The 72,089-nt window shown below is 35.8% G+C and overlaps 2 protein-coding genes and 1 long non-coding RNA gene across 3 annotated transcripts in view; 1 reads left to right on the top strand and 2 right to left on the bottom strand.

Moving 5' to 3' along the window:
• Positions 1-807, bottom strand: part of LOC137401624 (uncharacterized) — a 128,453-nt gene extending 127,646 nt beyond the window's left edge. The window contains exons 1-2 of the mRNA XM_068088062.1: positions 774-807; positions 20-92 (exon numbers count right to left, since the gene is read on the bottom strand). Of these exons, the coding sequence (XP_067944163.1) occupies positions 20-92; positions 774-789 (89 nt within the window). The 5' untranslated portion in view covers positions 790-807. The remainder of the gene's footprint in view (positions 1-19; positions 93-773) is intronic.
• Positions 808-30,783: 29,976 nt separating this feature from the next.
• On the bottom strand, positions 30,784-52,567 carry LOC137401625 (uncharacterized). Its single transcript, XM_068088063.1, has 8 exons — positions 52,451-52,567; positions 50,486-50,606; positions 48,613-48,671; positions 46,132-46,232; positions 45,286-45,371; positions 42,778-42,922; positions 31,254-31,366; positions 30,784-31,013 (listed from the first exon to the last, which is right to left on the bottom strand). The coding sequence occupies exons 1-8, from the start codon at positions 52,565-52,567 to the stop codon at positions 30,868-30,870; spliced, it is 888 nt and encodes a 295-aa protein (XP_067944164.1). The 3' UTR covers positions 30,784-30,867.
• Positions 37,969-38,732, top strand: LOC137401405 (uncharacterized). The gene is made up of 3 exons (XR_010979330.1): positions 37,969-38,048; positions 38,314-38,379; positions 38,673-38,732. It is a non-coding gene; the product is annotated as an uncharacterized lncRNA (long non-coding RNA).
• Positions 52,568-72,089: the final 19,522 nt, after the last annotated feature.

The following is a 72,089-nucleotide window of genomic DNA, read 5'->3' as shown; positions in this document are numbered from 1 at the left end:
AGCAGAGATGCGCATATACCTGAAGCAGAGAAACTCCGCACAAGTTGAACATCTTGCATCCAATTTATTTTCACATCTTTGGCAGTTGGCTTCTAAAAAACAAGCAGAAAAACCTTGCAGCAAGTTAGAGAATAGAATCGGCATTGAGAAGTTAGATAATTTGTAAAACTGAGACTGAAATGAACCTCAAGCCTGTACATTGGAAATTGTCTGAGCTCACATATCATCATGGTTTACATTGGTCACATGTCACGGTTTACGTTGGTCACATGTCACAGTTCACATTGGTCACATGTCATGGTTTACATTGGTCACGTGTCACAGTTTACATTGATCACATGTCGCGGGTTTACATTGGTCACTTGTCATGGTTTACATTGGTCACATGTCATGATTTACATTGGTCACATGTCACAGTTTAAATTGGTCACATGTCACAGTTTACATTGGTTACATGTCACAGTTCAGATTGGTCACATGTCATGGTTTACATTAGTCACATGTCACAGTTTACATTGGTCACATGTCACGGGTTTACATTGATCACATGTCATAGTTTACGTTGGTCACATGTCACGGTTTACATTGGTCACGTGTCACAGTTTACATTAGTCACATGTCACGGTTTACATTGGTCACGAGGAAGGTAGAGGTAATGTATTGCATTCTATACCTTCCATCTCATCATGATATCATAATGTCAGTAGCTTCAAGAAGTTTAAACACTGTTACAAATGTGTTCAACAAAAATAGAGAAATGGAAAAGTTGTTACTAGTATTTGAAGACATTTTGTATGAAAGCTTCACCTATCCTAGTAGCTGGTGGAGCTCTCTAGTCTCTCCTTAAACAGAGCTTAGCACATTTGTAAATATTTAGACTTTTAAAAATGAATTAATGCTTAGCCACATTACTCAAAATACAATCGCAGCAATTAGCATAATGCTATAGTTGAGTAATTAACCACTTTCTCCAATATCAACACATAACCTCTTAGGTTAATGCGTGTCTATAAAGGTTAGTGGAAGGAAAGTTAGGAATGGGACTCACTAGAACTATGTGAGTAAAAGCCTTCAAAAACTATGGTCAAACATTCTTCCAGCAGTTGACACATCATCTGATAGGTTCACAATCCCAAAAGAAGTTTCATTAATTTTGTCATAACAACTAGAAACCCAAAGAGTAATGCTGAATACCAACTTGATTTGCGCTGTCGATGCTGACACAGTATAGCTAACTGTTGTGCATGAAATGACTTGAAACTAGTTCAAGACCTGATTCTGGAGCAGAAGGTGGGTCTGCAGCTTTAATGTCTGAAGAGTGTTCATCTTGGTTAGCGTCTTCAGTTGATTCAGACTTGGCCATGTGCCGCTCAACGTGCTCCCGCACTCTCCGGGCAAGACGATCAACAGGAAAGCCTTGACTGGGGTAATGATAACTTTTTTGGCAGTTTGGGCAGACCATCCTACAGTTCTTGATCATTTTTTCTGAAAATTAACAAAGCTGCACTCATTTAAGATAAGTGGACTAACAAAGTAGGGAAAAAACACCCGCAAGCGATAGTTTTGCCAACAAACAACTGAATCCTACAGAGCCCTTTTTACCATGGTAGAAGGACTACTAATTTAGGTGTCTGTATTACCCAAACAACCTCTACAGGATTTGAGCTGATTTGGTAGAAGCATGCATTATTATAGATGCTCATCCTACTTATAAAGTCTTTACAGAACCTGCATGTACTGATACGGTTGAAGAGTTATTACATATGTTTATCCTACCTATACAATCTCCACAGAACCTGTACTGATACGGTTGAAGAGTTATTACAGGTGTTTATTCTACTTATACAATCTCTACAGAACCTGTACTGACACGGTTGATGAGTTATTACAGGTGTTTATTCTACTTATACAATCTCTATAGAACCTGTACTGACACGGTTGATGAGTTATTACAGGTGTTTTCCTACCTATACAATCTCCACAGAACCTGTACTAATACGGTTGAAGAGTTATTACAGGTGTTTATCCTACCTATACAATCGCTACAGAACCTGTACTGACACGGTTGAAGAGTTATTACAGGTGTTTATCCCACCTATACAATCTCTATAGAACCTGTACTGATACGGTTGATGAGTCATTACAGGTGTTTATCCTACTTATACAATCTTTACAGAATCTGTGCTGACACGGTGGAAAAGGTATTACAGGTGTTTATCCTACCTATACAATCTCCACAGAACCTGTGCTGACATGGCAGAAGCTGCAATTCTTTACTTTCAAAGCAGATTGTGCATTGTAGATCGTCCAGCAGCTCTTCCAAAGGATTGGAACCAGTGATTTTCTCCGTCATGCTCAACCTGTTAAAATGATAAGAATATCCTTTTCCAGTGGATAAGTAGTTGAGCATACACAATTGCACTCACGTAACAGAAGACAATGCTAATAACTATAAGCAAACATTTCAATTCTAATTACAATAGTCATATACATGTACATGTTTAATGTGTAGCTATGTGAACGTACTTTGTCATTTAACATACAGCACGCCTCAGTTAGAATTTAGTCAAACTTTACTGCCAGCTATCAGTAATCACTAAATAAATGAGACAAGTTTAAAAAAGGCTACATTGTGTGTGTAAAAAACTAAATTAAAAACTAAACAAGTTAAAATAGTTTTTTGTACAAGTCTTATGCTAGTACCACTAGAAATGATTATGCTAGTACCACTAGAAATGGTTATGCTAGTACCACTAGAAATGATTATGCTAGTACAACCTAAGGAATGGTTATGCTAGTACCACTAAAATTGATTATGCTAGTACCACTAGAAATGGTTATGCTAGTACCACTAGAAATGGTTATGCTAGTACCACTACAAATGGTTATGCTAGTACAACCTAAGGAATGCAAATGCATGAAACTGACAGCATCTGGGTACAATGATAAGTAGACATTTATATTTTATTATACTTTATTACAAGCTCGCTTGTTTATCATTTTCTTTTTAGTCAATTTAATATAATTTTTACACTTATACTAACTAATTTGTTATATATAATATATATATAATATATATTACTCATAATATATTTTATAACATATACATACTGTATATATATGTATATATAGGTTATATATATATATATATATATAAAATATATATAACAATTTTTTATATACACAATTATAAATTATTTCCTCAATCGGGTTTACCCAAGTTAGTAGTGATGTTTACTCGAGCTCAGGTCTCCTAACAATTCGCCTCAGGTTTTTGGCCATTCCCGATAACGAGCTTTTTTTCAACTCACTTGTGTTGACTGGGGCCAATATTTGGCCAACCAACATTTGATGTGAAGGTGTAATATCTACAAGTGTAAGCTAGCTGTTTAGATAAAAATGGCAAACACATGTATAAAAAGTAAAAGATTCAAATACACATAAAAAGCGATGTATATGCAAAACTCTAAAGGCGATATCATATCGATAAAAGAGTGAATATGACAAATAATCTTTGTACGTGTTATGAGTGTGGTGGAAGCCAGCCAGACAATCTAGCCAGATAATTGACACACAGCTGGTGGATCGGTGGGTGAAGCAGTTGAGATTACAATGGGTGGAGCCTATCAAATATATAAAAGGAGAGCCATTTTACTGAAAGGAGGGAGTAGCCAAGCCTGTGACACGCAGTCACTTGTGCTATTCTTGAATATGATATTTTGCTATAAGTATATTATTATGCTATAACCATATGCTATTGCTGAAGCCTAGAGAAAGGTGGTGTAATTGATCAAGTATCTGGATTCCAGCAGAGCCCCAGAGTCGAGTCGCTGGACTGGCCGGAAATTGGAGTCCCTTCAAGCTAGTATGTTTCTAAAAAGTCTATCACATTATGTCTTATATCCAGGTATATGAAATAATACTACTTTACACAGCGGTCTTACAGTTGCCACATTTCTGTTGGGATCTAGCAACCGTAATAAACAACCTAAGAATTCAGTGTCATGAGGCACTTTGACCTCTGACACTTGACAACCATTAAACAATCAGATCATAAAAGCTTGGAATGTGTTTCTTTTCTATAAGTTAAAGGTACAATCTATTTCTGTTGGCTGGAATAGGTTGTAACTGTTCTCAAAAGGCATGAAAATAATTTTACTTTTACATGTACATTATTATTATTATTATATTATTGCATACTTTATAGTAAAACCAACGATGGCCATTATGTCAAAAACTTTTAGCATAACGTTATTGGTGAAGGCGATAAAAAATTTTTAACGAAAACAAAGATTTGATTAAACTTAACTGTTAAAATTGATTATTGTTCATACATAAACTCTGTCTTGCTTCCATGACTATTACAAGCCGAGCCGGGCTGTGCTCAGTCATACGAAATAATGAGATGAAGAGAGCTAAGCCGGTCAGAGCCAAGCCAAGCTGAGTGGAGACAAGCTAAGCCAAGCCGAGCTGAGCCGAGCCAAGCTGAGTCCAGCCAAGTGGAACAAGAGGGGGGCATCTTGCTATATAAGAGCACGCGCTCTGGTGAGAAGGCAGAGCTGATCTGCGCCTGTTATACCACTTGTTGCATGCTATTCTTGTAGCCACTGTATACTAAGCAGATAATATATATGTATGACCTCTTGCATTGAGTCTTGTACTTTGGAGTATTAAAGGGCAGAACACAAACCCTTTACACTGGTGGCAGCGGTGGAATCAAGGCGATCCCCAACAAGCTCCATCACAAGGCTCACACTGGATGAATCTTGTACAGCCTTCAAAGTGGCTGTAGAAAGAAACCCAGAAAGCACTGGATAGGGTCTGCCTAAAAAACGGCAGCGCAGTTCTTACTGAAACAACTTTCTGCTGCCTTCAAAGCGGCAGTAGGAAGTTCTGTTATTTTCCATTCTTGGTGACGTGTATGAAGTCTGTTATTCTCCATTATTGGTGAGGTGTATGAAGTCTGTTATTCTCCATTATTGGTTAGCTGTATGAAATCTGTTATTCTCCATTATTGGTGAGGTGTATAAACTCTGTTATTCTCCATTATTGGTGAGGTGTATGAAGTCTGTTATTCTCCATTATTGGTGAGGTGTATAAATTCTGTTATTCTCCATTATTGGTGAGGTGTATAAAGTCTGTTATTGTCCATTCTTGGTGACATGTATGAAGTCTGTAAAATCATACTTTCACTTTTTTTCTAGGTTTCCTTTCTCAATTTATAATATAAGTCTGTCAACCTTTAAGAATGTCTCAAGATGGAAAAGGGTTCATGAAACAGGTAATAAATTTATTCCTAATGACTGCTCTCTAAGCATGGCTCACGTCTCTAAGTTATGCTATCAAATATGTATTATCTGACTTATTGATTATTTTTATTATTGATGCATTGTTCCTTGTCTACCAGGTTTGACTGAAGAGAAAAAGACTTAAACTAACTGTAAAAGAAGATGGACCGATTCATGTGGCATGAAAACTCTTTATGTACTTTGATACCGGGATGTTGAAACCTCTGCTTTTATAAATAACAGAATTTTCTCGCATTTACCACGTCATTTAAAATACAATTCAAGGTATTTTTTCCGAAAAAGATGATGTTATGTCATAGCAAAGATGCTGAAGTGTGAAACATTTGTCAGTAAGATGATTGACGATTTGATCAGCTTAAACTCATCTATATGAGTCATTTTTGTTAAAAAGTGGAACTTGAGTGTGACTTTTTCTCTCTAGAATCTGCCAGTACCAGCAGAGACAGTTCCTGCCAGAGTATGAACACTACCATCAAACAGCACAAAAACCCAATAGCTCTGGAAGAATGGCCAGGGGATGAATATGATCCCAATGAGACACAGCTTACAGAACAAGACCTGGACACAACCCACTATACTTTTTGATAAAAAAATTGTTTAAACTTTACATTAGAAGCATTTAATTGGCAACAAGCCTTTTATGCTTTTGATTTATATTATAGTTTGTATATGTACATGTATTTACTAATAAATAAATAAATGCATAGACTTGTGACAGTGCTCTGATAACTTGAACGCTCTGATAACTCGAACACTTTCACTCAGTCCCGTGAAGTTTGAGTTATCCATGTTTGACTGTATATATATTGTATTGGAAGCTCTGTATGTATCCAGTAAAATCAACGGATGGTAAGATATATGTTCTGGTTCTTTATTAATCTTAATTGTGCTGTCAAACATATTAGTAGAATATACATGTAAATTGACAGAACAGTTATAATTATAATAGATTTCAAAGCTAGATAAAAATAAGTAAGTTAGTTTCTACTTTCGAAAATTACTGGTCCTTTTAAAGTTCAATCTAATTAGGAAAACTGACCAACAGCTACTGATTAAGGCTTGATACTTTAAAACTGCACCATGTGCATACGTCGCGGTTTTCTTCATGCTTTAGCATAGCGTTGCTTCACAAGTCTTGCTTGAGTTCAGCACACAATCAAGTCCTTATCCAATGAGAATGCTCGCTAGCCTCCAACTCAATCCTGTTGCTAGGTGATGAAAACTCCGTAAATTTTAGATACCACTTGCGATAAATGTAGTGACGATCGTACGCTTTGTAATAGATAACAGTAAACAAACTAAACAAAGTCCATGTTTGGCCTACTAAAAATTCCTTCCAATACATCGTAGGGGTAGGAGTTGGTCAAACATGGAAAAATACTAAACATTAACAAGCACAAGGTGATAATACCCAAGCAAATGAACACAAGGGTATATCTGACGGGTGTCTGACCTAAACAAACTACTATAATCAAAATGCAGATATGCTATACAACCAGTATGTGTCAGTGGGTGTGATCAGATGCGGTATCAGTGACAACTAGATGTGATAATATGTCATTATTGAATGTGGTACTTACTGTTCTTCTGTTTGAACTATCAGGGCAAGTTTGTGCTTGACAACAAAAGTACTTGTATGAGTTTTGTAATCCTTACCTGTGCTGAAGTTCTGATACTGTAAGACTTCTCGCCGAATGATACCATTCTTGTCCGGTTTGTATAATCATAATTGACACTAAAAGATTGCTCCAATGCTTCCAAACCTTGTCGAAATCAAGCCTCAATCCTTTTCTATGACTTCATGCCCTCTTTTGGCTATTGGGGCTGCATTTAGTTTTAACTAAGGTGTCGACAGCCTTTGGAGGAGTGCACTGCGTGACTTTGCAAAAATCAACCTGAAGAAGTATGTGTCACTTGATGAATTCCATCTAACATATGCTGCATACCCATAAGCTTTGTCACTAGCATCACTCAGTACTACTAGCAATGGCTTGTCGACTGCACCTGCTAGAGTCAAACATCTACCAAACTGGATTTTGTGAAGATTTTTCATCTGACGAATAAACTCTACCCACTTTTGTTGCATTGAGTCTGGCAGGGAATTATCCCAGTTGATGCCCAAATTCCATGTCTCTCTGGGATAAATTTTACCAATCACGAAAAATGGACTGAGTATCTCTAAAAGATCGTAGAGTCGCTTGATTTGCCTAAGCACCATGCGCTTAGGGAGGGTTTTTGGGGTGGCCTCGAGGATCTCACCAGGTTCTATTTTGGGATCACTTTGTTTGTTACTCTTTGTTTGTGAGAAGTCAAGAGTTGGTTTATAGTGAATCTTATCTGGTCTTGGATTCTATGACAGGGCAATTTATCTTGCAAGTTCGTGAGCACCTTCTTTCAGATGGATGAAACTTCCCCTACAGGGTATTTTGAGGGTGCTGTTTATGAATCTGATGAGTGACTCAATGTATAATTCCCATGTCTACATGTATGTCAAATTGATGAAACAATTCTCATGAATAGGGAGTTGTTTTCTCTCAAAAACGATTGTTTTGATCGGTAATTTCTTTCTTCTTAACCAATCAGATTTCATTCTATAATTGGGACAGGTCAGTCGAGTCAAGCTATCACATTGCAGAACTGTAATCATGACGATATTCGTCTGTGTTGTTTGTCTGTGATGGCTCGTGTGGCTCACTTTGAAAGCACCAAAGGTGCCTTAATTAATTTAACTGACTATTCAGCCTCAGTGCTACAGAATTCTGTCCAGCAATGGATAAAACTTAACAAAGAACCTGAAAAGACTGTGTGTGCTAGACTAAAAGGAGATTTATTGGTGGGTGGAGCAACTATCCACAAGAATTCCTACTCCAGATTAGTTAATAAAAGCAAGCTTGAGAAAGCAAAGAAAAACTACTCAGAGGTAATTTCAAGTAGCACTGCTCAATCCTGCCGAGATCCTGTCATGTTGTGTGTCAGGTTCTCAGTGTATCTCTTTTATTCACTTTCACACAGAGTACAGACAAACTCACTGCAGTTAAGTGCTTGAGCAGTTGGATTAAAAGAGATAAAAAATTATATCCACTTTTCTAGCACTAATTGGGTTACCCTTCCAGTAAGTTTGATTTGGCTTGTGAATGCATTTTATGTCCCTGTTTTGTCATGTGGTCTGAAAAATTCTCTTTCTTTTTTACTACAGTTGTCAGTGGCAGATGACCCAGGAGAAATTTCCGTATTCCCTCCGCCAAAGAAAACGTTAAGATCAGCAAGTAACGTGAAGCTGTCCACAAGTAAGCCTGTACTGGAAAAAGTATGTGTGATCTGCGGGAAACGCACCAGATACTTGTCTGTAAAATCGAAGACAGTACTTGACAAACTCATGCGAGCTGAAACTGTTCATGCAGGTGAGTTATTTGGGCTATGATTAGAAATAGTCATGAAAAACAGACTGCACTCAGAAGTTTAGCAAGGTTGTGTTTTCCCATAGCATGGATTATAAATTCAAAACATTGTAGCCTACTGTTACACAAATACATGTCATATGCTTTCTGCTCTGTAGGTGGTCTAAAGGATGCAGCAAGACAGAAGCAAGATAACCGCATACTTATGCACTTTGTCAAAGATCCTAATGCTTCAGAGATGCATTATCACAAAAAATGCCACAGAGATTATACCTACATTTCCGCTACTGAAAGAAAACGGTATGGCAGATTTCACATCACTCAGTCAAGCTCAATAAATTGCGCATGACAAAGTTTAAATTTGGTAAAACTTGAACAATGTTGTATTGATTTTATGTATCATTTCATTCATTTGTTAAGTCTTTTCTTGTAAAATGAATCTATGGTAACCAGAAGGTGTTACGTTGTAATATAATTGATAATTATTGTCTTTTAGCATGAAATAAGCATACAGGTAAAGTATATGCCACTGTGTGAGACTAGTTGTGTGTTTGCAATGATTGTGAATAACATTAACCTGCTAACAAATCACAATCTATAAGTTTCCATATTTCCCTTCAAATAATGATTTAGAGAACTGTGTGATTTGGTGCCATTCCTGAGACCATCCAAATATTTGGTGGGCTGTGCTGTGGTCTTATTGTTATTACGGGTTAAAGGATGGTAATGTTCACTGAATATGACTAGCTCGCAAATCATATGATTTAATGTGTTATTGACATCGTAATATAATTCTTACAATCTCTTTTTCTTTGTTAGTATTGATGCTCAGCAGCCTGATATGAGAGAAGGAAGTAATCAGCTGCCTCAAGAATTTTGCTTAGAAATTGAACAGAGACTGATGTCAGAAAATATGTTCATGACTATTAGGGATGTCATTAAACTGTTCAATAAGTACAGTGACACTAAACTTTCAAGGTGAGACCAGAAGTCCATATCCAGTTACATTCGGTAGTAAGCTGATACTTAGATATTTTGTGTGCTTGTCTCGGACTATCTTATGTGTATTATTTCAAAAGTTGCAGGTTTATCAAGTGATGACTGAGAGCGATAGGGGTTTGGGAGGGGAAAATAATTTGCACACAGTTACATTTACAGTTACATTTACTGTTTTAAAAATGGGCAGATCAAATCCAAGCTTGGGCAGAAGTATGATAACCTCATTTTTGAAAAGTCTAAGAGATGCAATGAGAGGGAGATCGTCTACTTTAAAGATGCGAAGATGGGTGATTTGGTGCAGTCAATACTGAGCGACAGCTCTTCTGTGGAAGATTCTGGATCAGAAATAGGTCACAATCCGCCAAATATGACATCTTTATTAGATAGCACCAACATATGTGACATTTCTACCTCCATATCTGAGACCGATCCCAGCATAAGTGACATTCCTACCTCAATATCTGAAACCGATCCCAGCATAAGAATAAACTCTCGACACTCAAGCCAAGCAAATATCAGTGCAATGTCTGGGCAAAATCTTTTGTATGGAACTTTCGAGTTAAGTGATGCTATGAAATCTCACATATATAAGCCGCAATGGCCTCCCAGCAGCCTCAATTTAAATCTAGAATCTGCAGAACAAGCAGTCCCTCTCTCCTCTACAACTTTCTGTCATCTGTATGTGGATTATCGGACAGAAATGACCTGCCTAATCATTTGGAATTTAACCAGCTGACACAAGCATCTCACGCGAAACTGCTGTCAATATGCCAAGACATAATCCATCTAGAAAGTCGTGGTAGGACACAAACACCTAAGTCATTAGCCCTTGGCTTGACACTGAAACACCGAACAGGATCCTCAGATATTATCAGACTATTGCATTCCTTAGGACACTGTGTAAGTTACGACAGTGTAACTAGGGCTGAGACTGCCATTGCTAAAAATATAGAGGAGAACCCAGTAAAAATTCTGAGACTTTTCTGTAAAGGCAAGCTACTAATACTGGTATATGACAATATCGATTTTAAGGAAAAAACTCTCTCCGGGGCTGGCACCACACACCAAATGAACGGCATTATGTTTCAGCAGCACTCACACACAGACTCATTCAATGATCTACCCTATTCCACACCTACTTGTATATCACATAGACAAAGAACACTAAGGAGCAATCCAGTAGTACTTCAACCATACATCCAAGGCAAGCGGGTTGGTGTTCCAGTAACTAGCACGGCAGTAGTATAGTGAGAGCAGATCTACACATTTATGCACTTAAAGTTGGATTTTGGGTACATTTTAGCCCGAGAACCTCGGAGAATGGTGTTGTCTGATGGAAAGTTTGGGGGGGTAGGTGTGTGAGTGTTGGGAGCTAAGGTTATGAAGTTTGAGAGGAATTGTGGGAAGGATGCGGTGCTGGTCGAGAGGAATTGTGGGAAGGATGAGGTGAAGAGGGCGATGGTTTCGGGTTTCGATGCGATGGGTTTGGGGTTCGGGTGTCGACGAGTTGAGCGATCGATCGTCGAATGGTTGGGGTTGGGTTGGCGACCGGTGGGGTGAACGGTGTTATGTCGTTTCGGTTGAATGAACGCTGATGTTGGACGAGTTCGGGCGTGTCTATTCGTGAAATCGATTAACTGTCCATTCACTATTTATAAGTTAAGAGTTATATATATATGAACATTATATCATTGAGAAGTTCAACTAGAAGGAATATAAAATTATGGAAACTATTCATAAGGATAATTCTAAAGTTTACAATTCTTGTGAAGAAGAAAAAGATGAAACAGATGGATTAGTTGAAGAGGCTGTATTATTACATAATCATTTTGATAACATCACTAAATCTACATCAAAACCGCTTCGACAAAGTTTGCTTCAATTTTTTGGAATGGTTTTAATATTACTTGCAATAACTGTAGCTTCATCTTTGATTGAATATTTTTTTATTCGGATTACAGGAGAAAAGATGAATGCTACTGTGAACTATGTAGAAGTATTTTTTCCAAATCTTGTGAATAATGAAAGTATGATTATAGTATAAATGAAACATTGAATATATACATAAGAAAATGTTCATGTACAATCTTTATCAGTACTTTATAATAATTGTACATATACTTATTCTCTGTACTTTATTAACACACCTGATGATCTCTTACAGCACTTTATAATAATTGTACAAATACTTATTCTCAGTACTTTATTAACACTCCTAATGATCTCTTACAGCACTTTATAATAATTATACATATACTTATTCTCTGTACTTTATTAACACTCTTGATGATCTCTTACAGCACTTTATAATAATTGTACACATACTTATTATCTGTACTTTGTTAACACACCTGGTGATCTCTTACAGCACTTTATAATAATTGTACATATACTTATTTTCTGTACTTTATTAACACTCTTGATGATATCTTACAGCACTTTATAATAATTGTACATATACTTAATATCTGTACTTTATTAACACTCTTGATGAACTCTTACAGCACTTTATAATAATTGTACATATACTTATTATCTGTACTTTAATAACACTCCTGATGATCTCTTACTACACTTTATAATAATTGTACGTATACTTATTCTCTGTACTTTATTAACACTCCTGATGATCTCTGACAGCACTTTATAATAATTGTACATATACTTATTCTCTGTACTTTATTAACACTCTTGATGATCTTTTACAGCACTTTATAATAATTGTACATATACTTATTCTCTGTACTTTATTAATACTCCTGATGATCTCTTACAGCACTTTATAATAATTGTACACATACTTATTCTCAGTACTTTATTAACACTCCTGATGATCTTTTACAGCACTTTAGAATAATTGTACACATACTTATTCTCTGTACTTTATTAACACTCTTGATGATCTCTTACTACACTTTATAATAATTGTACATATACTTATTCTCAGTACTTTATTAACACTCCTGATGATCTCTTACAGCACTTTATAATAATTGTACATATACTTATTCTCAGTACTTTATTAACACTCCTGATGATCTCTTACAGCACTTTATAATAATTGTACATATACTTATTCTCTGTACTTTATTAACACTCTTGATGATCTCTTACTACACTTTATAATAATTGTACATATACTTATTCTCAGTACTTTATTAACACTCCTGATGATCTCTTACAGCACTTTATAATAATTGTACATATACTTATTCTCAGTACTTTATTAACACTCCTGATGATCTCTTACAGCACTTTATAATAATTGTACATATACTTATTCTCAGTACTTTATTAACACTCTTGATGATCTCTTACAGCACTTTATAATAATTGTACATATACTTAATATCTGTACTTTATTAACACTCTTGATGAACTCTTACAGTACTTTATAATAATTGTACATATACTTATTCTCTGTACTTTATTAACACTCTTGATGATCTCTTACAGTACTTTATAATAATTGTACATATACTTATTCTCTGTACTTTATTAACACTCTTGATGATCTCTTACTACACTTTATAATAATTGTACATATACTTATTCTCTGTACTTTATTAACACTCTTGATGATCTCTTACTACACTTTATAATAATTGTACATATACTTATTCTCAGTACTTTATTAACACTCCTGATGATCTCTTACAGCACTTTATAATAATTGTACATATACTTATTCTCAGTACTTTATTAACACTCTTGATGATCTCTTACAGCACTTTATAATAATTGTACATATACTTATTCTCAGTACTTTATTAACACTCTTGATGATCTCTTACAGCACTTTATAATAATTGTACATATACTTATTCTCAGTACTTTATTAACACTCTTGATGATCTCTTACAGCACTTTATAATAATTGTACATATACTTATTCTCAGTACTTTATTAACACTCCTGATGATCTCTTACAGCACTTTATAATAATTGTACATATACTTAATATCTGTACTTTATTAACACTCTTGATGAACTCTTACAGTACTTTATAATAATTGTACATATACTTATTCTCTGTACTTTATTAACACTCTTGATGATCTCTTACTACACTTTATAATAATTGTACATATACTTATTCTCAGTACTTTATTAACACTCCTGATGATCTCTTACAGCACTTTATAATAATTGTACATATACTTATTCTCAGTACTTTATTAACACTCTTGATGATCTCTTACAGCACTTTATAATAATTGTACATATACTTATTCTCTGTACTTTATTAACACTCTTGATGATCTCTTACAGCACTTTATAATAATTGTACATATACTTAATATCTGTACTTTATTAACACTCTTGATGAACTCTTACAGTACTTTATAATAATTGTACATATACTTATTCTCAGTACTTTATTAACACTCCTGATGATCTCTTACAGCACTTTATAATAATTGTACATATACTTATTCTCTGTACTTTATTAACACTCTTGATGATCTCTTACTACACTTTATAATAATTGTACATATACTTATTCTCAGTACTTTATTAACACTCCTGATGATCTCTTACAGCACTTTATAATAATTGTACATATACTTATTCTCAGTACTTTATTAACACTCCTGATGATCTCTTACAGCACTTTATAATAATTGTACATATACTTATTCTCTGTACTTTATTAACACTCTTGATGATCTCTTACTACACTTTATAATAATTGTACATATACTTATTCTCAGTACTTTATTAACACTCCTGATGATCTCTTACAGCACTTTATAATAATTGTACATATACTTATTCTCAGTACTTTATTAACACTCTTGATGATCTCTTACAGCACTTTATAATAATTGTACATATACTTAATATCTGTACTTTATTAACACTCTTGATGAACTCTTACAGCACTTTATAATAATTGTACATATACTTATTATCTGTACTTTATTAACACTCCTGATCTTTAATTAAATTAAACTAGTAGACTTGCTAGCATCACATTCTAACTGATATCTTCAAAATATGGAAAAGACTGTGAAGTGATATATAATACACAATCTTTCAATAAAATCATGACAAAATACTTTTGGTAAAGAGAACCCTGTTATCATTCATCAATCTTTGAGAGAATAAATGATACATACTACATTTATTCAAAACAATACATATATTCATTTTCTTTATATTCTCTTCAAAACGAATACTTACCTATACCTACCTTAGTACAATTCCTCCATCTGTCCATTGGGCCTTCTTTTTTTTGCTCATCCCTCTATTTACTGGGCAAGAGACTGTTATGGAATGGTTAAGCCAAACCAAACAGGAGAATTCCATAGGCAAGCCTAGGAAAACACTCAGGTCGATTGCCAAGGCGCTTGTCCACACGACAGCCTGAACACAGCGACACTCAACGAACTTAATCGCGAGTAGCCGGCTAACAGAATTCTAGCTGAAGCATACAAGCCTTATGGTATCAACGCTCGATTGCCCCAAAATCTCAATCTGTATATAAGTAGGCATCAGGAGCAGGACTAAGTGATGAAAAGTAAAGTTACACTGAGCAAGCTTCTTATACAGAGTATTGAAGAATGGTGGCGTATCCAACAAAATCAATGAAGCAAAAATAGTAAACAGATTTTCGCGAAATTGAATTTCGCGAAATTGAATTTCGCGAAAGTGAATTTCGCGAAATTACACATTATATATATATATTATATAGTCATCTTTCGCGAAATTAAATTTCGCGAAAGTGATTTTCGCGAAATTACACATTATATATATTATATAGTCAACTTTCGCGAAATTGAATTTCGCGAAAGTGAATTTCGCGAAATTGGATTTCGCGAAATTACACATTATATATATATTATATAGTCAACTTTCTCGAAATTGAATTTCGCGAAAGTGAATTTCGCGAAATTGGATTTCGCGAAATTGGATTTCGCGAAATTACACATATATATTATATAGTCAACTTTCGCGAAATTGGATTTCGCGAAATTACACATATATATATGTGTAATTTTGCGAAATCCAATTTCGCGAAATCCAATTTCGCGAAATTCACTCTCGCGAAATTCAATTTCGCGAAAGTTGACTATATAATATATATGTGTAATTTCGCGAAATCCAATTTCGCGAAATCCATTTTCGCGAAATTCACTTTCGCGAAATTCAATTTCGCGAAAGTTGACTATATAATATATATAATGTGTAATTTCGCGAAATTCACTTTCGCGAAATTCAATTTCGCGAAAGTTGACTATATAATATATATATAATGTGTAATTTCGCGAAATCCATTTTCGCGAAATTCACTTTCGCGAAATTCAATTTCGCGAAAGATGACTATATAATATATATATATAATGTGTAATTTCGCGAAATTCACTTTCGCGAAATTGAATTTCGCGAAAATCTGTTTACTATTTTCGCTTCATTGATTTTGTTGGATACGCCACTATTCTTCAATACTCTGTATAAGAAGCTTGCTCAGTGTAACTTTCCTTTTCATCACTTAGTCCTGCTCCTGATGCCTACTTATATACAGATTGAGATTTTGGGGCAATCGAGCGTTGATACCATAAGGCTTGTATGCGTCAGCTAGAATTCTGTTAGCCGGCTACTCGCGATTAAGTTCGTTGAGTGTCGCTGTGTTCAGGCTGTCGTGTGGACAAGCGCCTTGGCAATCGACCTGAGTGTTTTCCTAGGCTTGCCTATGGAATTCTCCTGTTTGGTTTGGCTTAACCATTCCATAACAGTCTCTTGCCCAGTAAATAGAGGGATGAGCAAAAAAAAGAAGGCCCAATGGACAGATGGAGGAATTGTACTAAGGTAGGTATAGGTAAGTATTCGTTTTGAAGAGAATATAAAGAAAATGAATATATGTATTGTTTTGAATAAATGTAGTCTGTATCATTTATTCTCTCAAAGATTGATGAATGATAACAGGGTTCTCTTTACCAAAAGTATTTTGTCATGATTTTATCGAAAGATTGTGTATTATATATCACTTCACAGTCTTTTCCATATTTTGAAGATATCAGTTAGAATGTGATGCTAGCAAGTCTACTAGTTTAATTTAATTAAAGATCAGGAGTGTTAATAAAGTACAGAGAATAAGTATGTGTACAATTATTATAAAGTGTAGTAAAAGACCATCAAGAGTGTTAATAAAATACAGAGAATAAGTATGTGTACAATTATTATAAAGTGTAGTAAGAGATCATCAAGAGTGTTAATAAAGTACAGAGAATAAGTATGTGTACAATTATTCTAAAGTGCTGTAAAAGATCATCAGGAGTGTTAATAAAGTACTGAGAATAAGTATGTGTAGAATTATTATAAAGTGCTGTAAGAGAACATCAGGAGTATTAATAAAGTACAGAGAATAAGTATATGTACAATTATTATAAAGTGCTGTAAGAGATCATCAAGAGTGTTAATAAAGTACAGAGAATAAGTATATGTACAATTATTATAAAGTGCTGTCAGAGATCATCAGGATTGTTAATAAAGTACAGAGAATAAGTATATGTACAATTATTATAAAGTGCTGTAAGAGATCATCAAGAGTGTTAATAAAGTACTGAGAATAAGTATATGTACAATTATTATAAAGTGTAGTAAGAGATCATCAAGAGTGTTAATAAAGTACAGAGAATAAGTATATGTACAATTATTATAAAGTGCTGTAAGAGATCATCAGGAGTGTTAATAAAGTACAGAGAATAAGTATATGTACAATTACTATAAAGTGCTGTAAGAGATCATCAGGAGTGTTAATAAAGTACAGAGAATAAGTATATGTACAATTATTATAAAGTACTGTAAGAGGTCATCAAGAGTGTTAATAAAGTACTGAGAATAAGTATATGTACAATTATTATAAAGTGCTGTAAGAGATCATCAGGAGTGTTAATAAAGTACAGAGAATAAGTATATGTACAATTATTATAAAGTGTAGTAAGAGATCATCAGGAGTGTTAATAAAGTACTGAGAATAAGTATGTGTACAATTATTATAAAGTGCTGTAAGAGATCATCAAGAGTGTTAATAAAGTACAGAGAATAAGTATATGTACAATTATTATAAAGTACTGTAAGAGGTCATCAAGAGTGTTAATAAAGTACTGAGAATAAGTATATGTACAATTATTATAAAGTACTGTAAGAGGTCATCAAGAGTGTTAATAAAGTACTGAGAATAAGTATATGTACAATTACTATAAAGTGCTGTAAGAGATCATCAGGAGTGTTAATAAAGTACAGAGAATAAGTATGTGTACAATTATTATAAAGTGCTGTAAGAGATCATCAAGAGTGTTAATAAAGTACAGAGAATAAGTATATGTACAATTACTATAAAGTGCTGTAAGAGATCATCAGGAGTGTTAATAAAGTACAGAGAATAAGTATATGTACAATTATTATAAAGTACTGTAAGAGGTCATCAAGAGTGTTAATAAAGTACTGAGAATAAGTATATGTACAATTATTATAAAGTGCTGTAAGAGATCATCAGGAGTGTTAATAAAGTACAGAGAATAAGTATATGTACAATTATTATAAAGTGCTGTAAGAGATCATCAGGAGTGTTAATAAAGTACTGAGAATAAGTATGTGTACAATTATTATAAAGTGCTGTCAGAGATCATCAAGAGTGTTAATAAAGTACAGAGAATAAGTATATGTACAATTATTATAAAGTACTGTAAGAGGTCATCAAGAGTGTTAATAAAGTACTGAGAATAAGTATATGTACAATTATTATAAAGTGCTGTAAGAGATCATCAGGAGTGTTAATAAAGTACAGAGAATAAGTATATGTACAATTATTATAAAGTGCTGTAAGAGATCATCAAGAGTGTTAATAAAGTACTGAGAATAAGTATATGTACAATTATTATAAAGTGCTGTAAGAGATCATCAGGAGTGTTAATAAAGTACAGAGAATAAGTATATGTACAATTATTATAAAGTGCTGTAAGAGATCATCAGGAGTGTTAATAAAGTACAGAGAATAAGTATATGTACAATTACTATAAAGTGCTGTAAGAGATCATCAGGAGTGTTAATAAAGTACAGAGAATAAGTATATGTACAATTATTATAAAGTACTGTAAGAGGTCATCAAGAGTGTTAATAAAGTACTGAGAATAAGTATATGTACAATTATTATAAAGTGCTGTAAGAGATCATCAGGAGTGTTAATAAAGTACAGAGAATAAGTATATGTACAATTATTATAAAGTGCTGTCAGAGATCATCAAGAGTGTTAATAAAGTACAGAGAATAAGTATATGTACAATTATTATAAAGTACTGTAAGAGATCATTAGGAGTGTTAATAAAGTACTGAGAATAAGTATGTGTACAATTATTATAAAGTGCTGTAAGAGATCATCAAGAGTGTTAATAAAGTACTGAGAATAAGTATATGTACAATTATTATAAAGTGCTGTAAGAGATCATCAAGAGTGTTAATAAAGTACTGAGAATAAGTATATGTACAATTATTATAAAGTGCTGTAAGAGATCATCAAGAGTGTTAATAAAGTACTGAGAATAAGTATATGTACAATTATTATAAAGTGCTGTAAGAGATCATCAGGTGTGGTAAAAAAGTACAGAGAATAAGTATGTGTACAATTATTATAAAGTGTAGTAAAAATCCATCAAGAGTGTTAATAAAGTACTGAGAATAAGTATATGTACAATTATTATAAAGTGCTGTAAGAGATCATCAGGAGTGTTAATAAAGTACAGAGAATAAGTATATGTACAATTATTATAAAGTGCTGTAAGAGATCATCAGGAGTGTTAATAAAGTACTGAGAATAAGTATGTGTACAATTATTATAAAGTGCTGTCAGAGATCATCAAGAGTGTTAATAAAGTACAGAGAATAAGTATATGTACAATTATTATAAAGTACTGTAAGAGGTCATCAAGAGTGTTAATAAAGTACTGAGAATAAGTATATGTACAATTATTATAAAGTGCTGTAAGAGATCATCAGGAGTGTTAATAAAGTACAGAGAATAAGTATATGTACAATTATTATAAAGTGCTGTAAGAGATCATCAAGAGTGTTAATAAAGTACTGAGAATAAGTATATGTACAATTATTATAAAGTGCTGTAAGAGATCATCAGGAGTGTTAATAAAGTACAGAGAATAAGTATATGTACAATTATTATAAAGTGCTGTAAGAGATCATCAGGAGTGTTAATAAAGTACAGAGAATAAGTATATGTACAATTACTATAAAGTGCTGTAAGAGATCATCAGGAGTGTTAATAAAGTACAGAGAATAAGTATATGTACAATTATTATAAAGTACTGTAAGAGGTCATCAAGAGTGTTAATAAAGTACTGAGAATAAGTATATGTACAATTATTATAAAGTGCTGTAAGAGATCATCAGGAGTGTTAATAAAGTACAGAGAATAAGTATATGTACAATTATTATAAAGTGCTGTCAGAGATCATCAAGAGTGTTAATAAAGTACAGAGAATAAGTATATGTACAATTATTATAAAGTACTGTAAGAGATCATTAGGAGTGTTAATAAAGTACTGAGAATAAGTATGTGTACAATTATTATAAAGTGCTGTAAGAGATCATCAAGAGTGTTAATAAAGTACTGAGAATAAGTATATGTACAATTATTATAAAGTGCTGTAAGAGATCATCAAGAGTGTTAATAAAGTACTGAGAATAAGTATATGTACAATTATTATAAAGTGCTGTAAGAGATCATCAAGAGTGTTAATAAAGTACTGAGAATAAGTATATGTACAATTATTATAAAGTGCTGTAAGAGATCATCAGGTGTGGTAAAAAAGTACAGAGAATAAGTATGTGTACAATTATTATAAAGTGTAGTAAAAATCCATCAAGAGTGTTAATAAAATACAGAGAATAAGTATGTTTACAATTATTATAAAGTGTAGTAAGAGATCATCAAGAGTGTTAATAAAGTACAGAGAATAAGTATGTGTACAATTATTCTAAAGTGCTGTAAAAGATCATCAGGAGTGTTAATAAAGTACTGAGAATAAGTATGTGTACAATTATTATAAAGTGCTGTAAGAGATCATCAGGAGTATTAATAAAGTACAGAGAATAAGTATATGTACAATTATTATAAAGTGCTGTAAGAGATCATCAAGAGTGTTAATAAAGTACTGAGAATAAGTATATGTACAATTATTATAAAGTGCTGTCAGAGATCATCAGGAGTGTTAATAAAGTACAGAGAATAAGTATATGTACAATTATTATAAAGTGTAGTAAGAGATCATCAGGAGTGTTATTAAAGTACAGATAATAAGTATATGTACAATTATTATAAAGTGCTGTAAGAGTTCATCAAGAGTGTTAATAAAGTACAGATATTAAGTATATGTACAATTATTATAAAGTGCTGTAAGAGATCATCAAGAGTGTTAATAAAGTACAGAGAATAAGTATATGTACAATTATTATAAAGTGCTGTAAGAGATCATTAGGTGTGTTAACAAAGTACTGAGAATAAGTATATGTACAATTATTATAAAGTGCTGTAAGAGATCATCAAGAGTGTTAATAAAGTACAGAGAATAAGTATATGTACAATTATTATAAAGTGCTGTAAGAGATCATTAGGGTGTTAATAAAGTACAGAGAATAAGTATATGTACAATTATTATAAAGTGCTGTAAGAGATCACCAGGTGTGTTAACAAAGTACAGATAATAAGTATGTGTACAATTATTATAAAGTGTAGTAAGAGATCATCAAGAGTGTTAATAAAGTACAGAGAATAAGTATGTGTACAATTATTATAAAGTGCTGTAAGAGATCACCAGGTGTGTTAACAAAGTACAGATAATAAGTATGTGTACAATTATTATAAAGTGTAGTAAGAGATCATCAGGTGTGTTAATAAAGTACTGAGAATAAGTATATGTACAATTATTATAAAGTGCTGTAAGAGATCATCAGGTGTGTTAATAAAGTACAGAGAATAAGTATATGTATAATTATTATAAAGTGCTGTAAGAGATCATTAGGAGTGTTAATAAAGTACTGAGAATAAGTATTTGTACAATTATTATAAAGTGCTGTAAGAGATCATCAGGTGTGTTAATAAAGTACAGAGAATAAGTATATGTACAATTATTATAAAGTACTGATAAAGATTGTACATGAACATTTTCTTATGTATATATTCAATGTTTCATTTATACTATAATCATACTTTCATTATTCACAAGATTTGGAAAAAATACTTCTACATAGTTCACAGTAGCATTCATCTTTTCTCCTGTAATCCGAATAAAAAAATATTCAATCAAAGATGAAGCTACAGTTATTGCAAGTAATATTAAAACCATTCCAAAAAATTGAAGCAAACTTTGTCGAAGCGGTTTTGATGTAGATTTAGTGATGTTATCAAAATGATTATGTAATAATACAGCCTCTTCAACTAATCCATCTGTTTCATCTTTTTCTTCTTCACAAGAATTGTAAACTTTAGAATTATCCTTATGAATAGTTTCCATAATTTTATATTCCTTCTAGTTGAACTTCTCAATGATATAATGTTCATATATATATAACTCTTAACTTATAAATAGTGAATGGACAGTTAATCGATTTCACGAATAGACACGCCCGAACTCGTCCAACATCAGCGTTCATTCAACCGAAACGACATAACACCGTTCACCCCACCGGTCGCCAACCCAACCCCAACCATTCGACGATCGATCGCTCAACTCGTCGACACCCGAACCCCAAACCCATCGCATCGAAACCCGAAACCATCGCCCTCTTCACCTCATCCTTCCCACAATTCCTCTCGACCAGCACCGCATCCTTCCCACAATTCCTCTCAAACTTCATAACCTTAGCTCCCAACACTCACACACCTACCCCCCCAAACTTTCCATCAGACAACACCATTCTCCGAGGTTCTCGGGCTAAAATGTACCCAAAATCCAACTTTAAGTGCATAAATGTGTAGATCTGCTCTCACTATACTACTCACGGCAGCAGAAATCACTACAGACCAACAAAAGAAAAATGACCATGTGTTTGAAGAGCTCAAATACATCATAGCCAAATCAAAGTCAAAAAGTCTACTCCCCGGATGGACAGGCTATCAGAAGAATGTAGTGTGTAAAGCAGATGTGTTACTTCAGAAATCAAGTCTTCATTATTTGAAGAACATTGAGGCGCCACCTAATGACACGTCTACTGTTTCTCATGTGTTAAACCAGTGCATTGAAAAAGCCAGTGATTTTAATCTAACGGAAGTGGTAGTGGTCTTTGATCAGGCACTTTACAGCAAAGCCCAGCAAATAAGATGGAAGAATGATCTGTACCAGAAATGCCTTGTTCTTTGAATGGGAGAGTTTCACACTTGCATGGCTTTCATGGGAGCAATTGGTAAGATGTTCAAAATTTTGGGCTTAGAGGATGTGTTCATCGAGGCAGACATAGTTGCACAACGATCTATGCCCAGTATACTAAATGGACACAACTACAATCGCTCCATTCGTGCCCATAAGGTCATGTACGAGAGTCTATCACGGCTACTTCTACAAAGCTTTAGTGAAACCTTAGATGAGCTGTCCGCACAGACATACAGAGATCTAGCTGAGTTAGTGATCAACGATAAACATCGAGCTTTCTGTCCTCCCCAATTACTTGAAGTGTATGAACTGTTTAAAAACTATGTTACCACCAAAAGCCAAGAATCTCCCATATTTGCCTACTGGTATGCATACATTCAAGCAGTTCAGTTACTCTTGATGTTTGTTAGAGCTACTCGTGAATCAGACTGGGATGCACATGTGCAAGCCTTCAGATTGATGTTAGCATTCTTCTTTTCACTTGATCGACCAAACTATGCAAGGTTGGTACACGTACCTGTCAATTGGAGTTCTGGTTATGATTACAACTAAAAATATATAAATTTTCATTTGACTAATCCCTCACTTTTGGCTCAAATTTTTATCGCTTTATCATTCAGCAGGCAGAAACTATGATAACTAGAACCCAGTTGAAACAAAGTGTTCCAGCTATTTCATTTTATAGCTAACAAATATGAGATCTATATTACTCCTTTTTTGGTTTTCTTATAGATATGGGACAGCATACTGGCATGAGATGGTGCAACTTCCTGCAACTCATCCTGAGATATACCAGGCACTCTGTGAGACTGGGTCTTAGACACTCCAGCGTAGTGACCGTCTGGCTTTCAGCAGCATATCCGCTGACCAGGGGATTGAGCAGACAGTGAATAGAGATACGAAGACTACTGGTGGCTTGAAGGGAGTGACTATAAAAAGGGGTAAGTATCAATATAAGGTAAAATTATGTTAATGTTATGACATGGCTGAAGGAAACATACAAGTGTTGATAGTTGTCTGTTTACCTGCAGTATTTTTACCTAAGCTTCTTAGTTTCTTAATCTAAGCAGATGTATGTACACAGTTCAAACAGTAAATAAATTGAAAGCAAGGACTCATAGTTCATGAGAAATTTACATTGTGCTCCTATGTAGCCATTATGATAAATATGTTCCTGTCTTAAATCATTTAGATGCAATGCAGCGATGGTATCAAACTCAGTCAGAGAGGGCTGCCATTTCCGGTGAATGTGAACAAATGGGGAGCATGCAAACCTCAGAAACTGTTCATTCAGAACTCACAGAGCAGAGGTAAACTTCTCATAAGCAAATTACACACCCTTGAGATTCGCCACCTGCCAAAGATTAATATGTGGTGTTGCATGTTTGCAAATGATCGAAATCGCATACATTAACAACTCTCTGATGCCACATCACACCAACAAGCGTCAGGTTTCTACACCCATGAAAAGCTCAAGAGCCTAATTTGTATTGCAAACATCAATTTGATTTTTAATCTTATGAAATAGTCTGCCTTTGAATCTTCATTGAGCAAATTCAAAAAGAAAAAAAATTGAAATTATATCATGGGTGAATAATTTCATTATTATTTTTTACCAGGATGAAGAAAGATGAATCTGACGTACAGAAAGTGATCACTACTATCAAGGCATTCATCAATCCATTTAAGCATGACGGCAAGGATCTTATCAGTCTTATGTCTGGCTACGTCGCCCTGCTAAAGTTTTGAAAGATCTCCTGAGCGTCCAGACTGTGGGTGAGGCAAAATTGAAAGATTTTGTAGAACAAAGAATACAGACGGGCTCAGTGGATTTTTTCACATCTATTAAGGCATCTAAGCTCTCTACTTTTCTTCAACCCACAAAAGGAAAACTTCTCAGCAAGCAAAAGCTGCCATGCATGCCAGTGACAGGTCCCCGTTTGCCAGACTTCTGATAATCAGCAAATCAAGACCTATTGATCTAGAATCAATTCTATCACATCCGCTTTCTAGTGTTTCAGTACCACTGGCAGCTGCTGACGGATCAATGTCAAAAACCAACAAGTCAACACTAATGCAAGCTCTTGAAGCTGACTGCAATGACTGCATTATTGAAACTTTAGATGTTGTGGATGCAATCATAATTGATGCTATGGCTATGATCCAGGCTCTGTCAGCCAATGCTATTCCAGCTACCTTTGGGAAACTCGGCGAGGTAATTTTAGACCTGCTGATAGTTCGCGGGAAAAAGTACAAAGCAGCTCGAGTTGATTTTGTTATCGACAACTACTACCAGCGTAGCATCAAAGGTGGTGAGAGAAGTAGAAGAGGAGACATCAAGCATCAACACTGCCTGCACATAACCAACAGCGAAGTCAATGTGCCAAAAGATTGGCACTCTTATCTCAGGTCTAGAAAAACAAAGAGTCTATGCTGGAGTTTCTGGTGAGCCATTGGAGATCATTAACAAGAGACACAACACTAACATTGTATGCCACCACCAAAACCACATGTGTGAGTCTGATGTTTACAGCAAACCAACTACCTATTGCTGGGAAATTAAGATGCCTAGCCACCGATCACGAGGAGGCCGATACACGTCTTATATTACATGCAGCTCATGTAGGTGGACCTGTGATCATAGAATCGTCAGATACGAATGTAGCTGTTATGGCGATATTCCACTGCAGGAAGGTCAAGTTTCAATAGGCCATCTTAACTGGGACCAGAGAGTAGAGAAGGTTGCTGGATGTCACTAAGATGACAGGAAAGCTGGGTGATAATGTAGTGGATGCCCTCATCGGAGTTCACGCTTTTTCGGGCTGTGATGCTGTATCTTCATTTGCTGGCAAAGGAAAAAAAACACACTACAAACTCATAAAAACAGATGCCAAGTGCCAGCAGGCCATGAATTCACTGGGAAATTTATTCAACACAGATGAGGTGATCAATCTTTGTGAGGCCTATACTTGTCAACTGTATGGCCAGGAAGACGGGTCGGACATAAATCGGCTACGCTATAAAGTATTTATTGCCAAATCTGGTGCGAGCTCATCTCTTCCCCCATGTAAAGAATCCCTAGTAGAACACGTGAAAAGAGCGAATTATGTTGCCAGGATATGGAAGTCTGCAACTGAAGCTTCCATTGATGCACCACCCCCAATAAATCATGGATGGACTCTTGAGAATGATGAGGCAGACTATTCTATCAAGTGGCACAGTGGGGTGCTGGCACCAAATAATGTGATACAATCTGTTGTATGCAAATGCAAGAAAACTGGCTGTATGAGCAACAAATGTGCATGCAAAACTACCAAGCTGCCGTGTACTGAGCTCTGTGGTTGCCTTGATTGCCAGAATGCTGAAGACACAGAATCTGATGTAGATGCAAATGAGGACAGTGATGCTGAAAGTGACGTGGAATAACTCAAAATGATACCAGTATTCGTCTGAAGTTATGTGAAGTTTTTTTTATTCATGTCAGGTATAGAGTCTCTATTGTAGGCTTGGATATAATAATAAATATATAATTATTTTGCTATAAATTGTATTTTTATTGCTATTCGGCCCTGAAAATCACATATGTTCATATTTTAGGTGGAGACAATTACCAATTTATATACAAATTCGGTTTTACAAATAATGGGAATCACATCCAGAGTCACTCATCAGATTTGAAATCTACATACTTCAATTAGTATAAATTGAAGGAATCTTCCATCTGAAAGGAGGTGCCCACGAAATCAAAAAACTAAGCACCTTTTTATATCTTGGCTGATAGCCTAAAGCACAAGAGAAGTTTTGTTTTTTGTGTAGTGATCATAGAAAACTCGTCCCTTTATTTGGAATTCTTTTAAAAGTACTTTGGTGACATTAGCTGCGAGACTTTTGACCTCTACTTCATTTTCTACAAACTCGCCCACATCGTCTACATACATTGACTCTCGGAAAGGTCTATCTACTCTAGGGTATTCTTCTTTACTCAGTTCCGCTGTCTTGAGAATTGTCTCGGCACTTATTGCGGATCTATCCTCCATATTGACCCTAGTAAGAACATAAGTTTCAGGTTCTCGTGTGAGATTTATACCACGCCGAAGGAACTGATGACAGTGTTGTTCCATCTCATAGACGTGAATTGAATTGAACATCTCTCTAACATCTTCTATGAGCACAAAAGGATTTCCATGCCATCTTAGTAAAATACCCAATAATCGTGTCGTATGACTATCATGTTCCTCTGCTACTGAGTCATTGAGAGGTTGACCATTTAACTTTTGGCCTCTAATGAATACAGTTCTCACAGGTTTAGAAGATGAGTTTGGATTTTCGACTGCCATATGACTGATGTAGAAAGTTGAACCATTCAAGTTCTAGATTTTATCTAGTGGAAGTTTATGACCTTTTCTGACTAATGTGTCCTGGACTTGGTCTTTATCAGTTCTGGTGCAGTCACTTCTTCTTTTTGTTACAGTTTTCCTGGCATTTTTTCGGGTTTCGATTACGGATTTCTGGTTGACGAGAAGCACTGTAGAATCTAAAGTGTGTGTTGTGGTCCAAACTTCTTTGTCTGGATCATACCTGAGCTCCTGGATCATCTCCAAATTTTGCTGTTCTTGAAAAGAGTATGTGTATCCCTGTATTGGACATTTTCTACACTTGCAACTACCACATCGTGACTGCACCTCGCTCACCACATCTTCTGATTGGATAAAAAGATCTATTCATTAGACATCAGTCTTTGTTAAACATGTTTGTGTGCATACTTTACTTATCTTGCAAAATGAATTGCATGGATTATAACAAATATTAATTATTATTATATAAATATATATATATAAATATATATATATATAAATATATATATACAGATAATAGTTCAGACTTCACTGATATAGTGCTCAAAGTTGTCCACCGAGCCTGTATAAATAGAAAGATGGAAAAAATTTTTAGCAATAGTTTTTACAGATGCTATTGCAGACAATAGCATCTGATGATTACTACATGCAGTATGAAACTTTTAGTCATAAACTATTGCTAAAAAAAATTTCCATCTTTATATTTATATATATATATATATATATATATATATATATATATATATATATATATATATTTCCTTTCCGAATCACTGCGGAACAAGTCACGCACCAAGCCTTTTACGATGTCTCTGGTCAGTCAAGCCTTTCACAGACCTGCTATCCTGTTGGTATGGAATTCCAGCAGGGTAAGCTCAAATGTTCTTTAGAAAAAATACTGAGCCAGCTGGAACCCTTGGAAGCATAATAAAAAAAGGTGCTTGGAGAGCCTCTTAGACTCAAATAAGGAGCGTTTGTCGGAGCAGGATCATGGCAAACTCGGACGAGGCACTGAGGTCCTCCATCAAAGAGATGATATGGAATATAAAGTGTTTTTGTCAGGCTGACTTCAGAAGTATCCTGCATTGAGTCACACCTGGTAGACACTTAGACCCTCAGCACAAGACAACCTACACTGGCTGCCATTGTGCTCTACAAACGGCAATCACTAGAAGCAGCCGCCAGCCAGTGGAGTTTGGATGAGTTTACACCACTCAAAATTCATGAAAACTACAAATGGCTGGAGGAGGTGAGAAACCCGAATTCTCTACCCTGGCTTGGGTCTCTCAGGTCAGCATGGAGACTGAGCCAGCAGTGCCAGCCATCACCGAACTGCTGGCTACCACCAAGTTGCCACTGCTACGGTTTACTCGGATTAATGACTTTTCTGCCAGGAAAAGTTGCAGACAGAAAAGACCAGTTGCAGACAAAGCGATTCATCTACCAGGCTATGTGGGACAGTGTAGCTGCTGCTCTAAAAGACCGGCAAGACATGTGTGGCCTCTATGTCTACAAGACTAGCAAACGAAGTGTCCGACACCACATGCTTCAGAATTTTGCCATTCTCGTAGGTCCCTGCACATGGCAGCATGTTTCAAGAGACTAGGTGATGCTGCTTAGGAAGTCGCAAGGAGATGGCCAATGCAGAGACTTGATGTACCATGTAGACGGCCCCAGATGGCTCAAAATCCTGAAGTTGCGTGGTTGGCCATAAAGATTCCCTGTGAAGCTGTGTACCCCCTGTCTGACCACGACCTGCCAAATCCAAAATAATTAGCCGGCGTGGCCAATCAGGGAAGACAGACATGAGCACATAGAAAAAAGGGCCAAGAAGAGACTCTGAAAAAACCAGTCAGCGCCATCAAAGAAGGAGCCAACTCAAACGCTAAAGGAGCCAACCAAGCCTTTGACGCCCTAGCCAAAATGAGCTGTAGCTGGACCGAGCACTCTGGTCAGCTTGCCATCAACGTCAGGTACCTCCACAGATCCCCCGCCTGAATCTTGGGATGTTGACCAACCAGCCAATTATTATGTGACCAGCAAGAAAAGAAGGCTGGGGTGCTGATGGCCAATAATCAGTATGGGTCTGAGGTGACAATAGTGACAGCTGATATCCTGCCTGATCGATAGCTGACTGCCACAGACTGGAAGGCGGTACAAAGGGAGCTCCAGTATCAAAACAATGAGTTTCACGCACCGACTCAAGTCCCAGTTCATCGCCTCTTAAGCGAGTGATTTAGAGACCCCTACAAACTGTAATAGAGGAGAGTGTTACAGGACACCAGACTGAAAAAAACTTGGGCTGGTCTTACTAGACTATTAGAGAGACACCGGTATAGATATTTGCTGTGGCCACACACACGTAAGAGATGACAAGGTGACGACCAGTCAACACCAAAGAGACTGACCAGCTGCCGGGCCGGCCAAAGACGACCATTTGGCCCTCCAGAGTGAGATAGAGTCTAAGCTGTCCCAAATGGTATATAAGAAGCCAGTCATCGTTAGCCAGCAGCGCGCGGGAATGCCTCACTATATTCAGCTTTTTGTTGCACACACATCAACTGTTTTTGATATGTTTATTCATATAAATATATTTACATACTAGCTGTACTACCCGGTATTGCCAGGGTAATAGAAACATCGTTAGACAAAAAATTGATTTGTATTTAACATATAGCAACATTGACCATTCTAACTTTCGAACTACATATCATGAGAAAAATGTTTTGTCTTATAAACAATGAAAAGTAGTAAGAGTTGCTTGCTAATAGCCTGGCACATTTCCAATGGAAAATTTGAGGATGCTTAATAATGTGAGCCACCAGTTTCTCGTGACGTTATGCTATGGCCCTGCATTGTACGCAAAGCCATTGGGTATTTGCTCCAATATCGGACATATATGGCTTAGCTAGCCTATCAATCTCGTTGGCCTAATGGGTATGGCATTGGACTGCCAAACGGTGGGGTCCGAGATCAAATCGTCTTTGGTATGGATTGTTTATTCTAAGATTTTAAGATTTATAGCCGGAATGTGTACAGATTCACTTACGACGACGGAAGACAGACGACAGATGGACATACTTTGAGCAATATATATATAGATATACCCTTCTTCTTGAACAAGTGGTTGGTTTATTGTTGAGCAGTAAAAGCTTTGCGGTGGATCCAATACACTTTATGCTTTGCAAATATATTTGAAATTGATTGCTCAACAACGTGTTTATTGTTTTAAAACTGATATAAGTATTCTTTAAAAAAGGATAGATAGGTTAAAATTGAGTTTATGCAACCTGAATTTAGCATTGAAGTATTAAAAATACATGAGATTCATAGTATTGTAAATTATTACAAAATATTAAAACTACAAAAGATTATCTGTCTATAATTTAATTAAAATTTCCAGCAATTGCTGAATGGTTAATCACATTGATTTAGACAAATAGCTAGTAGGAACATGCCCTCTAGCACCACTGCTGTTAATAACTTCAGTCCATCCACTCCCATCATCCTCTCGTATAATCCGAATCTCTTCTGCTTCACCCATGTTGATGCAGGTGTCTCGGTCTTCTGTGTAACCAATTTTATTGTTAGAGAGTCATGTGGAGTAATAAACTACATGTAATAAATTCAAAGCCCAAATGTTGTAAGAAAACCGCATGAGATCTGGTAATGATATATCATGAGACAGGAGATGATTATCGCGATGAGATCCACATTATTATCTCTAGTCTACAAAATAGGCTTTGAAAAATGATCTTGGCAAAATAGTTAATTGACTGCCTGTGTTCTTAGTTTATTTTCACTTACGTGCTGAGAATGCATAAAGTGCAAATCTTATGCTGATGATGAGAGGCTCACAGCTGGCACCAAGCACCCTCTCTGGTGTGGCAGGAGTGGCTGGTGTAGATGGTGTAAGGACCCTAAACCATGGAGACATTGAGCATTAAGATATATCAGTAGTATATAGAGAGCAGATCTACACACAAAAGTGACGGATCCAGCGGGGGGATAGAAAAAGGGGGTTGTGAATTAAATTGGCTAGGGGTGTAGATTGAATTGTGTGGAGTTGAATGAGATGTTGGGGTTTGGGGGGAAATTGTGGTGTAGAGTAGGGGGTTGAATTCGAGGGGTTACGGATCCGCTCCTGGCGTAATCGGCGGATTATCTGTGGCTGAGTCATCCGATTAGCGGGGGATGAGTCATCCGATTAAACGCGGATTATCGCGGGATTAGTCGGGGGAATCGTCGCGGATTAGTCGGGCGAATCGTCGCCGATTATCGGTGGAATAGTGGGGGTGAATATCTGGGACATCGAGGGCTGGATGGTTTTCCGGAGTGGATCTCGCGGATTATCGAGGAGAGCGAGAGATTACCTACCGGATGAGTGAGGGGGTTAATATCTGGGACACCGAGGGGTTGATTTTCCGGAGATTGTTATATTTTTGAAACATGGAATATATATGAGAAAGTGTTTATGTGCAAAGTGGAGAATGTTATATATTTGAGAACGTTGAATATATATGAGAAAGTGTTTATGTACAAAGTTATTTTTTTTGAAGATTTGATGTTTTTGTAATGTTGAAGCTCTTGAATGGTTAAGAATTTTAAGGATTTTTATTTTCGGTTTTTTTATATATGTTGAATGAAAGATCAGTTTTATTACAAAATTATTCACTTTAAAAGATATATTTATATGTATTATTCATTATTTCCATCATCATTTCGTTTCAATAAAAATAAAATAGTTTATGTTTAACTTGAAATATATGAAATGTACAAGTAGATAAGTCACAATAAAGATAATATAGTATAAATGAAACATTGAATATATATAAGAAAATGTTCATGTACATTCTTTAAAACGAAGTGTACAAGTAGATAAGTCAGAATAAAGATAATATAGTATAAATGAAACATTGAATATATATAAGAAAATGTTCATGTACATTCTTTAAAACGAAGTTTGTATCGAGTTGTTCATCAATCACTCATCGTCATCGGAAATAAGTGAGATAGCAGGATCCTTTTTGCATTGTACCGAACTCTCGTAAAATCTGCTTGCTTCTTCATGTCCCATGACTACTACATCGTAGTATTCGCGAGTATTGTGAGATGTTACTAGCCCCTTGTATATAATGATACCCGGATAATTTTCTTTCAACGAAAGGGCACATCTCGAAGGCATCGTTAAAGTTCCTTGAACTTCCTCTCCATCAACTTTGGTTGAAAATGCTACAGTTGGTACCACATCCACATTGCCTTCACCATCTTTGTATTCACTTGCTCCAACATTGTGATAGTGGAAAATAGATGGTGCTTTGAACTCCTTGAGATGACGAATCTCGAAATGTTGTATAAGTTTTTCAAGTCTCTTCGATCTCAGATTGGCTAGAGTACGTTTCATGTCCGAGGGAGTTGAGGTTCCTTCTGTTACTCTTCTTAAGTCATGGTAACTTCCCTGTCCATTACTCTTAGGTTTTAATCTAAGATATACCATAATACTTGGATAAGACAGCGATCCATCCAGAAATCGTTGTGGAGCAAATACAGCAGTAGATTTACTAATCCCATTTTCCACATAGTTGAAGTGAATGATACAGCACGCTCCATGGATCGAATGAGCTTCTTCCGTTTTTGTCACCTCCATAATCAATCCTATTGAAAGATCTGACATTCTCTGCAGTGATTTTGCTTCCATTAAAGTAGCCTTACTTAATGTTCTTAACTTGTCTGCCACATCTTTTGCCCTTTGCTCCAAATTCGTTTCGATTTGGTTGGATTTCTTCTTCTTCGTAGGAGGAGTCGTGTTAAAAAGAGTTACAGGTGACATTTTCTTTTTCGACATCTTCACTGAACTATTCGATCCAGGTTTTATCACTCCAGATTGAGTATTATCCTCCATAGTTGTGTAGTGTGTTAATTCTCCGAGTTTGAATGAACAATTGATAACGTTTTAGTAAAATTCTGCTGGTTATATACAATTCTCCTCATCAAATGATTAATGAGTTTTGATAAATTTAGTTGCATCATCCATAATATCAGAAGACTTTTCGCAAAATTGAAAATCGCGAGATTCAATTTCGCGAAAGTTGACTATATAATATATATAATGTGTAATTTCGCGAAATCCAATTTCGCGAAATTCAATTTCGCGAAAGATGACTATATAATATATATAATGTGTAATTTTGCGAAATGGAATTTCGCGAAATTCACTTTCGCGAAATTCAATTTCGCGAAAGTTGACTATATAATATATATAATGTATAATTTCGCGAAATCCAATTTCGCGAAATTCACTTTCGCGAAATTCAATTTCGCGAAAGTTGACTATATAATATATATAATGTGTAATTTCGCGAAATCCAATTTCGCGAAATCCAATTTCGCGAAATTCACTTTCGCGAAACTCAATTTTGCGAAAGTTGACTATATAATATATATAATGTGTAATTTCGCGAAATCCAATTTCGCAAAATTCACTTTCGCGAAATTCAATTTCGCGAAAATCTGTTTACTATTTTCGCTTCATTAATTTCTTTGGACACACCCATCATTCTTCAATTCACTATATAAGCGTTGCATAATCTGATGGAATATTCTGCCTCATTAACCATCTCTTGATGCCTACTTATATTTGAGAATTTGGGTCGATCGAGTGTTGATACCATAAGGCTTGTATGCTTCAGCTAGAATTCTGTTAGCCGGCTACTCGCGATTAAGTTCGTTGAGTGTCGCTGTTTTCAGGGGCTGTTGTGTGGACAAGCGCCTTGGCATTCGACCTGATTGTTTTCCTAGGTTTACCTATGGAATTCTCCTGTTTGGTTTGGCTTAACCATTCCATAACAGTCTCTCGACCAGTAAATAGATGAAGATGATGAACTAGTAAAGGGGCATACATGGATTAATATGTGGATTATTTTGAGGATAGCTCCAACTCAGTGTGAGTATATCAATATATAAAACTTATATCAAAAAGTAAATAATATTCGGTTGTATTTGTTACCAACTTTATTTCGATATAAAGTATATATGTATATTCAATTGTAAAATATAGAAAAAAAAATTTATGTCAGATCTTCTAGTAATTTAACAATTTGGGAAGTTCCTTGAATATGTACATTGTCAACACCTTCATTTTCTTCGTTATTAAGACTTTTACTAATTTTTTTTCATTCCAATCATATCTATCTAGTATAGTTTTTCGAACTACATGATCTCGTGTATCTGTTTCAGAAATTTTTAGCATAACTGTTAGAAAATCTTCTATTGAACATCCTCTGCTCCAAAATATTGCAAAGAGAAGACAGTAATCTCCACATGTTGTTGAAAGAATTGTTTCCAATAAAACAACCTTTTTGCCAATCAGGTGTAACCAATAAAAAAAAAAAAATTTTTTTGTTTGTTTTTTTTGTTGAACATTTCCATCAATATATACATTTATAATCATTGCTCACTTGTACACCAACATAGACTAGTACAATCCTAGTTTTTTGTTTATTGTATCTTCAGTAGCTTTTATCTTACTCACATTTTATTATTATATATATTTATAATCACTGCTCCCTTGTATATCATCATGGACTAGTACAATCCTAGCTTTGTTTGTATCTTCAGTAGCTTTTATCTTACTCACATTTTATTATTATATATACATTTATAATCATTGCTCACTTGTATATCAGCATGGCCTAGCACAATCCTAGTTTTGCTTATTGTATCTTTAGTAGATTTTATCTTACTCACATTTTATTATTATATATACATTTATAATCACTGCTCACTTGTATATTAACATGGCCTAGCACAATCCTAACTTTGTTTATTGTATCTTCAGTAGCTTTTATCTTACTCACATTTTATTATATATACATTTATAATCATTGCTCACTTGTATATCAGCATGGCCTAGCACAATCCTAGTTTTGCTTATTGTATCTTTAGTAGATTTTATCTTACTCACATTTTATTATTATATATACATTTATAATCACTGCTCACTTGTATATTAACATGGCCTAGCACAATCCTAACTTTGTTTATTGTATCTTCAGTAGCTTTTATCTTACTCACATTTTATTATATATACATTTATAATCCATGCTCACTTGTACATCAACAGGGTCTAGCACAATCCTAGCTTTGTTTATTGTATCTTCAGTATCTTTTATCTTACTCACGTTTTATTATTATATATTCATTTATATTCGCTGCTCACTTGTATATTAACATAGACTAGCACAATCCTAGCTCTGTTTATTGTATCTTCAGTAACTTTTATCTTACTCACGTTTTATTATTATATATTCATTTATAATCACTGCTCACTTGTATATTAACATGGACTAGCACAACCCTAGCTTTTATCTTACTCACATTTTATTATTATATACAATTATAATCACTGCTCACTTGTATATTAACATAGACTAGCACAATCCTAGCGTTTTTTATTGTATCTTCAGTAGCTTTTATCTTACTCACATTTTATTATTACATATACATTTATAATCACTGCTCACTTGTACATTAACATGGACTAGCACAACCCTAGCTTTTATCTTACTCACATTTTATTATTATATACAATTATAATCACTGCTCACTTGTATATTAACATAGACTAGCACAATCCTAGCTCTGTTTATTGTATCTTCAGTAACTTTTATCTTACTCACATTTTATTATTATATATACATTTATAATCACTGCTCACTTGTACATTAACATGGACTAGCACAACCCTAGCTTTTATCTTACTCACATTTTATTATTATATACAATTATAATCACTGCTCACTTGTATATTAACATAGACTAGCACAATCCTAGCGTTGTTTATTGTATCTTCAGTAGCTTTTATCTTACTCACATTTTATTATTATATATTCATTTATAATCACTGCTCACTTGTACATTAACATGGACTAGCACAACCCTAGCTTTTATCTTACTCACATTTTATTATTATATACAATTATAATCACTGCTCACTTGTATATTAACATAGACTAGCACAATCCTAGCTCTGTTTATTGTATCTTCAGTAACTTTTATCTTACTCACATTTTATTATTATATATACATTTATAATCACTGCTCACTTGTACATTAACATGGACAAGCACAACCCTAGCTTTTATCTTACTCACATTTTATTATTATATACAATTATAATCACTGCTCACTTGTATATTAACATAGACTAGCACAATCCTAGCTTTGTTTATTCTATCTTGAGTAGCTTTTATCTTACTCACATTTTATTATTATATATACATTTATAAATCACGGCTCACTTGTACATCAACGCGAAAGTGAATTTCGCGAAATTGGAATTCGCGAAATTACACATTATATATTATATAGTCAAGTTTCGTGAAATCGAATTTCGCGAAGTGAATTTCGCGAAATTGGATTTCGCGAAAATTACATATTATACATTACATAGTCAACTTTCGCGAACTTGAATTTCGCGAAAGTACTACATTATTATATAGTCAACTTTCGCGAAATTACACATTATATATATTATATAGTCAACGAAAGTTGACTATATAATATATATATTGTGGAATTTCGCGAAATTCAATTTCACGAAAGTTGACTATATAATATATATAATATGTAATTTCGCGAAATCCAATTTCGCGAAAGTTGACTATATAATATATATAATGTGTAATTTCGCGAAATTGAATTTCGCGAAATTACACATTATATATATTATATAGTCAACTTTCGCGAAATTACACATTATATATATTATATAGTCAACTTTCGCGAAATTGAATTTCGCGAAATTACACATTATATATATTATATAGTCAACTTTCGTTGACTATATAATATATATAATGTGTAATTTTGCGAAATTCACTTTCGCAAAATTCAATTTCGCGAAATTGGATTTCGCGAAATTACACATTATATATATTATATAGTCAACTTTCGCGAAATTACACATTATATATTATATAGTCAACTTTCGCGAAATTGAATTTCGCAAAAGTGAATTTCGCGAAAATGGATTTCGCGAAACTACATATTATATATATTATATAGTCAACTTTCGCGAAATTGAATTTCGCGAAATCTGTTTAGCTGATTTTACAATTTCGTGATCATAAATTACACAAGTTTAATCAATCATAATATTGATTCTGCTTACTATATAAGCAACGAGAAAGAATAAGTTTTTCATCTCATTTTATTTATAATAGTTTACAATGTGTGCTCGAGACAAAAACGTGGATAGACTCCTAACTCAGACAAAATGCATCGACACGTGTGTTGAGATATGGGGCTACTGCCCTTGGGGTAGAGAGGTAGATCCTGAAAAACAGAAGGCTTTTCGATTCAAGATCAAGCTTCAAAAGAAAGTAAGTACTACATTATAATATTTTACTAAATTATATTTTTGATTAAAGGAAACTTGAGAATATAAACTACATATTAAATATATTTCGAATTATAGGGTTTGCTTAAATGAAACAATTAAATTATACAAAGTAATTTTGGAAATTATTGTAGAAATCATTGGTCATGCAGCAGCAAAGAGAGGAGTTCTTTCGTAACTTCGATGTTACATTGACTTTAAAAGTAAGTATTACATTATATTTATTTCGTCTAATATCGTTGTATAATGATAAAACATGTAACTAAAGATCAAATACATTCAACAAAATTCACTCCAATTGGTATGTAGGAATGTTAAAATGAGTATCAATCTGTGAAAACAGTAATTAATATTTTGTATAACTCCACTTTAAAACAAAAGGAGTTGGAATTGAAATTCAAAGTAAGACCTGACTGTGTTTTAATTTGTCTGCATGTTCTACTCTGACTATAATCAATGCAATTGTAGGATCCTGGGCATCACCGAACTAAATATAGTCCTTTTCGGAGAAGGCTTTATGAATTTGAATCTTCAGTAAGTAGTACATTATATTTATTTCTTTATTTTAACTGAATATCCTCCTCTGTCTGTGTGTCCTAGTCTGACTATGTGATGTAACATATTTGTTTTTCTTATTGTCTGTATGTCCTACTCTAGCTGATTGCATATCCTATTTTGTCTGCATTACATCTTGCATATCATTCTATGATTCGATGACTAATGCAATTGAAATTTACAATTTAAGTTGGAGTCCATTGTGAATGTAGAGTCTACTATCTCAGCAAGGTTATAGTAATCCATCCTGACTGTAATCATTGCAATTGCAGGCTCCCGTATCTCAACAGGAAGATTCCATTCAGAAAAAGGATGGATCTTCTTCTTCTTCAGTAAGTATTACATTATATTTGATTTTTAGTTTGAATGAATGATCTAATCTGATTGTATGTCTTACTTTTACTATATCTCACTAAAAATAATGTATGTTTTGATTGTAGACAGTTCATTCTCATTCGACAATGAAAGAAGAAGAAAATTGGGATTGAATGAAATTCAATAGTCTTTTTTATATTATGTTTTAGCATTTTTATATACAAAACTTTTATTCAATAACATATCCATTGATAGTAAGTTTAAATCCCTATGATATATCATCAAATAAACTATATAAAATTTAATCATAATATCATTTCCTTAACTCATTACTGTCTTGATATACAGAGTTTATAATCTTTGTTTAATTTCTCTCTGAATTCCTTCAGATTGCATGCTCCGTCAATTCTGAAAAGTTTTAATCCTGATGAAGACTTAGAGTTCATGTAAATCTCACTTCGATCCAATATCATGAGAGCTGGTGTCAACCATTGAAATGATGAGGGAATGTTATACTTTTGAGGATCGATGATCGAACATAATACCACACGCTCTCCCTTACGTTCAACGAAGAATTGCAACGCAATCTCACAATTGTCATTTTCTTCAGACTTATTTGCTTGTATTACTTCTAACGAAGCTGGAATATCCAAAACTTTTAGATCAATCCATTTCCATGGTTCTTGCATTTCCTCGGTTTTAAAAACTGTTGCAATAGGTGACGTAATTTTCTCATCTCCTTCCATATAATTTTCCTTGGATTCGAATAACCGCTTTACTACCGAACTTTTTCTTGATGATCTTCGTAATGACGTAGTTCTGTTCAATCTAGACTTGGTTGGTCTTCTATACTCTCTTTGTTTCATATTCAATTGGGAAGTTCTTTCAGAAATAATGTCGATATTCATACTATTGGAAGTTGACTCCTCAGAAGCTCCAGTAACAATCAACACTAACTAATAATACTTCATCAATTTATACATTATCTTTAAAAAAGTAGTGGAACCATAACAGCGATGGATAATTTCAGAATTTATGAAGTTTACAATCAAAATGAATATTCGTTCGCAAACACATCATTCTCATTCGGGATCGGAAAAAAGAAAATACATACAAGCTCCGACGATCTCGAAATCCATCCGCCACCGTCCGTCAACCCGTCGCCACCGAGCTCTCCGTCAATCCCCGAAACGGCACGGAAGAGCGACCTCTACCGGACGCCAACGAAATCCGATAATCCCAAATACAACCGCGAATCGTCTCGCGGCCCGACTCACCACTCGGCCACCGACACCACCACCGCGACGTCACCAACCAACTCACACCATTACTCGCACCATGAATCACACAGCTCGCCATGACTCACACCATGACTCAACACCGCCTAGCTCCGCCCCCCAACTGTCAATCAAACAGATCCTGATGTGATGTCACTTCCTGCTCCCTAAGCTCCGCCTAGTGTGTGTAGATCTGCTCTCACTATACTACTTATATCTATATAAATATCAGTTTGTCGTCTGTTATAGCGATAAAGTTTTATGAACAAATAATGCACTTCATACAGGATTTGAACTAACGAAGATTGCAACTGTAAGTTTGCAAACTCGTGCACTTAAAAACAAGGTTAAGCCGTTCTTATTATTCTTAGCTATTTTATCTGCATGTATGGTGTCTTTATCATTAAATGTAGAATCACTTTTTATTATTAATTAATATTACCTTTTGCGTTTGTTTTGCTTTTTAAAAAAGATTAAAGGCTATTTGAAAATTCATTACCCAATTTTTTAACTTTCAACTGTGATGCTTCAATTTTAAATATTCTATTACAGTACCACCTCCAGTTTCCAGTTCTTCCTCGTGGCGATCGCTAAGAAATATTAAGTTTAAAGCTTTCACTCGTAGACTGTTGTATTATCTTGAGTAGGAATTGCATCTACATTCCCTCCTCATTTGGTCGGACAACGCATTTGACAAAACAGTCCGAAATCTCATTTTACGTTTGTACTGTAGTATCGTTATGAGGTACGTACCATTATCGTTGTACAGGTATTCAAAAGTTGGATAAATAGCTTCGGTTGCAACAGTAACCTTTTTATACATGCGCTTCTATGTATCATTGTTATTATTAATTCAACATTATCATGATTTTTAGTTTGTTTTGTATTATTTATTTTATTGTATCAGTGTCAATTCATTTGTCATTGTAGTTAAACAGACTATCTAGCCATTACTTACTAACTATTTCACATTTGAACATCTTTACAGTTGTTTTATTTTTATCTTAATTTATTTGAGCTGCCCAAACACTTTTCTCATGATATGAAATTAAAAAGTTGGAATGGTAAATGTTGTACATAAATTCTCTGCCTAAAGACTTTTTTATTACCAGCGCAATGCCAGGCATTCAGCTAATATATATATACATGTATATATATATATATATATCTATATATATATAGATATATATAGATAAATATATATGTACATATATATATATATATATATCTATATATATTTATATATATATATATATATATATATCTATATATATTTATATATGTAAAACCTCTAATTGAATGCCATGGCGCTCTATTTTCAACCCTTCCTCTGTAGTGGTAGTCCATTGGAGGCAGCATTCAAATAGAGGCTGGTGTATTTTTCAAATGGTTTGTCAGAATTTTGGGTAGATAAATTTAGCCCTTTGACGGGCAAAGTGAATGCCGCCTATACTTTTCCCTCTCTTTCTGGTGGAACGATATTAACCCTTTGGATGCAATTAATCTGCCAACTTACCTTCAACCTGTCAAAGGACTCTTAATAAATATGCATTGAGAAACCATAAAATATCTCTACCAGTTAATATCTATTGCTTGCAATTTACCTGCGTTGATATTATAGCCTTTGCACTGCTTTGCGATTTTCTGGAGCTTTCAACTTTTATTTCATTCTAAATTTGAAAACATATTTCTTATCTTATATTTATATTTATCAATGTTGCATAAAACCTCATTGCATTCATTGATATGTTTGTTACAGTTTGCAGCCAAAACTAGCTTTTTATGTGCAATAGAAAACGGGCTACGGACATCGATCAATTGTAAGTTCAGATTACCACAAATATGCTATCAAATAATTTGCTACAAATCGGCAAATTTATAAGTTATGTAATGATAATCTATCAAATGCTACACATATATATCCGTGAACAAGTGACATAAGCGAACCACACTTATATTACATGCAGAAAAAAATTGATGTTTTTAAAATGAAAATATTTGCATTGCTTGCTCGGATAGCCGAGTTCTGATTTTTGCTTTCGATGGAACGAACATCTTTTGGTTGTCTAATACCTTCCACAATGTCTTTTGACCTCAACTCTTCTTCTGCACTGCTGAACTAGTTTATATTTGCATCCAAACAATTTTTACGAGAGCAAAGGTTTTACGTGTTGCGTTTAGCACTAATGCAACGCATAAAAGTTGTGCTCGCTAAACATAGTCTATTACATAGTCAATACTAGTCATTCATCTAACCTCGTAACCGTTTTTTATACATGCACTTCAAAGTATCAAGACTGCATTAAACCAGGAACTACTATTAGCCTGAGACAGTTGTTAATTATTTCTATGGTGTGACTTTGAAAGTTTTAATGAACGAAGCAAAAAGTTTCGGAGTAGACAACAAGAATTGATAGTTATTGATGTAACCGATTCATTATTAATGCGACTTTGTGGACACTTTTCTACTGATAAATTGATATTATGGGTTCATAAAGATCCTAGATTGTCAAAGTGGCGATCAAATGGAGGTGGCATTCAATTAGAGGTGGCGTTCAATTAGAGGTTTTACAGTATATGTGTATATATATATACTACTAATTATGGAAAATAGTTGTACTTATCTTTGCAGCTACTGTCAGTTTTATGACCTCTCCTGTCAATCATCAAGCTGCTTCGGGTAGCAGCCTGATGATTGACAGAAAACTTATTGTAAACATCAAATGATCTTTTGATTTGTGGCAGGTAGACTCGTATCTAGCAAAATGGCAGCCAAAAAAGGTACCTTCTTGAACTGTCCAAATATGCTGTAGGAACAAGGCCGGACTTCTTCTGGCTAGTTATTACCTCAGTCCACCCGTGACCAGGATCTTCAGCAACAACAGTTACTACTTCACCCTCCACCAGATTAATGTGTAACTCTTCGCCGCCTATGAAGCAACTCATAAAGTCATCAATCGACACATCATCTGGGTGGACTTGAGATTCTGTCAGTAGCTAAGCACATTGATGAAGACAATACCGTAACTTTTGAACCAATACAAGAGTTATGGTTCGAGTCAAGAGACTGCACTGTGTTTGTTTACTGTGCCAAAAAAAGTTTAACTCTTTAAGATTCCAAGGTCTGAACCATAAACATTCATCTCTTTTGCTACAGGAAGCCATTAAATTGACTCGCCTAACTTGTTCTTTTTGATAGTAAGTTGTTATAATGAATTAGTTATGTACAAACATTTATAACAGGTTGTAGAGGTAACAGATCCAACAGAGCTAATCGAGATTTCGCTACAATAAAGTTAGGATGTTGTGGTATCATTTCGCCAAAGCAAAACGAAGCGATTGGTTCTTTTACTCAAAATTCATGGCATAATTCATAAGTGGATGCAAACTTACATTGTATGAAGCATATTGCTGTTCAAAGGTTATACTCAAGTCCAAACAACAACATTGTATAAGAATCTATAACTTGTGACCCCAACATGTCACAGGTTATACTGCAGTCATAGCAGTCTCCAAATTGCATGAGAAGATGGACACTTTAGACCAGTGGTTCCCAACTACCTTGGAGCCATGGACCCCCTGAGCTCTTTATTTAAAAGTCATGGACCCCTTTATAAACATCATAATATATGGTGTTTTTAACAATGCATCTTAAATTGGCAAACATTATAAATTAGAATAATATAAGAGTCAATAGATTTGACATGTTTCTATTTACTTACATAAAGCAATGCTATACTAAATTGCTTTGACTGTTAATTTTCAGTTTGTTAGTGGGATAGATTATACTTCTTGTTTTTCACCAAATTCTCAATCTTTGGGGAAATGGTTGACAAAGTGCACCGCATGTCGTCTTCAAGTCCCAGTCGGTTTCGTTGTTTCCATTTGAGAACAACCATGGAGGAGAAAGCGGACTCGCATAAGTATGTAGACACAAATGGGAGCAGAGTTTGAAGGGCGTGTTTGGCTGGCTGTGGATGAATCATGGAAGGCCAAAATTCTTCAATGGTTTTATCTTCATAAACATATTTTGTTATTTTACTGATCTGCTGGTTTCCTTATGTTGTTAAATATATATAGTTGCCAAAGATTGTCACAATTATGATCAGTCAGCTGCCATTAACAAGCATTCATGGTATTATTAGTTGCCATTGTGCAATGACCCAAATTTGGTTTTACATGTAGATTTTGAGTATGAAAACTAAAGTGCACGGCTTTGCTGCTGTCCCATCTTATTGGCCAGATCAAATCATTTGACAATGACAAAAAACTTTGCCATTTTATATTATAGGTGGAAAAATATTAATCGAAAACTTGGGAAAAAAGGCCGTTGTTTGGGTGATTTCGGGTAAATTATATTTAAATTTAAGCATATACTAAGACCCCTACCAATCTGAAAATTGGTAAAAATAAGTAAGTTGAAATGTTTTATTTTCCATTGATCTTACTTAGTATATTGCTGAAAATGAAGAGGGAAAGAGAGAATTACGTGTTTGCTGGTTACAGGTTGTGTTGTTTTGTACTACTAACTGGAAATCAAGTATTATCTAGCGATTGACGCACATAATTGATTAATGTCTAGACCTAAAAACCTAACAAGACAACGCGACCACCCCACGGGAATTGCATTAGCCTAGAAACCCAGGCTGGTACAATCCCAACAGACTTCGAGCATTAAACCCAGCCCATATGATAGCCGTCGTTTATCCTTTTAGGGTTTTATATCATTGATCCAACCAGCCACTATGACAGAAATAGCTGTAAATATCTAGCTAAAAAAACCAATACTGACTCCAGCCTGTGGACCCCTTCAAAACCTCCTGTGGACCCCTAGGGGTCCATGGATCACCAGTTGGGAACCACTGCTTTGTACACTATAGACACTGTTCAACTGTCCTTATGAAACTAAGACTTGTACTTATACAGTGGCACTTTGTTTGCGAGTCTGTTTTATAATATTTGGTTAGAGAGTTCGGGTCTACCTTTTGGTCAAACTGCAAAATGATAGTGTGTTTTTGCAGTCGGTTGTACTGAACAATGCCGAAAAATCTTTTAAATGTGGCTTTTATACTTGAAATGCATTGATAATTGTGCAAAATTCTCTGCTGATTACAAAGAATTTTAGATTGAAAATTTAGGATAAAAATTCTAGGTTTTACAGCAAAAATACTGAGCCACATAAAACTTAAAGTTTTTTAGCAAAAATTAATTTCGTCAAAAATTTTGATAATGAGAGGTTTAAGTTTTGCAAATGGAGCTGATGAGCATGCCTTAACCGTAGACGAGCACTCACCACAATCATAAGAACATCGTGCTATGGCTTGATTAGACATTCCACGTGAGCTGTTTATCCGCTTTTCTTTTTTACCTTTAGATGCTCTGCAAAGATAACAGGTAGTAACAGGTTGATATTACTATTTACTACATAGTCACTAGTGCCTCTATAGGTAGCAACAGGTTGATCTTACTACTTACTACATAGTCAGTAGTACCTCTATGGGTAGTAACAGGTTGATATTACTACTTACTACATTGTCAGTAGTACCTCTATAGGTAGTAACAGGTTGATCTTACTACTTACTACATAGTCAGTAGTACCTCTATAGGTAGTAACAGGTTGATCTTACTACTTACTACATAGTCAGTAGTACCTCTATAGGTAGTAACAGGTTGATCTTACTACTTACTACATAGTCAGTAGTACCTCTATAAAACTCATTTACAACATATCTACACAGTGTGCAGTACATCTATGAAATCATTTACAGCATATTTACACAGCGTGTAATACTTCTATGAAAATCATATAAAACAAATCTACTTAGTCTGCAGTACCTCTATGAAACTCAGATACAACATATCTACACAATGTGCAATACATTTATGAAACTCAGATACCACATATCTACAATGTGTGCAGTACTCCTATGACACCCTTATACAACATATCAAAATGCTGTACAGTAAGTACATACATCTATGGTACTTCTATCTAATTTATCTAATAACTCTATGAAATTCCTATACAATTTATCTGCAACTCTCCTGTATCATGCATTTATTTGAATGCAAGAGTAACTGCCATTGGCTGCAGAGGAACCAATGGCAGATTAGCGAACGAGAATAAATTGATATCAACCCAAACCTCAGCCGCTTCTCAATCTCGTCAGCTAGTTTCTGGCTCGTCTCTTCTGTGGAAATAGATAAATCTTTTGGTCTCCCCTTAGCTTCGTTATTTGCCTATGAACAAGAATGTGCAAAGCTAACTTGTAAAATACACAGATTGATTAATCTAGCAGTAATTTTAGCATTAAATTTTCTCCTATCAAGTTTTAACTAAAGAGGGTGGAAGTATGTCGTATGTAAACCACGTTTCTATAACCTATGGTCTTTCTCAATTTTTGTTTGAAAGGGTGAGAATAGGCTCTTTTGAATGCAGTGAAATTACAAATGTGTCCTTTAGAGGTCATTGCCGAAGAATCCTAAGTGCTGGTAGCGAGTGTAGTCATAAGAAGGGTGATAAAAACATATTACCAATGCTGAACCAACAGAGCAGCATTTGTCACATCATGTGTATTGGTATTGCTCCTGTGCTAGATTACATGTTACATGATGGAAGTTATGAGTCTTTTTTTATATCCAAAACCCTTCTTTAAAAATACAGAAGCCAAAAGGTTTACATGAACTTATCTAGGCTTTAAAGGTGACGACTGTACTTGCATCCTTCACGTTTACTGCACGGCTGAGAATATAGGAATAGTTATGGTGGCATGGAGTTATGTTCTAACTGAATTTGGCATAGAATGCCAGTCGACAATGGAAAGTTAATGAATTGCAAATCTTCAAAGTTTTATAAGCTGTTCTAGTAAAGATTGTATCAGAATTACTGAAATTTTAATTGATGTCCAAGAATTTAGGTCAAATGTTATATAGGGCAAAGTATCTTTCAAATGATATTCTAAATAAAAAAATGGCTTATAAAAGCTTCTTCGAAAGTCACCTTTATGCATGACTTTGTTGGAGAGTTACTACTAATAATATTAGAGAGATACTACTAACAATACAGGAGAGCTACTACTAACAATATTACGGAGATACTACTAACAATATTAGAGAGATACTACTAACAATATTAGTCAGATAGTACTAATAATATTAGAGAGGTACTACTAACAATATTAGAGAGCTACTACTAACAATATTAGAGAGTTACTACTAACAATATTAGAAAGCGACGACTAACAATATTAGAGAGTTACTACTAACAATATTAGAGAGACACTACTAACAATATTAGAGAGATATTACTAACAATATTAGAGAGCTACGACTAACAACATTAGAATGTTACTACTAATAATATTAGAGAGTTACTACTAATAATTTTAGAGAGTTGCTACTAACAATATTAGAGAGCTATTACTAACAATATTAGAGAGCTACTACTAACAATATTAGAGAGATACTACTAACAATATTAGAGAGATACTACTAACAATATTAGAGAGCTACTACTAACAATATTAGAGAGATACTACTAACAATATTAGAGAGGTACTACTAACAATATTAGAGAGATACTACTAACAATATTAGAGAGCTACTACTAACAATATTAGAGAGATACTACTAACAATATTAGAGACCTACTACTAACATTATTAAAGAGCTACTACTAACAATATTAGAGAGATGCTACGAACAATATTAGAGAGATATTACTAACAATATTAGAGAGCTACGACTAACAACATTAGAATGTTACTACTAATAATATTAGAGAGTTACTACTAACAATTTTAGAGAGTTACTACTAACAATATTAGAGAGCTACTACTAACAATATTAGAAAGATACTACTAACAATATTAGAGAGTTGCTACTAACAATATTAGAGAGTTACTACTAACAATATTAGAGAGCTACCACCAACAATATTAGAGAGATACTACTAACAATAGTAGAGAGCTACTACCAACAATATTAGAGAGATATACTGCTAATAATATTATGGAGCTACTACTAACAATATTAGAGAGGTACTACTAACAATATTAGAGAGCTACTACTAACAATATTAGAGAGCTACTACTAACAATATTAGAGAGCTACCACCAACAATATTAGAGAGATACTGCCAACAATATTAGAGAGCTACTACTAACAATAGTAGAGAGCTACTACTAATAATATTATGGAGCTACTACTAACAATATTAGAGAGTTACTACTAACAATATTAGAGAGCTACTACTAACAATATTAGAGAGCTACTACTAACAATATTAGAGAGATACTACTAACAATATTAGAGAGATACTGCTAACAATATCTGAGAGTTACTACTAACAATATTAGAGAGATACTACTAACAATATTAGAGAGCTACTACTAACATTATTAGAGAGCTACTACTCATAATATTAGCGAGCTGTAAACAGCACTGGTCACAAGGTAATATGGAAATGCTCTTCAATTTATGAACAAGTAACAAACTGCCATATTCCTTGGACATAAATAATTTTCAGATCGCAATATATACCACATGGTAATCAGATCATAGACATCATATACTGTGTAATGGTAATGTAGGCAGCTTCGGGCATCCAGACTGTACTTACCTTTGAATAATTGACCGCAGGCTCTGGAACAAATGATGTTCCGGTAGCAAACACCTTGGCTATAAAAAATGTTAGACTTTGAAAGAGATACTCCATGTGATAACGAGACAATATGTCTAAGGAAGTCTTTTAAAAAGGCAGCATATATACAGAAACTTATATATATAAGTCTGTGTTTGTTTGTTTTTTGTTTTCACCTTTGTGTCCAGTTATAGCGATTAAACTCTAGCAATGAAATATCCATATTGCACTGGATTTGATCACAGAACTTTCAGATCTGGATGTGGCTAACTTAACCATTAGACTAGTGATCCAACTTTGCATAGAGATCAATAATATTCAAGATATTCATTAAATTGGTTGAAATACTGATACTTAGAGAGCTTGGGGTTATTAACTAGCACTATTGATCATAAGGCAAAACGGAATGATTATTAAGCTGTCTGCTAACATGGCATTAGTTTTAGTAAATTTTACTAACTAGCTTACAAGGTAAGTTACTCAACTAAAAATCCTCATGCTTAAAGCACTTGTGGTTATTAAGTAGCACTATTGGTCATTACGCATAACAAATTAATTATTAAACCGACTGCAAACATGGCAATTGTTTTAATAAATATTACTAACTAGCTTACGAGGTAAGTTATTCAATTTCAGTGAGTTATCATTTAATTACCGTGCAACGCCAGACATTCGGTTAGTATAAAATAAAGATTAAGCATACCGTAGAAAGTAAAGTAGGTAGGAATACAGAAACAGACTTTACAAGGAGATATTGTAAAATAAAATTTTAAGCTGCACAGGTAGATGGAATAAAGAAGCAAGATGAGTAGGGAGGTAGAATATGGAGGTAGCAAACGCAGTGAGGTAGAATAAAGAAGCAGCATGAGTAGGGAGGTAGAATATGGAGGTAGCAAGCACAGTGAGGTGGAATAAAGAAGCAAGATGAGTAGGGAGGTAAAATATGGAGGTAGCAGGCGCAGAGAGGTGGAATAAAGAAGCAGCATGAGTAGGGAGGTAGAATATGGAGGTAGCAAGCGCAGTGAGGTTGAATAAAGAAGCAGCATAAGTAGGGAGGTAGAATATGCAGGTAGTAAGCGCAGTGAGGTGGAATAAAGAAGCAAGATGAGTAGGGAGGTAGAATATGGAGGTAGTAAGCACAGTGAGGTGAAATAAAGAAGCAAGATGAGTAGGGAGGTAGAATATGGAGGTAGCAAGCACAGTGAGGTGGAATAAAGAAGCAAGATGTGTAGGGAGGTAGAATATGGAGGTAGCAAGCACAGTGAGGTGGAATAAAGAAGCAGCATTAGTAGGGAGATAGAATATGGAGGTAGCAAGCGCAGTGAGGTGGAATAAAGAAGCAGCATGAGTAGGGAGGTAGAATATGGAGGTAGCAAGCGCAGTGAGGTGGAATAAAGAAGCAAGATGAGTAGGGAGATAGAATATGGAGGTAGCAAGCGCAGTGAGGTGGAATAAAGAAGCAGCATGAGTAGGGAGATAGAATATGGAGGTAGCAAGCGCAGTGAGGTGGAATAAAGAAGCAGCATGAGTAGGGAGGTAGAATATGGAGGTAGCAAGCGCAGTGAGGTGGAATAAAGAAGCAGCATGAGTAGGGAGGTAGAATATGGAGGTAGCAAGCGCAGTGAGGTGGAATAAAGAAGCAAGATGAGTAGGGAGATAGAATATGGAGGTAGCAAGCGCAGTGAGGTGGAATAAAGAAGCAGCATGAGTAGGGAGGTAGAATATGGAGGTAGCAAGCGCAGTGAGGTGGAATAAAGAAGCAGCATGAGTAGGGAGGTAGAATATGGAGGTAGCAAGCGCAGTGAGGTGGAATAAACAAACAGGATGCGGAGGAAAGAGCCAACAGACTTACTGATATATTCAATCATGAGAATACGCTCTATGAGGCTGGTTTGTGAGTTTATTGAGTCCATTGCTGCCTCTACAATCAGACTGTCCTTCTTTCTCTGTTTCTCATTCTTTATTTCTTCAAGCTAGAACAAGCATGGAATAGATGAACTTGCAGCACAAAGTGTGATTATTGCTGAGAGAGAGAGAAAGAAAGAGAGAAAGAGAGAGAGAGAGAGAGAGAGAGAGAAAGAAAGAGAGCGAGAGATAGAGAGAGAAGGAGAGAGAGAGAGAAAGAGAGAGAGAGGGAGAGAGGGAAGGAGGGAGAGAGAGAGAGAGGGAGAGAGGGAGAGAGGGAGAGAGGGAGAGAGGGAAAGAGAGAGAGAGGAAAAGAGAGAGAGAGAGAGAGAGAGAGAGAGGAAAAGAGAGAGAGGGGGGAAAGGGAGAGAGGGAAAGAGAAAGAGAGAGAGGTATTCAATAATATCTTCGGCTATTGTCTGTCTCAAGTTTAGATTATACCAGCATTTCTACTACAGTCATACTTCGACTTACGAGCTTAATGCGTTCCGAGACTGAGCTCGTATGTTCATTTACTAACATGTTGGTGCAATTTATTTATATATAAAACCATTAAATATATATTGATTGGTTTCCATACTCTAAAAAATGCAAATAAAACACTCAAAACAAGATATTGTAACAGAAAGAACATGTTGGTTATTGTCCTAATTTATCAAATGCTTTTAAAAAGCGACAATTAAAAACTAATGCAAGGAAATTTGATTAATTAAAATGTAAAATTAAATACATACAATAGTAGCTAACGCTAGCATTTGCCAGAGAGAGAGATATAAGTTATCCTTCATTACAACAGTTGACTTTGATAAATTTGTATTTTATCAATGTCTTAAAAGACAAATGTAGAAGCAAACCTAAAAGCAAACTTTCATTTTTAACTTAACTTAATTAAAATCTCTTCGGCGTTTGTAGTTTGAAGTTTCTCACTGGTTAGCTAATTTTTTCTTTGTTTTGTTTTCACGACTAGCCGGCCGTTTTAAGATAATCCTATCTATAGACGTTTGCCTTTGTCGCCCTTTCAACATGTTGCAATTAGGACGAACGCAGGTGTCGTCACAAAAGGTTAATGCACGACCACTAGCCAACTTGTCCGAATGTCTATTTTTATAGTTTTGCTAGATAGCACCGGCCTTTTCATATAGCATCGTTTCAGTTACGCTGTCACCGGCCAATTGTTTATCCAATGCCTGAGCAGTCTCTTCATCAGCGGTCGTGAGGATCGCTGCGCCCTTTAGAAACTATGGCCAGCCCTTTTGCGAACTAAATGCCCTGAATATAATCCTTCGGTTTGATAATTGTGGATGTATTTCTGTCATATTGCTGAGCTAGCTCAATCACGCATACACATTTTGCATATTTTTCAATATTTTTCCGTTTAATATCAACTGTTATCATTCGCTTTTTCTTTGCATTATCTTTCATTTTACTGGCAAACTTTTGGTCAACGCAGAGTACTTTTAATTCACATAATTCTGCACTGAAAATCGCACCAGAAAAAACGTGGTACAAAAGTATAACCTGAGCAGTTGAAAAATACAGAGTGATGATGTTTTTATAAAGCACCTCCGGCATACTTGGCAACTGACTCACGTGCTCGTATCTCAAACATGGCTCATTTGTTAGTGCTAAAACTTGCTTAAAAGCTGGCTCGTATCTCAAGTTTCTCGTACGTTGGAGCACTCGTAAGTTGAAGTATTACTGTATTTGTTTAGCTCGCAAACATTCCCTTGTTTTGGTTTTTGAATGTGACATGAAGATGTCAGTTATGCTAAAGCTTGCAGCTGTTTTTAGCTAACTTGAAAATTCTCTTACAGTTTCAGATAGCAGTTCTATTTATGACACCTATTTACTACAATAAGTACCCCTCTGCCGGTCTTTCTTACAAGGTAGGATACATCACAAGATAACATACCTCTTTCTCGATGTTGTACCTCCATGTGCTGAGGATATTGTCTGCCTCATCAACGACGTATTGATATTCTACTGGTTCATGTCGTGTGTCACCTTCTTTCTTATCACACTTGGACATGGCCAGACATATGTACAAAAGTTTGCATCAAAAATGTCATCAATGATGAGTGCAATTATCAACACAACGCAATTTGCCTAAAAATAACAATACCAACAGAAAGCAAAATATTTATAAAATACAGACTAGCCCATAATATTGGTAACTAATCAGCGATCTGCAATGAATTTACAAAGCAGAATCTGTTTTCCTACGATGTATGAACATAGTGCACTTTATCATGGTAAGTTCACTGCAGTAGAAAAATAACCAGCTAGTACATTGTGTTGCTGCAAGCAATCATCAGATAAGATAAACTCTGTTGGCATTTTTAGCCACTTATAAGCACATCATCTTTGATATAAGCTACTGATTTCAAGTTTTTATTTTCACTATGTTACAACAATTGTTATAAAAATATTTCAAGTTAATTTTTATATACTGTATATATGTGGCAACGACTGGCCAGCCCTCTACTTGGCGTGGTCTTAGAAAAAACATCTAGTGACTGATGTCACGGCCCAGCAAACCAAGAAGCCGACAACAGCTGAGCCAAACCCGCTGAAAACCGGCCAGAAAAAAAGGACAAGCTTGTGCTTAAGCAAGAGGGGCAGGCCTTTTTGGATGAAAGGCCTAGATGAAACCCCACTCAATGCACTTCATCTGAAACTTTCAGACAAGACTGGGCTTTGTTGTAACATACCCTCAGCTGTAAACTATTTATATTTATTGTTCAAATACACGCCTATTCTCAACTCAAAGGGGCTGGTTCTCATATGTGTAGAAGAGTAGAAGCTTGCATTGAATCCTTTACAATGGTGACGGCAGTGGGATAGAACTATGCTTCACTCAAACTGGTGAACCTCTGAATGAGCTTCTAAACCCTGCTCCACTATACAAGATGGGTTGAAAAATAGAGCGCCGTAGCGTTCAATTGGAGGTTTTATGGTATGTATACACACACATATATGTACATATATTTAAAACCTCTATTGAAATATTGAGACGATATTGAAATATGTAAAGTTCATTAATCCAAGTTAATATTTTAGTATGCTATAGAACTTTACCACAACTCAAATATTGTCTCGAAGTTGCTATGGACAAATACTTCCAAGTTATTGATTTAATTAAAGTTTGTGAATTTTGAATAGTAAAGCTAATAGAGAAAACTAGAGTTGTTAACAACTATTACATGAGGAACTTCCTTATGCTTACAATTCCTTTGTTTCTGGAAAACAAGAGCATCTGATGGCTGATCCAATTTCAACACTGAATAGGTTTAAAAACCTGAAAGTGAACAAATGAGCTTGAAATGTGTTGGCTGTATTTGGCATAGCCTGAGTACCATGCAACCGGCATGATACTCTATTTGACTACTCTATTATTAGGTATGAGATAGAAACAACCATTGTCCAACAAAATATTAAGCTGAATCCCTTTGTGTGGAGTAATGGACTTTGTCTAGTTAAACTAAACATTGTATAATTCCATGACCAAACGAGCGGAGCAAATATTTGAGAGCTTTTATGATAAATGCATGTGCACACAACTTACGAAAACTATTCGTCAACAACGTCGCAAACCCTTGTACCAAAAGCTCATCAACAAATTTAACCATTTTCTGTAAAGTCGTTTAAGTATAATAACGATACAAAACACATGTAAACCTATTTAAATATATTACCAAGTCTTTGAAAAGTGTCGACAGTATCTTAAAACTGACCCATCTGAACGGATTATACACAAATAGACAGATTAATTTGGCCGAAAATCGTTATTAAAACTTGCTAAGCCTTACTTTTATTAAAATTAAGACCGGCGAACGAAACGCCAAGCGACAGAGAATACAACCATTAAGTCGTGCGCATTTCACGAAAAAATAACGTGCGCATTTCACCAGTCTATAGCATTGTCGAATTGCCGAAGGTTTCTGTAATTAGCGTAAAAGTACTGAAAAATACTCGTTTCTTTTTTGCCTATTTCAAAGTAACTGACATTTTAGACACTTTTGAGTACTTTGGTATTCGAACTGATGTCCAACGCAGTGAAAGTAAAGAAAATGACGATGATATTTTTTTCTAACGATTCTTATGAGATTATTGCAATATTTAATTATAAGTTTGGATGACTATCGAAGTGTTATAGTCACACTAACAACATCGATGATGGGCAATATGTTACTGTTATTATTTTTTCTAAATAGTTTTGTTAAATTGATTTTCTAAAAATCTATATAAATATCACAACTTATTGATATTGTTAGCTATGACGTTTTGAAAAGTAAACAAAATTGTGCATTGGTTTTCTATTATTACTGTATTGCTATATTAATAATATTGGTTATTCTAATAATGTCAGTGCATTTACTTCTAATATTGCAGTTCTCCTATTGCAGGGGGAAAGATATGAACATATAATCCTTTCATTATTGCTGTTTGTTGTACATAATAACAACCACACCCAGTACATTACAGCTACCATTGCAGTTATCCTATTGCACTGCAGTGACATTTGACTGCTAATATTGCATTTTTCAACCATCAGTACCCTTTCTTTTTTCCAATATCACTTTGGTCGTGGGCTGTACGACAGGGGAATTTCTAGTTATTTATTTTGGAGAATTACAAACTGAGGTTTTGGAGCAGAGCTGCATGCACATCTACAACCTGTTCACATAATTATTAGAGCTGCCAGTGGTGGTTACTTGGATCTAATTATCATCACTACTGAAGCTGATCAGTCTCTCTACAGGGCATACCTAGTTTGACACAGTCATACAGGTGTTGTTGAAAGCCTCCCCTCTGCTATTGCGTAACTGCATTCATTGATTGTAGTTATATAGAGCCATTGAATATTTAACAATTGTCCACTTCACTCATATTGTACAAATACATACAAAGGTTCTAAAGAACCAGGAGGCATCTTGATTATCATAAACAAGCTGTCAAATGATGTTAGGTGGGTCTCACCAAAAACTTTCCTACATCAAAACTGAAGCAGAGATTGGCATATACCTGAAGCAGAGAAACTCCGCACAAATTGAACATCTTGCGTCCAATTTATTTTTACATCCTTGGCAGTTGGCTTCTAAAAACAAGCAGACAAAACCTTGCAGCAAGTTAGAGAACAGAATCAGCATTGAGAAGTTAGATAATTTGTAAAACTGAGAATGAAATGAACCTCAAGCCTGTACATTGATAATTGTCTGAGCTCACATATCATCATGGTTTACATTGGTCACATGTCACGGTTTACATTGGTTACATGTCACGACATACATTGGTCACATGTCACGGTCTACATTGGTCACATGTCACGACTTACATTGGTCACATGTCACGGTTTACATTGATCACATGTCACGACTTACATTGGTCACATGTCACGGTTTACATTGGTCACTTATTATGGTTTACATTGGCCACATGTAACAGTTTACATTGATCACATGTCTCGACTTACATTGGTCACATGTCACGGTTTACATTGGTCCCATGTCACGACTTACATTGATCACATGTCCCGACTTACATTGGTCACATGTCACGGTTTACATTGGTAACATGTCACAGTGTACATTGGTCACATGTCACAGTTTACATTGGTCACATGTCACAGTTTACATCGATAACATGTCGCGGTTTACATTGGTCACATGTCATTGTTTACATTGCTCACATGTCACAGTTTATATTGGTCACATGTCATTGTTTACAATGGTCACATGTCATGGTTTACATCGGTCACGCAAGACAAAAAGTTTCAACCAAGAATTTTTTGTCTGTATCATAGGCCTTTTACGCCTATATTTACATACATGTCTGGCAGTTTTTGTCATTTTCCTGCATAAACTGTGACCAATGTTAACCAGGCTTCTAAGAGGAAAAGAACAAGACAAAGAATATGCCAAGAAAAAATAGAGGAAGGTAGAGGTAATTTATTGCATTCTATACCTTCCATCTCATCATGATATCATAATGGTAGTAGCTTCAAGAAGTTTAAACACTGTTACAAATGTATTAAACAAAAATAGAGAAATGGAAAAGAAGTTGTTACTAGCATTTGAAGACATCTTGTATGGAAGCTTCACTTATCCTAGTAGCTGGTGGAGCTCTCTAGTCTTTCCTTAAACAGAGCTTAGCACATTTGTAAATACATGTACTTATAATCTGAAAATAAATTAACGCTTAGTCACATTACTGAATACGCAATCGCAACAATTAGCATAATGCTATAGTTGAGGAGTTGACCACTTTCTCTAATATCAACACATCACCTCTTAGGTTAATGCGTGTCTATAAAGGTTAGTGGAAGGAAAGTTAGGAAGGGGACTCACTAGAACTATGTGAGTAAAAGCCTACAAAAACTATGGTCAAATATTCTTCCAGCAGTTGACACATCATCTGATAGGCTCACAATCCCAAAAGAAGTTTCATAAATTTTGCCATAACAACTAGAAACCCAAAAAGTAATGCTGAATACCAACTTGATTTGCGCTGCCGTTACTGACACAGTATAGCTAACTGTTGTGCATGAAATGACTTGAAACTAGTTCAAGACCTGATTCTGGAGCAGAAGGTGGGTCTTCAGCTTTAATGTCTGAAGAGGGTTCATCATGGTTAGCGTCTTCAGTTGATTCAGACTTGACCATGTACCGCTCAACATGCTCCCGCACTCTCCGGGCAAGACGATCAACAGGAAAGCCTTGGCTGGGGTACTGACAACTTTTTCGGCAGTGTGGGCAGACCATCCTACAGTTCTTAACCATTTTTTCTGAAAATTAACAAAGCTGCACTCATTTAAGATAAGTAGACTAACAAAGTAGGGAAAAACACCCGCAAGCGATAGTTTTGCCAACAAACAACTGAATCCTACAGAGCCCTTTTTACCATGGTAGAAAGAGTACTAATTTAGGTGTCTGTAGTACCCAAACGACCTCTACAGAGTTTGAGCTGATTTGGTCGAAGCTTGCATTATTATAGATGCTCATCCTACTTATAAAATCTTTACAGAACCTGTACTGACACGGTTGAAGAGTTATTACAGGTGTTTATCCTACCTATACAATCTCTACAGAACCTGTGCTGACATGGCAGAAGCTGCAATTCTTTACTTTCCAAGCAGATTGTACATTGTAGATCGTCCAGCAGCTCTTCCAAAGGATTGGAACCAGTGATTTTCTCCATCATGCTCAACCTGTTGAAATGATAAGAATATCCTGTTCCAGTGGATAAGTAGTTGAGCATACACAATTGCACTCACGTCACAGAAGACAATGCTAATAGCTATAAGCAATGCTATAAGCAAACGTTTCAATTTTAATTACAATAGTCATATACATATTTCATGTGTAGCCATGTGAACATGCTTTGTCATTTAACATGCAACACGCCTCAGTTAGAATTTAATCAAACTTTACTGCCAGCTGTCAGTAACCACTAAATAAATGAGACGAGTTTAAAAAAGGCTACATTGTATGTGTAAAAAACTAAATTAAAAACGCAGCAAGTTAGAAACAAATAGTTTTTTGTACAAGCCTTATGCTAGTACCACTAGAAATGATTATGCTAGTACCACTAAAATGGTTATGCTAGTACCACTAAAAATGATTATGCTAGTACCACTAGAAATGGTTATGCTAGTACCACTAGAAATGATTATGCTAGTACCACTAGAAATGGTTATGCTAGTACCACTAGAAATGGTTATGCTAGTACAACCTAAGGAATGCAAATGCATGAAACTGACAGCATCTAGGTACAATGATAAGTAGACATTTATATTTTATTATACTTTATTACAAGCTCACTTGTTTAGCATTTTCTTTTTAGTCAATTTAGTATAATTTTTACACTTATACTAACTAATTTGTTATATATAATATATATTATATATAATATATATTACGCATAATATATTTTATATATAACATATACATACTGTATATATATGTATATATAGGTTATATATATATATAAAATATATATAACAATTTTTTATATACGCAATTATAAATTATTTCCTCAACCGGGTTTACCCAAGTTAGTAGTGATGTTTACTCGAGCTCAGGTCTCCTAACAATTCGCCTCAAGTTTTTGGCCGTTTCCGATAACGCGCTTTTTTGCAACTCACCTGTGTTGACTGTGGCCAATATTTGGCCAACCGACATTTGATTTAAAGGTGTAATATTTACAGGTGTAAGCTAGCTGTTTAGATAAAAATGGCAAACACATGTATAAAAAGTAAAAGATTCAAATACACATAAAAAGCGATATATATGCAAAACTCTAAAGGCGATATCATATCGATAAAAGAGTGAATATGACAAATAATCTTTGTACGTGTTACGAGTGTGGTGGAAGCCAGCCAGACAATCTAGCCAGATAAGTGACACACAGCTGGTGGATCAGCGGGTGAAGCAGTTCAGATTACAATGGGCGGAGCCTATCAAATATATAAAAAGAGAGCCATTTTACTGAAAGGAGGGAGTAGCCAAGCCTGTGACACTCTGTCACTTGTGCTATTCTTGAATATTATATTTTGCTATAAGTATATTATTATGCTATAACCATTTGCTATTGCTGAAGCCTCGCAAAAAGTGATGTAATTGATCAAGTATCTGGATTCCAGCAGAGCCTCAGAGTCGAGTCGATGGACTGGCCGGAAATTGGAGTCCCTTTAAGCTAGTATGTTTCTAAAAAGTCTATCACATTATGTCTTGTATTCAGGTATATGAAATAATACTACTTTACACAGCGGTCCTACCGTTGCCACATTTCTGTTGTGATCTAGCAACCATAACAAACAACCTAAGAATTCAGTGTCATGACGCACTTTGATCTCTGGCACTTGACAACCATTGAACAATCAGAAGATGAAAACTTGGAATGTGTTTCTGTTCTATAAGTTGAAGTTACAATCTATTCCTGTCGGCTGGAATGGGTTGTAACTGTTCTCAAAAGGCAAGAAAATAAATTTACTTTTACATGTATATTATTGCTTACATTATAGTGAAACCAATGATGGCAATTATGTCAAAAACTTTTAACATAACGTTATTGGTAAAGGTAAAAACAATTTTTTTAACGAAAACAAAGATTTGATAAAACTTAATTATTAAAATTGATTATTGTTCATACATAAACTCTGTCTTGCTTCCATGACTTGGTAACTTGTGGTTGAGAAACAGCTTAATAGGTCTGAGAATTCGTAACAGCTGTTAAGGCTTATACACACTAGGTGATATGTAGCAATATGACATCATCAAAACAACACTGAATTGTTGATAGATTTAATAAGACCATAGCCAGTCCTGTACGACACAACATACAAAAATTTCAAAGATACCCAGTTAAAAACCAATGCTTGGGAGTCAATCGTTGCGCAGACTGACCACTTTTAGAATGGTAAATATGTATTATATTAAAAATTCAAAACTACAACAAAGTAAATTATATATAAAAATTATGAAATACTATCAATAAAAATACAAGAATCACCTTTTTTCTTATGTCTTTTTGTATTGTGCAATTCGTGAATAGCAGATAGGCCTAACAACAAAAGCAGAAATTGTTTGCGTCGTTGTCTAGCAAGCTGTTGTGGAATGTGATTCACCGAAAGCTGAGCCTCGGGCTGAGCTAAGCCGAGCCGGGCGGTGCTCAGTCATGAGGAATAATGAAATGAAAAGAGCTAAGCCGGTCAGAGCCAAGCCAAGCTGAGTGGAGACAAGCTAAGCCAAGATGAGCTGAGCCGAGCCAAGCTGAGTCCAGCCAAGTGGAACGAGAGGTAGGGCCTCTTACTATATACGAGCACGCGCTCTGATGAGAAGGCAAAGCTTATCTGCGCCTGTTATACAACTTGTTGCATGCTATTCTTGTAGCCACTGTATACTAAGCAAATAAAATATATACATGAACTCTTGCACTGAGTCTTGTACTTTGGAGTAGTAAAGGACAGCACACAAAACCTTTACACTGGTGGCAGTGGTGGAATCAAAGCAATCCCCAACAAGCTCTATCACAAGGCTTACACTGAATGAACTTTCTACTGCCTTCAAAGTGGCAGTAAAAAGAAACCCAGAAAGTACGGAATAAGGTCTGCCTGAAAAACCGCAGTGAAGCTCCTACTGGAACAACTTTCTGCTGCTTTCAAAGTGGCAGTAAAAAGAAACCCAGAGAGTGCGGTGTAAAACCCTGTCAGCAATGACAAACACGAAAGGAAGGAACAATAGAAGAACTGTCGTAGAAGGGCAGAAACCTGCTGGAAGTTCTCCGCCAAAAGGTTGGCGAATAGAAGTGTACGGAGCGTCAAACCAGGCCCCGACCAATACGTCGAGGCCCTGAAAGAAGTATTGTTCATGCCGAGGCTTCAAGAGCTGGCACAACGATTTAAGATTCTTCAATACACAGAAAAAGGAGACATAGAGTACTTTATTGCTCGTTTCTTGCAGGCGGCCGACGCCAACCACTGAAGGGAAGGAGCAACTCTACTACACCTCCGAGAGGCGCTAAGCAAACAGGCCGAGGATTGTGGACGGGCCGAAAGCATGGAGGCCCTGTTCAATACACTTCAGGCAAGGATTAGACTATCTGCCAGGCAGGCATTGAGTCGGCTTAAGGGCGTCAGACGAGACGAAAAAACGTCGCTCCAGGAACATGCCATGGAAGTGGAAAGCCTGGTATGCATTGCATACAGAGATCTGCCAAATCCCCACCAAAACAATATGGCCATCGAGACATCTCACTGGGAGATCACTGGGAGATCTGGCACTCCAGCGGCACCTTTTGGCCGTACCCACCCCCACCCTGGCAAATGCCATGCGGGTTAGCAGTGATTACTTCCAAATACAGGGAGGAGAACGCCAGCCCACCGGTTCTTCAATCTGCGAGGTGAAGGAAGGGCTTCCAGCTCAGTGAACTCAGCCAAAACGAAGATCGTTGGCCGACTGGCTCAACTGGTCAAGTCGCTCATACGGAAGGTTGAGCAACTTTAGGAACAGAAGTAACCCCGAGGTGAAGGGAAGCGGTCCCAAGCTACCCTCTGCCGGGGATGTGGTGGACAGGGGCATGCCCGGAAGAACTGCCCCAGTCAACCCAAGCTGATTTCAGGAAACGAGGATTGGCCACAGCAGTAGCTCCGGCTGCTGACTGTGCTAAGGTCAAGTTTTTGCGGAAACCTTTCAAAGTCATCCTTGACCCAGGAAACACGGATGGATGGTCTCGCCCAGCAAGAACTAGACCAAGACAGTTTCGTGCACAGGAGGAACCAGTGGAGACAGAAAACTACAATCAGTCTTTGAGTGAGGCCAGCCCCAACCCTTTCCGGGTCTCAGACACAGCCTATACCATTCGTGCGAACAACAGGGGCGTAGTCGAAAATGTAGAAGAGTGACTACCAAATCCTCTCCGCCCAAGACATCAAGGACCATCCTCACAGAACAGGGCAGACGGAAACTTGACTTAAAAGCGGCAGGGCCAGCACCTTTCCACTTCAGAAATGGCGACCTCAGGAGCTGCAGGTAGTTCCTGGAGGCTGGCCGACCCCAAGCACTAACTTTGCCCTGCTGCAAAGAGATGGTACTCCAAGTCTCTCAGAAGATACCCCGGAGGACACTACTATGGGGCAAGTCTTTCTCCGACCCACTTAACTAGCTATTTCCTTTCTGGAAGAGTAGAAGGTCGGCTCATCCAGTTCCTCCTAGACACCGGATGCACCATGAACCTGTTGAATAAACAGGTCTTCAATCGACTGCCAGGAGCTGTACGGGAGCAACTCAAGGAGAGTGATAGCCACGGTCTGCTGGCCGACAGAACCCGGCTTCCCTTTTATAGGATAATCCGGCTGCCAATTTGGGTGAAAGACGTAAAGATGGAGGAAGCCTTTTTGGTCAATCGCCTTAGCGAAGATGCCATATTAGGCATGCCAGTCTTCATGATGCACCAATGCTCTCTGGAGTTTGAACAGCCGGTGGTCCTGGTGGATGGCAGGCCGCTAGTCTACACAGACCGACTTGGCGGTTGCTGCAGAAGTGCAGGTGGTCAGGGAAGTGGTGGTTCCAGCTCGGACGGAGATGGTGATGCACTGTTGTATCACCCCAAGGAATTTTTGTCTCATGGATTTAATCGAAGGATTCCCAGACGGACCCCTGATGGCGAGCAGCCTGAATCAGCTCGAGCCCAAAGGACAGGTCATCACCTGATGCTTGAATACAATGGAACAGCCACTGACTCTCTAGTCTGGTGCCACCGTCAGCATGTACACGAGGGTAGAAACCCCACAGGTCGAGAAGAACGACCCCTTATTGTGTACAGCCGGTCCTATTTTAACCAATAGGGTGCGTTCACCTTGAGGAGTTGTTCCGGGCGGCGCAACCAAATTGCGAAAGAGCAGACCAGTATGCTACAATATTCCACACAAGCAATGACGACGTCGGAATGTCCTCTAAGGTAGAACAATCCAACCTGCTTAAGGAGGGAACCCAGCCGATCCGGCAATCCCCCCCCCAAACTAGGACCTGAAAGGGAAGTGGAGGCCAAGAGGCAGGTGTAGGACCTTCTCAAGAGATGCCTTATTGAGCCAGCTAGCCAGCCGCCATTGTGTTTTATTTTTATATTATGATATTTATGATTTATTTTAATATTTTCCCGTTCCTCATGAGGCACGCGAGAAAATCGCCTAATTTCTTTTTTTAATATATAAAATTGTCTTAGCTCATGCTAGCATAGCTATAAAGCACTTTAAGAATATAATATGGATTATACCAGGAATGCCAAGTGTTGACCAACAACTGTTGGTCTGTTATTCATTTTATGCTTTTGCAACTTTATTGCCAATAATATTATTTCAGAAATGGGTGATCACGTATGTTTTAGGATTGTCTTTGTTCTGCTCTGTCTATTGTTTCACTGTGTCATGTATTACATATTTCTAGGTTTACTTGTGTTATGTGAATGCACATTATACGTTATGTGTTTCTGTCAACTTCAGTTAGTGTGAGTCTGCATTGTAAAATATAAATGTGCCAAACTACAAAATATTTTCCAAATTATGCCAATCAAGGATCTTAGAAAAATGTGACAGCTAATCAAATGAATAGTTTGATATATGGTGTTTAAATTACCTTTTTTTGTAAAAAGAATGGATACGAGGTAGAACATTGTTAAAGGAGCTAGTGATAATATTTTCACAATAACTATTTGAGGTTGTTTGCAATTATTTAATTTATGAAATTTATTGATTTGTAATATGTAAAGAGGACGGCAAAAAGAGACCAAAGTTTTGAATTTTTACATAAGACAAGGAGAAAAACTCTAACTCAAACACAATGTAAAGCCCAACGTAAAACAAAGTGTAAAAATAATGTAAAAACCAATATAAAACACAATGGTGAAACTAACTATAACCAACACAATAAAAAAGATAGATATAAATGTATCAATAATAATATAAATAGAATGGAAACTTCTGCAGACTACAGTCGGAACTACAGTAGTTCGAACTATATTTTTATTCGGCTTATATAGTAAGTAATGTGACCTTGACCTTACCTTATAGTTACATTTACTAACTAATTGGTGCTCAAACCTTAAACTATAAAATGGTAAATTTCATGTGTCCTCGATTTCTTGATCTCCAGTAGCATCTGTGCACTCTGCAGTTCGTAAGTAAATGTTGAAGCTATCCGTTATGGCCTTCATTTCACCTTGTGTAGTTAGCACCGCCCTCATTTCTGCACACCAAACAAACTCTATAGTTTTAAACAGCAATGTAAACAATAGTAGTGATAGATCAGTAATGATAATAACCATAACATTGGTAGCAAGAGCAAATGTTTACATAAAGCTTTACTGTAAAGGACAGCTTTATATATTGGACTGTTTATCTAACCCTTCTATTTAACTTATTTATTAAAAAATAAAAAATAAAAACAAATTAACCTTGTGACTCTAAAAACATCAACAATGATGCCACAACGAAACTGACAATGCTATGTCAGTGTGTGTGCGCGCGTGCGTGCGTGCGTGCGTGCGTGTGTGTGTGTGTGTGAGTGGTGCAATGAAATGATTTGGCTAGGGTGCGCCTTCGTCGTTGCGATGCATCCGGTCACAGTGTTGTGCGGTGTCGGCCAATAATTTCACTGACGTTTCATGGGTGAGTCATGTGGAACGATTTAGGGGCTGGCTTAAGTACATATAATAAACTAACCCACTCAACCCCACCACAGTTGTGTCTAGTCCTATCGCACCCGTCGACGCAAACCCTAACATAACATAACCTGGTAGAGCTAAATTTACTATGAGTCACAATAAATTCTTAAGTTACCTATTTTATGTGATTTTCCTATACTAAGTTTGCATACCGTAATAGCGACACCCTGGCACTCCTGTGCAGCTGTGCTGGGCTGACAAGCAAATAATGTTTCCATAAAGTGCTGTGGTAGAGTAATGGTTTTGCGACACCTTATATAAAGGTTGTATCTTTGTGAGGTCAAGGACAAAACAAACCATGAATGATCAGAAGAACAAACTGATATCTTTTTATGGCGTAATTCATTATGCGCATAATTCATGACAATAATTAATCAACAGCAATAAAATGCAAAGCCATTTCCATGACACAAAGATGATGGGAGTTTCGCTTCCAAACAGTGACGCTGAATCACGACAGAAGGAGGGCGGACATAGTTGTTTCCATGATGGCATTGGAGCGCCATATGGTGGTGTGTCATTACGGTATCGCTGTATGGCAACATGTTAATAGTAAATCAAAAGTGGCACCAACTGAGATGCGCGCGTCAGAAATCTAACTGTATTACCGTGTGTCGGAGTTATTCTCTCGGCGATTATTGTTTACCGCAAGCCAATGGCATCATCAAGGCAACACGAAGCCGTCGGAAAAAGTTGCAGCTGTCAAACTTTTTCGATAGTTCTCTGAGCATCCACGACAACCTGTGGAATGTGTACCACTTCGGCGATAATGATTGGCCATTGTGAATAGCTCGATCAATATTTACTTTCACGACAGTTCCTACGGGACTAGTATGTCATAATTTCCGTTACCACATTGTATAACGAAGAGTTATACCACAGACTATTTGCTGATGTAAATGCAGATAGATTTGTGATAGTGTGAACATTGTTATCACAGACGATCGCCAAAGTATTGTGCGCTTAACACCGGCATACGGCAATATAGTGTGACCCAGCCTTTAGCCGCTGCACTGCATGCCAACTTTTATTTACATTTTATCAGAGCATTTAGCTGTTCAAGCCATATCTCTAAATTTTCAATGCATGTAATCGGTAACAACAGCACAGACTGAAGAGAACTGACCACAGCTCTTATAGACTTAGCTCTCTCATTTTAATAATAACAATCAAGAGAACTATTAGAAGATGACAACCTCAAAAGACATGAAGTGTTTATATGTTTATTTTTTTGCCCAAAGACTTTTTTATTACTCGGGCAACGCAGGGAATTTAGCTAGTATGTTTATATGCTCAAATGATGACATCTACTTTACTCTGGCTGACGACGTACCTTCTTTCTGATTATCCAGATCTTTTTTAGCGCTTCATATTTTTTCTTCTGGTTGATTATCTCTGAAAGCGTTAAAACATACTTTCAGCAGCAGATACTTTCAGCAGCAGATACTTTCAGCAGCAGATACTTTCAGCAGCAGATACTTTCAGCAGCAGATACTTTCAGCAGCAGATACTTTCAGCAGCAGATACTTTCAGCAGCAGATACTTTCAGCAGCAGATACTTTCAGCAGCAGATACTTTCAGCAGCAGATACTTTCAGCAGCAGATACTTTCAGCAGCAGATACTTTCAGCAGCAGATACTTTCAGCAGCAGATACTTTCAGCAGCAGATACTTTCAGCAGCAGATACTTTCAGCAGCAGATACTTTCAGCAGCAGATACTTTCAGCAGCAGATACTTTCAGCAGCAGATACTTTCAGCAGCAGATACTTTCAGCAGCAGATACTTTCAGCAGCAGGATGCGATTGTCATTGTTATACAACCGTAAGAGATATACGCTGACATCATATTAGGATTGAATCAATGTTATGGCTGTTGCTAGTGATTACTAGTTCTAGATTCTTTTAGTCACCCAGGATAATTTAGGGTTGTCACCTTCTGTCAACTATGTCATAAATACTCCATAAAAAAGCCTGATGAAATATTCTTCTTTCTAGCAGAGACAGTTCATTCTGTACTACACAACCACAGGCCTTTTATCATGCCCTTTTAATTATGTAATAACAATTCCTTTAGTCATGAATCATTCATCATATCAAATCTTGACAGCGTTTCTCCTTAGACACTGTCACATCAGAAGGGAATATAACAAATGCTCTTAATCAGCATCCAGATACATTTCTAGTGATCTTAAGAACTCACATCAGATTAGCTGTTTTTGAAGGACATGCAAAGTTCACTGATGTATTTACATATGTATTTTTCCTTAAGACTTGGTCTGTTTTGAATCTGTTAACGTTTGACCTACTTTGTGCTGCCAAAGTTAGTCTCTGTTGAAAATATACTTGTTGTTTATTCATCGAAAAGTTGAAAGGTCACTGAAAGGTCACTGAAAGGTCACCAGGTAAAACTCAGTATTCTTATCATTTAGAAAGAGGAAACTTTGAGTAAGTCTAATATTCAAACTGTCAACTACTCTGTAAGTTGTATTTTATGCCAAAACAATCTCTAAAATAAAATTAATATCACAATAGATATTATAATATATTTAATTAATAGTTTATATTAAAATAGATATCATAAAGTATTTAATAGTTTATATTAGAATAGATTACACCTTAAGTTATTAAATATCAAATTAGATGACCTTATTATAATATCCTTTGGTTTGTTTATTCCATATGAATGCTTGTCTTTACCTGATTACTTCTATCTACGCTTGAATAAGAGACACACGCTATCAGAATTCATAATGTAAGGGATCATGGCAGCTGATAACCACACAATTATTTTGGTGTTGGTCCTCTAACTCTTAATTATTATGTTTCCATGACACGCAAGATGTGCATTTGGAGTTGTGCGCACGTTGAGTTATCGTGCAATTAAGTGTTTCTATGACCATTCGCATTTAGTATTTGGGTCACCACTTCGGTAAAAAGGCTAGACTACGTCACTGTTTATTGACCCCCACAGGTCAATAAATAGTGGCGCAATCTTGTCACGGATTAGCAGCATTCGAAACTGCTAAAATCAAACTAAAATGACTGAAGTGTATAAATGTTTAGAATGGGCGATACTTTAATGTGCATCACTCACAAGTGCTGTTTCCATCATTCACAAGCATGAAACATTCGATAAAGATTTGCGAATAGCAAAACTCGCTTTATTTGCGCATTTTTGCCGTTTCCATGATGAGGATCTCCTGCGGATTGGCTCAAACTTGCACATCATCCGCCCCATGAAAACACGGTGATTGCTCAAATATGTGCTTGGCATGAAGTAATTTGTATGCTTCCCTAGTTGGATGGCAGAAAGTTTGAAGTCGAGAAGAATTTGTCGATAAAACTTCCAAGTCTGACAAAGACTATCATGTCAAAAAGTAAAAAATGGATCTGATAGTATTTTTACCTTCAGCTTGTCTGCGCTTGTCTTCTTCCAAACTTGCTACTTTATGTTCCAACTTTGTGAGATCTGCAGATAATTATAGCAGTGCTCAATTTATTTACATGGTTTTAACGGACTGGTGTCAATGTTGCTACAAGACCTGGATATACAGCCCAAAAGTTTACTGTTAATAAAAGCAGGAAGCTTTTGCAAGCTTGCACAAGATTCATAAGCAAGCTACTTACCTTGCACAAGCTACTTACCCTGGCGTTGTTCTTTTTCTATTTTTGCCATCTCCACACTTTTTATCTCAAGTTCTCTCACTTTCAAATTCGTCTTCTCCAGACCTGCGACAACACAGGATGACATGAGTTGCAATGCGAATGCAATGCGAACCCGATACAAATGCTTTGTGAACACAATGCTAACATGATGTGAACATGATGTGAATGCAGTGTGAATTCAACTTGAACACGATGCGATCACAATGAAATTTAAATGTGACATGAGTACAACACAATCGCAGTGCAAATGCAACATGAACGCAACGCGAATGCAAAGCAAATGGGACACAAACGTACACTGAATGCAAATTTAATAAACGCAAACTCGACACGAATGTGACGATGAGGCGACACAAACATGGTGACACAAACGCGACGTGAAAGCAACAAGTAGGAACGAGGATGTGACACGAAAGCGACAAAAAGGCGACGTCGAGGCAATCAAAAAGTGAAGACAATGATGAAACGAAGGCAAGGCAAAGGTGACGATGAGGCAACGAAAAAGCGAAGAAGACAGCAGGGCGATTGTTAAGTTGCTTGCAGTATGTATTATACATAAGACAAGTGAGAGTTCAAGATGTGTATGTGTGTATATTTGATCGACTAAACCCCAACTGAACACAAAATACTAACAGCTATGCAGGTTAATGAGTAGACCATAGCTATCCAGAATAATAGCCTAGCTATTATTCTGGATAGTAAACTAGCTATACAGGATAATAGCTTTATAACATCTCGTTTTTTCTGAAAACAAGACAAAAAACCTGTAACAGCAAAAAGGTATTGGCCACATTAATGATTACAAGGACAAGGAATGCATAATACACATCTAAACTGTTGCAAATATAAACTGACTGCTGTGCTAAAAATTTTCTAAAGGTACAATGTTTATGGTCAATTTCTAGCCATAAATATTTTCACCATATCGGTCTGGTGGTTTGAAACTCTACCACTCCTGGTGACGGTACTGGAGCCACACGAGTCACTACCTTCTCCCAAACCACCCACCGCAACCTCACGCGATGCATCAGAAATCGGCACTGCCTCAGCCAACCATTCATCACTAGGTGTTCTAAATGAGGATGTTCTATGTATGCGGGGATAACTGGGTTGTGTGCAACTTGACTCCGCGACTGTGGAAGCACTTATCTTTGTTCTATGAAATGACTTGTTTCTCCTGAAAACCCTGCCATCATCTAATCTACGATATAAACGGCAATCGTTGTGTGTGTATGTGTGTGATTGAGTGTCCGCCTTATAGAGTACCGTACTTTTCGGACTATTAGCCGCTACTTGGTATCTAGGGCGCATTAACGGGAATCTCCGTTTAGTACACGCCTTTTTAGTCTATACAACCTATTCATCGTTTTTACACAGAACACGTCATATCTGGTTAGCGCGCCTCTTTACGGCGCCTAACGACATTGGTGCGTTTGAAACAGCAAAATTATATACAAAACTATTCAAATGTACTAATCATTAAATAAAATAAATTAATGTTAAAATTTTAAATTTAAATTTACATGTGATTAATATTTACTGCCAACGTGTACCGAGAAGGTCACACGAACGTTAGTTTCTTGCGGTCACTGGAAAACGCAGTTATCACCTACATTTCTACATAAAAAAGGTAAGTATTTCTTAATCAATGTTGTATTGTCTATGAATTTTCACACTTCCACTACATAACCCTTTCACTTGCGTCCGTGTACAAATTTAGCTATCGGCCTACTGCCAGCCATTTTGCCGATGTTGCTTAATATGTATACGATATTTTTTCAATTTCAAACTCCATCTATAACGTTTGTTTTGGTTATATATTTCATTTTGCTAACATGTTAACAAGCACTGTTATACAAAAAATTCGTTGTATCTATACTTTGTGTATTTTAATTATCTGTGTAATCACAAAAATCTGAAATGGCTATAGTGTCATTAACATATTTGAGAGATCAACGGATTTGCCACTGTTTGTGATAGTAAACATGTTCATTTCCTTCCGCAGCTGAGTTACTTTTACTTATTTTCCAGCTACGAATACTACAGCTACTACAGAACTTGCACAGGTACTGCTACTGCGTTTTACCTACTAAATTTCTACATAGAAAAGGTTAGTGTTGTTGTATGTTATTGCTATTTACTATGTTATTGCTATTACTGCTATTGCTATTACTGCTATTGCTATTTTAATTATATGTATATCAACATAAGTAATTGTTTTCTAACTCGGTGGCATTTTTAAAACTTACGCAAAAATGGTTGTTTTTAACCACTTCAGGTACAATTGCATAATCCAATTTCGCCTTCAGGTACAATTAAATCATGATGCTCTACAGATTATGACATGGGTCAGCAAAAGTCATTTTAACCGTAGAAGCACTCACATTTTTACATAGAACACCTATACTTTTTGGAAAGCAGAGAAAATTCTGTATCTGATCGTATAATCTTTATTTCAAAAATTAAAAATAATACATATTGAAAGTAGCATGAAATAGCGGTTTTATTAAAATTCATGTTCTATGAACATATTTGACTAATAAGGGTAGCATGAAAATGTATAAAAGTATATATAATAACAAACAATTAAAACATTATACTGTGTATACAATGGAATCTACAGTTTCTTCCATAACTTTTAACTTATCTTCGTCACCATTCTACTGGAAGTCTGCCATTTTTATCGCTGAGTTGAAGCCTATACGCATCAACTACTAGCTACTACGCGTCGTTACTAACTGATCGAGATGTTGAACTTTGAACTGTTGAACTTTGAACGCAAATTACTCAAAATTCTTTTATTTGACCATAGCTGTTTGACCAGTCCGATGTCTGCAAACATGTCTGAAGGTCATGCTTAGCTTTATAGATATAGTGTAACTGTAAGCAGACTCTAAATATAGATGGATGAGTAATGCAACTACGCAAAGCCTAAAAACTGGCTGATGAACTTGAGAAGAATATACTCGAAGTCGCTATAGCGGTGCATGCACCCGAAGGGATTAAGTTGGAAATTCTCAAACAAAGATTTAAAATTAAATTTTAGGCTAATTTTATAGAGAAATCTTTGGACAAGCCTGTCACTCCATACAAGTCTTAAAAATCGTTGGTTATGTTATCAACGAATAATAAAATTCAGCTACTAGCAATTGCTAGGAAAGTCGCCAAAATGTGTTTATGGTGGTCGACCATAGAAAACGCATGAATGAGTCTACTTCAGTGAAAGGGTTGAAAATGTTGGGTTTGCCACTGTTTGTGACGGTAGATACGAAAAGCCGAATGCACTGAATGACCGAACAAACCGAATATTTTAGGAGTTGCCCTCTCGTGTGACTATTAAAGGATAAGGGTGCATAACTCAAACTTCTATAAATAAAGAGCTCAATGAATTCCGTAGAAACATTTTAGGGGCTGTTGTTTATTTTCGCGCCAGTGAAGCACGCTGTGAATAAAAATATTACATATTCAATCGAAATATTTTTGCTGTCACTATAGTCCAATCAGTACTTGCCTTACCTTTGACAGATAAAACGGAAATGCCTAGAAGCAAAAGGCTTAATTTGTTCAGTAGTATCGTTAACTATTGGTGAACTAGTAGCTTAATAACTAGCCAAAATTGTTTCTTTATTCAATTGGAAATGAATATATTTATTTCTATATATAGTAATA

Source organism: Watersipora subatra, chromosome 8, assembly GCF_963576615.1.
Source record: "Watersipora subatra chromosome 8, tzWatSuba1.1, whole genome shotgun sequence".
NCBI lineage: Eukaryota > Metazoa > Bryozoa > Gymnolaemata > Cheilostomatida > Watersiporidae > Watersipora > Watersipora subatra.
Note: the sequence above shows the minus strand (reverse complement) of the source record. Positions and strands in the feature narration are given on the sequence as shown.

What these genes read in the sequence shown, in the direction of transcription:
- LOC137401625 (XM_068088063.1), bottom strand. Translation starts at nt 52,567, where the DNA reads ATGTCCAAGTGTGATAAGAAAGAAGGTGACACACGACATGAACCAGTA. An exon ending in TCTCATGATTGAATATATCA is followed by an intron (nt 48,672 to 50,485) that starts GTAAGTCTGTTG and finishes CATTTTTTATAG; the next exon opens with CCAAGGTGTTTGCTACCGGA. An exon ending in ACGATGTTCTTATGATTGTG is followed by an intron (nt 42,923 to 45,285) that starts GTGAGTGCTCGT and finishes GTTGCTTCATAG; the next exon opens with GCGGCGAAGAGTTACACATT.